This window comes from Capra hircus, chromosome 6, assembly GCF_001704415.2.
Source record: "Capra hircus breed San Clemente chromosome 6, ASM170441v1, whole genome shotgun sequence".
Lineage (NCBI taxonomy): Eukaryota > Metazoa > Chordata > Mammalia > Artiodactyla > Bovidae > Capra > Capra hircus.
In genome coordinates this window covers 114,817,427-114,882,927 of record NC_030813.1, presented here as the reverse complement: position 1 = coordinate 114,882,927, position 65,501 = coordinate 114,817,427, and the positions used below count along the sequence as shown (strand labels likewise).

The 65,501-nt window shown below is 54.3% G+C and overlaps 1 protein-coding gene and 2 pseudogenes across 2 annotated transcripts; 1 reads left to right on the top strand and 2 right to left on the bottom strand.

Moving 5' to 3' along the window:
- Positions 12,221-64,851, top strand: ACOX3 (acyl-CoA oxidase 3, pristanoyl). 2 transcript variants are annotated; one of them, XM_018049794.1, is made up of 18 exons: positions 12,266-12,380; positions 15,963-16,122; positions 16,449-16,682; positions 17,719-17,793; positions 18,295-18,384; positions 20,971-21,114; positions 31,910-31,998; positions 38,554-38,650; positions 40,728-40,910; positions 42,565-42,687; positions 44,247-44,367; positions 47,034-47,156; positions 47,395-47,508; positions 51,504-51,619; positions 55,750-55,924; positions 57,407-57,474; positions 59,846-59,932; positions 62,490-64,851. In XM_018049794.1, the coding sequence occupies exons 2-18, from the start codon at positions 15,979-15,981 to the stop codon at positions 62,607-62,609; spliced, it is 2,103 nt and encodes a 700-aa protein (XP_017905283.1). In that variant the 5' UTR covers positions 12,266-12,380; positions 15,963-15,978; the 3' UTR covers positions 62,610-64,851. The 2 variants fall into 2 exon arrangements, 1 of the variants encoding a protein (XP_017905283.1); XR_001918220.1 differs by lacking the exon at positions 57,407-57,474 and having other exon boundaries at positions 12,221-12,380; positions 62,490-62,507.
- Positions 24,496-25,251, bottom strand: LOC102178256 (annotated as a pseudogene).
- On the bottom strand, positions 25,216-25,648 carry LOC108636238 (annotated as a pseudogene).

Genomic DNA, 65,501 nt, shown 5'->3' with positions numbered 1-65,501 from the left:
TTGCAAAGATGTTTTTCCACGATGTGCTGTTTACTTGCTCCCAGCCTTTTGCCTGGGGTGATGAGAAAGCCATTCTTAGTTTTCAAAGAAGCCCTGTTAATTATAGTGCAAGCCTGTGCATAGCATATTCCCTACATATCCCCCTTTTTTATTTTTTGAAGCTTATTTTTGGTGATTATTGTTGAGCATAGAAGCCCAAGCGATAGCCTCTAATCGCTGTTGTTTCTCATCAACTTTCTTGGTGATTCGCCGCCACATGTGGCGGTTACCACAGATAACATAGCCAAGAACAAGGCAGCGAGGTCAAAGGCCGTCCCTGCTCTCTGGCCACTTTTCCCCCCGTCAGCGGTCAATTTCTTCCGTTGGCCTCAAGTGGCCATTGCTGCTCGTCAGCCTTGCTGCCCCGTCACTGGCGGCTCTCTGGGAAGGTTGATGTCGAACTGTGTCTTCTTCTTTCCTTTCTTTGACCGGGCTTCCTGGTACCCAGTGGTGTTGTCCATCATCTGAAACGACAAGCGCATAACCTCATCCTTTCTTAAGTCTAAGGCCCTCACGCCAATTGTTCGTAGCATTTTCCCACCACACCGGAGTATTATCTGCAATTAATTGACCAGGAGTGTAGTTTTCACTAAGAAAGGTGTTCTGAAAATGCAGTGTTGCTGCTGGCGTTGTATGGTCCAATCGTAAATCCAAGAAAGTTAAAGTAAATTAAGCTTGGGCTAATTCTCTTTTGGTGTCATCAATATGCCATACTTTTCTCCCTCTTTCTGTTTAAATAACATATTGTTTAGAGTTCAATGCGTGCGTCCCATAACAGCCTGGCCTTGAGAATTATACGGAATACCTGTAGAATGAGAAATATTCCAATCAGATAAGAATTTTGCAGAACCGTGACTCACATATGCAGGCCCATTATCAGCTTTAACATGTTTTGGTAGGCCCGTATGAGAAAAGGCTTGCAAAAAATGTGAGACAACATGAGCAGATGTTTCTCCAGAAGGAGCAGATGCATAAATCATGCCCGAATAAGTATCCACAAAAATATGAATAGCTCCCAAACATCCAAAAGAAGGGACATGGGTAACATCAGTCTGTCAAATACTGTTGGGATAAAGGCCTCTGGGGTTAACCCCTGTAGTAGTAGCAACGTGGTGAGCAAGAGTACATGTAGGGCAGGCAGAAACAATGTCTCGGGCTTCCTGTCTGGATAATCAAAATTTATTCATCAAGCCACGTGTATTTATATGTGTGAGTTGACGAAACTCATAAGGAGTAAGAAAAGCAATTAACAAAGAGTTGATGGAATCATTGCCCTTTGCCAATGGTCTGGGCAAATTAGAATGAGATCTAATATGTGTAATGTAAAAAGGGTCGGAACGAAGTCTTACTATATTTTGTAATTGAGAGAATATTATAATAATAGATGATTTAGAAGAAGCCTTTGATAGAGATATGGTTTCAATAATTTGTGTTGTCTGTACAGCATATTGAGAATCTGACATAATATTTAATGCTGTAGAAACATCCTATAATATAGCAATAGCCTCTAATTCAGCTTGCTGAACAAAGGTTAAGATAGATTGCCAAACCTTTGTTGTGGGTCCAGTATAACCAGCTTTGATAGTTTTATTTGCATCAGTAAAATACACTGGAGCATTAACAAGAGGAATTGTTTTTGTGATAATAGGAATTATTCATTTGTGTTTAGCAGCAATAGTAATCAAAGGTGACTTTGGAAAATGGTTATGAACCTCACCTATGAAATCACCAATGGCAATTTGCCAATCCATACCAGTAACTGGTAACAGACAATCTACGGAGTTGATTATTAGTGAAAGGAAGCACAATGTCTTATGGATCATAACCAGAAAGTTGTACACATCTGGATCTCATTTTTGAAACAAGAAAGGAAATAAGCTTTATGTAAGTGGTCATTATTTTCTTAGGAGTGTGGGATAAAAATCCCCATTCAAGGATACCCTGTGGTTGCCATAATATTCCTGTAAGGGCATCTAAAGCAGGAGGAATAAGTCAAGAAACTGCCGCAGTCAGATCTACTTGTTTAAGTTGTCTTTGCTCAATAGCTTGATTTGCAAAATCCAACTCCTGTTTAGCCCGTTCTCTCAGTACCTGGGGGTTATTTAAATCAGTCTTCTTGTAGGATTTGAAATAGGTGTGTTAAGGAATGATTGGGAATTCCTAAAGATGGTTGTAACCAATTTATATCTCCTAATAATTTCTGAGAATCATTTCAAGAATCAAGTTTTCAAGGAATCAGAATTTGTATTTTTTGTGGTTTGATAATATTTCTTTGCAGTATATATCCTAAATAGGTATATGGTTCCTGCTCTCGTAATTTATCAACAGCAATATATAACCCAAATTCTTTTAATTTAATCTCTGTGTTTAAGAAGATACGTTGAAGGTCCTCGGCAGAAGGAGACACTAAAAGAATATCATCCGTATAGTGGATAATATAAACATGAGGGAATTGCTTTCTAATAAATTCAAGTGATTTGGAGATGTATAATTGACGTAACGCAGGACTGTTAAGCATTCCTTGTGGCAATACCTTCTGGTAATATCGAGACACTGGTTTTTTCATTATTAATTGACAATACAGTGAAGGCGAGACGGATGGCATCAGATTCTTGTAGAGGAGTAGGATAGAAACAGTCTTTAAGATCAGTGATCTTTATTTTCCAATTTTGTAGTATCATAGAGGGTGACGGCAGAGAAGGCAATGGCACCCCACTCCAGTCCTCTTGCCTAGGAAATCCCAGGGATGGAGGAGCCTGGAAGGCTATAGTCCATGGGGTCGCGAAGAGTCGGACACGACTGAGCGACGTCCCTTTCACTTTTCACTTTCATGCATTGGAGAAGGAAACGGCAACCCACTCCAGTGTTCTTGCCTGGAGAATCCCAGGGACGGGGGAGCCTGGTGGGCTGCCGTCTATGGGGTCGCACAGAGTTGGACACGACCGAAGCGACTTAGCAGCAGCAGCAGCAGAGGGTGACGAAATGCCTGGTTGTAAAGCAACCATAGGTTTGATTATAGCATTAATTTTTCTTAAATCAGTTAACATTCTCCATTTCCCAGATTTCTTCTTAATAACAAAGAAAGGAGAATTCCAAGACTGGTAGTTGAGGCAATATGATTAAGAGATAATTGTTCCTCTGGTAACTGTTCAAGAGCCTGTAAGTTTTCATGTGATAGGGGCCACTGCTCTGTCCAAACAGGCTCATCAGATTTCCATGTCAGTTTAAGTGCTGTTTTTTGTTGTTCGGCAGTGGCCCCCACTAAAAAGCCTATGTCTTTTGAACTGGATTATGTCCTGTATTTGCCATGATTGTTTAGCTTGAGGAGATATAGTAGGAGCTGTCACATAAGCTCCCCATTGTATCAGTAGATCTAGTCCCCATAGATTAATAGGGATTTCTGCACTTAAAGCTTGTAGAGTTGCACGTTGTTGTTCGGGATCTGAACAGGTCAAAATATTAGTACCTTTTTGAATATTTTGCATAGTTCCAATTCCAGTTAACACAATAAGAACATCTGTTAAAGGCCAAGAAATTGGCCAGTGCTTTTCAGATATTATAGAAACCTCAGCTCCAGTATCTACAATCCTGAAAATCGCTTAGTATTGGTACGTACAGATAATGTGGGTCTAGAATCAGATACAAAACTTTGCCAGTACACCTGTTTTCCTGTGCTTCCAAATCCTCCAGTTCTTTAACTACGAGGCTTCCTAGTAGTGACATAGGTAATAACAACAGTGGAGCTATATGATCTCCTTTTATTATCTGATAAGGATGCTCTGTTTTCATCACAACAGAAATCTTGTCCTTACAATCTTCATCTGTCACCCCTGTTAGGACTTGGACTCTGTTACTTGTAAACTACTGCACCCTAATAACACCCACACTTCCTTTAGGTACTGGACCTGTAATTGCAGCAGGGATTTTATAAATTCTCGTCGTCGGCACAGGAAGTAAATCATTCACGGCGAGGATATCTAGGGCTGCGCTCCCGGATGTTGCAGAAAGGAGGTCGGTAAGCGGGTGTACAGTTTGGAAGGGCTGGATGAGGTTGCTGTTCGCTGGCTGGGTACACAAAAGGAACAGCGTTCCAGATTTGTTGAGAGCTCATATTGTTTGACAGGCCCTGAGCGGGGCCCTTCTTCCAGTTTCCCCATGAAGGGCATCTTTTTTCATGAAATGCAGATCTACACTGATTAGCCCAGTGACGGCCTTTATCACAGCAAGGGCATAGCCCAGGTGTCTTTTCATTTGCGGGAGCAGGCTTATTAGGCATATTTTTATTAGTCTTGCAATTTTTCTGCCCATGTCCTCTATTATCACACCTAAAATATTTAACCTGTTGACTCGCTTGTTGTTTCAAGCCCATAATGGCTTGAGTCAACAATTGCATCTTATAGGGTTCCGATCCAGGATCGTGCCAAGCCTTAGTAAAATCCTCTAGAGGCTTTCCTTGTACTCTGCTGCTGCTGCTGCTGCTGAGGCGCTTCAGTCGTGTCCGACTCTCTGCGACCCCATAGACGGCAGCCCACCAGGCTTCCCCGTCCCTGGGATGCTCCAGGCACGAGCACTGGAGTGGGATGCCATTTCCTTCTCCATGAAAATATTCCATAAATGAATTTCAGTAACTCTTAAACATTCCACAAAATTTCCTAAGAACCTGTGAGAGTATAATACCTGGCAATCCTCTCTAAAACAGAAATTCACCTATGTGCTTACATTACTGCTGATGATCTGAAATGTATATGGTCTCTAAAAAATAACAGTACTGAATAAAACTGAAAGGGCCATCCAAGTTCCTACATAATACCAAAGTATTTATCCAGGATTACTGAATAAATCATAGCAATTTGGTATCCTTTTCAGAAGGAAAAAATCTCAGCACTTACACGCCTGTGGCCTTTCACACTGTACCAACTGAGTAACAGTAAATGAAGGTGTAACCGCTACATCTTCCTCACCAACTTCTGTGTCCTGAAATATGATGTCTGCCCCTGGCAGCTACCATTCCAGCTCCACAGGGCATTTTCCAGTCAGACAAGCGGTACAGTGATCATTCTTGTCAAAACATTGCAGACCATTCTCATTTTCTTGAATCATAATATCTTCCTTTGTACAATGACCATTGTTTTCAAAACATTCCAGACCATAGTACAGGCCTGTGGATAGCATATTCCCTACATCCAGGCCAGAATACTGGAGTGGGTAGCCTTTCCCTTCTCCAGGGGATCTTCTTGACCCAGGGATCAAACCCAGGTCTCCCGCATTGCAGGCAGATTCTTTACCAGCTGCGCCATGAGGGAAGCCAAATCAGACAATGACATGACTATTTTCAAGCGAGATGACTGTCAGAGCTGATCCATGTTGATGTATGGCAGAAACCAACACAATATTGTAATTATCCTACAATTAAAAATAAAGAAAAAAAAAGATGACTCTCAGAGCTGACTGTGTGGTTTCTGCATGTAGCTCCTACCCCCTGCCTATAGAGCCCTAAAGCTCCCCTTTAAAAGTTCTTATGCACTGATTGGCAGTGAGGAGTTGGCCTTTGAACATGAGTCCACCTTCTTCTCTGGTTCCTGGACTCCTAAATAAAGCAATTTTTCCTTTATATAAACACTCGCCTCTCGAACGTTGGCCTTCAGGTGGCAAGCAGCTGCAGCTGAATTCAGTAACAAGAGGTCATAAGTCCAGAGGTCAATGTTTAGAGGTCGGAGGAGAAGGGGACGACAGAGGGTGAGACAGTTGGATGGCATCAGCGACTCAATGGACATGAGCTTGAGTAAACTCTTGGAATTGGTGATGGACAGGGAGGCCTTGTGTGCTGCAGTCCATGGGGTCACAAAGAGTCGGACACGACTGAGCGACTGAACTGAGCTGAACGTTTAGAGGGGAGGTGGACATTTTTCAGTTCTATATGGGCTGTTATCCTTGCACAAGATCATACCAGTTCCTTGCCAGAAACCCACACGTTGATTAGGGATACAGATAGCCTGCATCTGGGCTCCTGCCCCTGAAGTCCCATCCAGCCTGGCTCCTGCCCCTCTCCCAACCTCATTTTCCTTCCCTCACCCCTTCAGCCCCTGAACAGGGTGTTTCTCACTCTTAGAATTTGGAAGGCCATTCCCCTCACCCCCACCCTGTTCCCTCTGCCCAGAATGCTCACCCTCTATCTTTTCCCAGTTGAAAACTCAGATTAAATGTCTCCTCCCATCATCCAGCTGAACATGGTCTTCAGGCCTGTTCATCAGCCCACCTCCCTGTTATTTTCCAGATCCTCAGCCAGACACTCCCCTGATGCCAAGCTTCCTTCAGTATTTAAACACTTTGGATCGAACGTCTTGGGATTACAGTTAAAAAAATATGTTTTCTTGAGACTTCCCTAGTGGTCCAGTGGTTAAGAATCCTCTTTGCAATGTGGGGTATGGGGATTTGATCGCTGGTTAGGGAACTAGGACCTCACATGCCTCAGAGGTGTTCAGTTAAGTTCAGTTGCTCAGTCGTGTCCGACTCTTTGCAACCCCATGAATCACAGCACACCAGGGCTCCCTATCCATCACCAGTTCCTGGAGTTCAGTCAAACTCACATCCATTGAGTCAGTGATGCCATCCAGCCATCTCATCCTCTGATGTCCCCTTCTCCTCCTGCCCTCAATCCCTCCCAGAATTAGGGTCTTTTCAAATGAGTCAACTCTTTGAATGAGGTGGCCAAAGTATTGGAGTTTCAGCTTTAGCATCAGTCCCTTCCAATGAACAAGCAGGATTGATCTCCTTAAGGATGGACTGGTTGGATTTCCTTGCAGTTCAAGGGACTCTCAAGAGTCTTTTCCAACACCACAGTTCAAAAGCATCAATTCTTCGGCATTCAGCTTTCTTCACAGTCCAACTCCCACATCCATACATAACCACTGGTAAAACCATAGCCTTGACTGGATGGACCTTTGTTGGAAAAGTAATGTCTCTGCTTTTCCACATGCTATCTAGGTTGGTCATAACTTTCCTTCCAAGGAGTAAGCATCTTTTAATTTCATGGCTGCAATCACCATCTGCAGTGATTTTGGAGCCCCCAAAAATAAAGTCTGCCACTGTTTCCACTGTTTCCCCATCTGTTTCCCATGAAGTGATGGGACCAGATGCTATAATCTTAGTTTTCTGAATGTTAAGCTCTAAGCCAGCTTTTTCACTCTCCTCTTTCACTTTCATCAAGAGGCTTTTTAGTTCCTCTTCACTTTCTGCCATAAGGGTGGTGTCATCTGCAATCTGAGGTTATTGATATTTCTCCGGGCAATCTTGATTCCAGCTTGTGCTTCTTCCAGCCCAGCATTTCATATGATGTACTCTGCATAGAAGTTAAATAAGCAGGGTGACAATATACAGCCTTGATGTACTCCTTTCCCTATTTGGAACCAGTCTGTTGTTCCATGTCCAGTTCTAACTGTTGCTTCCTGACCTGCATCCAGGTTTCTCAAGAGGCAGGTCAGGGGGTCTGGTGTTCCCATCTCTTTCAGAATTTTCCACAGTTTTTCTGTGATCCACACAGTCAAAGGCTTTGGCATAGTCACTAAAGCATAAATAGATGTTTTTCTGGAACTCTCTTGCTTTTTCCATGATCCAGCGGATGTTGGCAATTTGATCTCTGGTTCCTCTGCCTTTTCTAAAACATCAGGGAGTTCACAGTTCACATATTGCTGAAGCCTGGCTTGAAGAATTTTGAGCATTACGTTACTAGCGTGTGAGATGAGTGCAGTTGTGCGGTAGTTTGAGCATTCTTTGGCATTGCCTTTCTTTGGGATAGGAATGAAAACTGACCTTTTCCAGTCCTGTGGCCACTGCTGAGTTTTCCAAATTTGCTGGCATATTGAGTGCAGCACTTTCACAGCATCATCTTTCAGGATTTGAAAGAGCTCCACTGGAATTCCATCACCTCCCCTAGCTTTGTTCGTAGTGATGCTTCCTGAGGCCCACTTGACTTCACATTAGTGCTGCAAATACTGAGTCTGAGTGCTCCAGAGGCCTCATGCCACCACTAGGAAGTCCACGGGCCCCCGTGAAATATCCCACGTGATACAGCTAAGACCTGAAGTAGCCAAAGAAAGAAAAAAATGTTTTTAATTTTTCTTCATTGACTCATGCCTGTAACATTTGCCAAGAAGATCAACGCTTCGGGCCTTTGAATGTGCATTGCATACAAAGCCTTGCTGCAGTGCCTAACTCCTCCCCATCGCCACTCTCAGCCACCTGCTACTTGATGTAGTTTTACTCTGGGGAAGGAGGTTGCTGCCTGTGGTCCCAGCTCTCGTGACAGGTCCATGCAGGTGAAAGTGAAAGAAAGAAAGTGAAGTTGCTCAGTCGTGTCCTACTCTGTGTGACCCCATGGACTGTAGCCCACCAGGCTCCTCCGTCCATTGGATTTTCCAGGCAAGAATATTGAAGTGGGTTGCCATTGCCTTCTCCAGGAGATCTTCCCGACCCAGGGATTGAACCCGGGTCTCCTGCACTGTAGGCAGATGCCAGGGGACTAACGCAGGTGAGTGTGAGTGCAGGTCCCTCAGCGGGGTCCCACTCTGCAACCCCACACACGATATAGTCTGCCAGTCTCCTCTGTCCATGGAACTCTACAAGCAAGAATACTGGAATGGGTTGCCGTGCCCTCCTCCAGGGACGGTCTGGACACAGGGAATAAACCCAGATCTCCCACATGGCAGGCAGATTCTTCACCCTCTGAGCCACCAGGGAAGCTGTAACAGGACCATACTTGGTACCAAGTCATTATGGTCCATCCCAACCCAGTGACTTGGTAACTCCTTCCCTGCAACCCTTTTGTGGATCCTGAGCCAGTGAGGGAAGTGGATGGGAGGCAAAGCAGCAAGGGGATGCAGAGGGACAAGCGGCCAGAGTTTGCGAGGAGACTTCAGGGTTAACGCGTCCAAATAGCGGCAGGAACCAACAACAGCCAACAAAGCAAGAACTCAAAAAGGAGCAGGGGACAAGTGTGCCCAATGGGGTGGAGGGGGACAGAGGTCAGAAGGAACCAGGGTGGGGGACTGACACCAGAGCCCTCGCAGAGGCCTGGCAGACTATGGTCAGCTGAGCTACCAGAAGAGCTCGCACTCTGCTCCACTGATCACACAGTCCCCTGGCAGATTTACCAGGAAGCAGTTAACAAAACCTGGACAAAACAGAAGCCCCTCTCTCTTCCCCCAAGTAGCTCCTCCATGTCAGTCCACATTGTATCTCTCCCTCACCAGGTCCCTTCAAAACAACCCCAAGAAGTGTGTGAGACCGTCCTCTCTCCCTACTGCACCACCACCCAGAAAAGTCTCCAAGTCCACTGAGTCCCACCAAGAGACATCCAAAGCACACTCCCTGCCAAATGCAGGTCAAACAGTGTCATAAATCAGGAAGGGGACAGGATCCCAGGGATTCTGATGCAGGAAGGTCCACTGGGGAGGGTCCCAGGAAGGCTCCGATTTGGGGCTTCCCTTGTGGCTCAGCTGGTAAAGCCTGCAACGTGGGAGACATGGGCTGCATCCCTGGGCTGGGAAGATTCCCTGGAGAAGGGAAAGGCTACCCAGTCCAGTATGGTTGGGCTTCCCTTGTGGCTCAGCTGGTAAAGAATCTGCCTGCAATGCAGGAGACCTGGGTTCCATCCCTGGGTTGGGAAGATCCCCTGGAGATAGGAAAGGGTACCCACTCCACCAGTGGGTATTAATCATGAACTCCTTTTTGCCAAATTCAGACTTAAATTGGAGAAAGTAGGGAAAACCACTAGACCATTCAGGTATGACCTCAATCAAATCCCTTATGATTATACAGTGGAAGTGAGAAATAGATTTAAGGGACTAGACCTGATAGACAGAGTGCCTGATGAACAATGGATGGAGGTTCATGACATTGTACGGGAGACAGGGATCAAGACCATCCCCATGGAAAAGAAATGCAAAAAGCAAAATGGCTGTCTGGGGAGGCCTTACAAATAGCTGTGAAGAGAAGCGAAAAGCAAAGGAGAAACGGAAAGATATACCGATTTGAATGCAGAGTTCCGAAGAATAGCAAGGAGAGATAAGAAAGCCTTCCTCAGTGGTCAATGCAAAGAAATAGAGGAAAACAATAGAATGGGAAAGACTAGAGATCTCTTCAAGAAAATTAGAGATACCAAGGGAACATTTCATGCAAAGATGGGCACAATAAAGGGTAGAAGTGGTATGGACCTAACAGAAGCAGAAGATATTAACAAGAGGTGGCAAGAATACACGGAAGAACTGTACAAAAAAGATCTTCATGACCTAAATGATCACAATGGTGTGATCACTTATCTAGAGCCAGACATCCTGGAATGTGAAGTCAAGTGGGCCTTAGAAAGCATCACTACGAACAAAGTTAGTGGAGGTGATGGATAGTCCACTTGAGGTATATCAAATCCTAAAAGACGATGCTGTGAAAGTGCTGCACTCAATATGCCAGAAAATTTGGAAGACTCAGCAGTGGCCACAGGACTGGAAAAGGTCCGTTTTCATTCCAATCCCAAAGAAAGGCAATGCCAAAGAATGCTCAAACTACTGCACAATTGCACTCATCTCACATGCTAGTAAAGTAATGCTCAAAATTCTCCAAGCCAGCCTTCGACAGGACATGAACTGTGAACTTCCAGATGTTCAAGCTGGATTTAGAAAAAGCAGAGGAACCAGAGATCAAATTGCCAACATCTGCTGGATCATGGAAAAAGCAAGAGAGTTCCAGAAAAACATCTATTTATGCTTTATTGACTATGCCAAAGCCTTTGACTGTGTGGATCACAAAAAACTGTGGAAAATTCTGAAAGAGATGGAAATACCAGACCATCTGACCTGCCTCTTGAGAAACCTGGATGCAGGTCAAGAAGCAACAGTTAGAACTGGACATGGAAGAAATGACTGGTTCCAAATAGGGAAAGGAGTACGTCAAGGCTGTATATTGTCACCCTGCTTATTTAACTTCTATGCAGAGTACATCATGAGAAACGCTGGACTGGAAGAAACACAAGCTGGAATCAAGATTGCCGGGAGAAATATCAATAATCTCAGATATGCAGATGACACCACCCTTATGGCAGAAAGTGAAGAAGACTTAAAGAGCCTCTTGATGAAAGTGAAAGAGGAGAGTGAAAAAGTTGGCTTAAAGCTCAACATTCAGAAAACGAAGATCATGGCATCCGGTCCCATCACTTCATGGCAAATAGATGGGGAAACAGTGGAAACAGTGGCAGACTTTATTTGGGAGTGGGGGCTCCAAAATCACTGCAATATTGATTGCCGCCATGAAATTAAAAGATGCTTACTCCTTGGAAGGAAAGTTATGACCAGACTAGATAGCATATTCAAAAGCAGAGACATTACTTTGTCAACAAAGGTCTGTCTAGTCAAGGCTATGGTTTTCCCAGTGGTCATATATGGATGTGAGAGTTGGACTGTAAACAAAGCTGAATGCCAAAGAATCGATGCTTTTGAACTGTGGTGTTGGAGAAGACTCTTGAGAGTCCCTTGGACTGCAAGGAATTCATTGGAAGGACTGATACTGAAGCTGAAACTCCAATACTTTGGCCACCTGATGGGAAGAGTGGACTCATTTGAAACGACCCTGATGCTGGGAGGGATTAGGGGCAGAGGAGAAGGGGATGACAGAGGATGAGATAGCTGAATGGCATCACCGACTCAATGGACATGAGCTTGAGTAAACTCCAGGAGTTGGTGATGGACATGGAGGCCTGGTGTGCTGCAGTCCATGGGGTCACAAAGAATGGGACAGGACTGAGCGACTGAACTGACTGACTGACTGACCCACTCCAGTATTCTGGCCTGGGGAATTCCAGAGAATTCCTGGAGAAGGGAAAGGCTACCCACTCCTCCAGTATTCTTGGGCTTCCTTGCTGGCTCAGCTGTTAAAGAATCCTCCTGCAATGCGGGAGAGCTGAGTTCCATCCCTGGGTTGGGAAAACCCCCTGGAGAAGGGAAAGGCTACCCACTCGAGTATTCTGGCCTGGAGAATTCTGGCCTGGTTGCAGAGTCAGAAAGGACTGAGCGACTTTCAGTTTCACTTTCCAGCAGCATGGGCTCGCCCAGGCGTCCTGCGTTTCCCGGGTGACAGGGTGCAGCGGCGGCCGCGATGACGTCAGGCCCGGGGGCGGCCCGCAAGGCTTGTCTGCGGCTGCGCGCGCACGCGCGCGCCCTCCTCTGCTTCTGGGATCTGGGTGGATCTCCACGGGACCAGAGTTGGGAGCCTGTGGTGTGTTCGCTGGGCCCTGCGGTGGCCGCGATCGTAGGGTCCGGCGACATCTGAAGGTCCAGTCCGCCTTTGCCCAGAGGGTACGCGGGGGCGGCGCGTGCAAAGGTTGGGGTAGGGTGGGTGGCAATCGCGTCTTCTGCGGAACTGCTGGGCGCAGAGGCTGCGAGGGCCGGCGGCCGGGCGGGTAAACCCGCGAGATGTATTGAGGAGTTCAGACACTTGGCGCCTGAGGTCAGCGGACAGCGGTCACCTAGCGGCGGGAGCATGGTCGGGTCTGCATGTTAGGGCCCCTTCTGAAATTGTCTGAAAGCGACTATTGCGCCCCCCAAATGGTATAGATGCACCCCCCCCGCCCCAAATGGTCTCGAGGTTCCGTTCCGTGCCTGGAACTGCTCTGGGTGTCCCGGTGAGTGGTAACAGCCTACTGGCCGTGCAGGATCAGCTGTCACCACCCCAGGCAGGTGCAGTGACTTTGCCGAGCTCGCCCCGCGCCTAGGCTCTGTAGTTGGGATCTGGCGCCAGGCGTCTGGCTTCAGATGTCTGTGTGTAGCGTCGCGCAGTGATGGCGGCGGCTGCAGGTGGCCTCTGACGGCTTGAGTCTGGACCGAGGTCGTTACGGCCATGCGCAGTCTGCTCACATATTCGCTTTCATCGCCTGGAAGGCGAGAGTACTGACTGTGCTGGGGTTCCTAGCACCTGGGAATCAGCTGCTCCAGCCACTCTCAGTGTTTGCTCAATAACTGGAGGTGGTTGTAAAATTTCTTGGGCTCAAAGAGAAAGGATAGGATTTGTTCAGTATTAGAGAGGTGCAGTGAGGGAGGGGCTTGGTAACTAATTGGATTCTGAGACAGCCAGGAGAGAGGACTTCCAGGCTGGCACTTTGGTTTATACATCAACTAACCCTATAAAAAATGTTTTATAGTTTTCTGAGTATAAGTTTTACACTTCTTTTGCTGAATTTATTTCCAAGTATTTTTATTATTTTTGATGCTGTTATAGATAGAACTGTTTTCTTAATTTCATTTTTGAGTTGTTTGCCATTAGTATATAGAAGTCAGCTGAGTTTTGCTCCCTGATCTTGTACCCTGCAAACTGGCTAGACTGATTTATTAATTCTAATAGTTTTTTAGTGGATTCCTTAGGAATTTCTGTACAAAATCATGTCATCTGCAGATAGAGATAGGTTTCTAATCTGGATGCCTTTTATATCATTTCTTGCTTAATTGCATTGGCTAGCACCTCTGGTCGGAGAAGGCGATGGCACCCCACTCCAGCACTCTTGCCTGGAAAATCCCATGGATGGAGGAGCCTGGTGGGCCACAGTCCATGGGGTCGCTAAGAGTCGGACACAACTGAGCGACTTCACTTTCACTTTTCACTTTCATGCATTGGAGAAGGAAATGGCAACCCCCTCCAGTGTTCTTGCCTGGAGAATCCCAGGGATGAGGGAGCCTGGTGGGCTGCCGTCTATGGGGTCGCACAGAGTCGGACACGACTGAAGTGACTTAGCAGCAGCAGCAGCAGCGCCTCCGGTACAGTGTTGACTAGAAGTGGTCGAGTGGACATCCTTGTCTTGTTCCTCATTTTAGGGGAAAGGCATTCAGTCCTTTATAGAGGGTTTTCGTAGATGTTTTTTTTATCAGGTTCAATAGTTTTATCAAACTATTTCCAGTTTTTTATCATGAAAGGGTGTTCAATTCTGTCACATGCTTTTCTTCATCTGTTGATACGGTCATTTTTGTCCATTTATTTTGTTGATATGATCATGTATTTTTTGTCCATCTGTTTTGTTGATATGGTGTATTACATGAATTGATTTTCAAATGTTGAGTCAACCCTACATTTCTGGGATATATCTCACATGGTTGTGATATATCATCTTTTAATATGTTGCTGGATTCACTTTGCAAGATTTATTGAGGATTTTTACTTTTGTATTCACGAGAGATAGTAATCTGCAGTTTTCTTGACATATCTTTGGTTTGGTTTCAATGTAATGCTGCCTTAATGGAGCACTTTACAGGTGTGTTCCCTCCTCATCTATTTTTTTTTTTTTTTCGGTAAGAGTGCATACATTTTAATTTTTCTTTAAATATTTGGTAGAATTCACATGGGAAGCCCTCTGGCTTTTCTTTGTGGGTGTTGATTCCTAACTGATCTGATTTTTATAGATCTGATCCCATGTTCCGTTTCTCCATGAGTCAGTTTTGGTAGATTGTGTCTTTCTGGGAACTTGTCAGTTTCATGGAAGTCATCGAGCTTGTTGGATACAGTTCATAGTATTCCCTTAGAATCCTTTTTATTTCTTTAAGGTTAGTAGTAATAGTCCCTCTTTGGTCCCTCAACTTAGTACTTTGTGTTTTCCCTCTTTTTTTTTTTTTTAACTGGGTCAATCAAGCTAAAAGTCCGTCAATTTTGTCAGTCTTTTCAACGAATCAACTTTTGTTTTTGTCGATTTTCTGCCTTCTAGTCCACAGTTTTTGCTCTAAGCTTTTGCCTCCTTCCTTTCTGCTTGCTCTGGAGTCAGTCTCTGCTTCTTTCTCGGCATCTTTTTTGTTTTAATTTGGTTTTGGTGTGTGTGTCTTAGTTGCGGCATGTGGGATCTAGCTCCCTGATTGGGAACTGAACCCATCTCCCTCACACCAGGAGCACGGGGTCTTAGCCAGTGGGCCACCAGGGGAGTCCTCTCAGCGTCTTAAACTGGTGGCTAAAGAGCTTGCCCAGGGCTCGTGTTCTGCGGAGTTCAGATCCCTCCTGTGCCAATTCTCAGTGGTGGGAGCTTGCAAATGACAGCGAGCTTCTCTGAATTGGGGTTCTTGCGTCTTTTGAGAGGGACAGTAGTGCTTGGCCCACAGTTTAAGGGATGAAATAAGCTGCTGTCTGTCGAGGGCACAGTCACTTTCACACAAAGTGGAAAAAGTCGCTCAGTCGTGTCTGACTCTTTGCGATCCCTTGGACTATCGCCCGCCGGGCACCTCTCTCCATGGAGTTCTCTAGGCCAGAACACTGGAGTGGGTGGCCGTTCCCTCCTCCAGGGGATCGTCCCAACACAGGGATCGAATCCATTTCCTTCTCCAGGGGGTCTTTCCAGCCCAGGGATCGAACCCAGGTCTCCTGCATTGCAGGTGGATTCTTTCTTGTCTGAGCCACCAGGGAAGCCCTCTGACACACAAGCAGGTCTTCACATGTGCCCTGTGGATCTTTCCCCTCCCACCCAGAAGACACAAGTTTTAAAACATCCCATGCCTCTCACAGTTGGGAGGCTGTAAACAATCACATGCGGCCGGATGAGCCTAATCAGGCAGGTCAGAGAACCTTCAGAGTTGTAAGTTGAAACACTCTTGTCACGCCCAGGAATTTTTATTAACTGGAGCTGCAAGTTAACTCCTCTGAGAGAAATGGTTATGGGGGAGAGCTCCCTGTAAAGTACTCTGGTTTGGGGGGAGATGCTCGGGAACAGGGGGTTTCCTGAGGCTTGATCACGCCTTTGCGTATGCCAAGCTTCCTTCCTCATGACCTTTGCCATGGGCAGAGTTCCTTACGCTGGCTCCCAATAGCGATCAGAGCTTGTCTGTCTGTCTTTCACATCCCGCGGCACGTCTGCCCTTGTTGGTGATGGCGTGAGAAGGACACGCACTCACTTGGGTTGCGTGTCTGTACAGGTGGCGGCCGGGAGTGATGGCGCCCCTCGGGGAGAGGAGCGATGACCCTGTGCTGCCGGACCCGCCCCAGGGGCCCCTGCACGTGGCCCGCGCCCGCGCTTCATTCCCCTGGAAGGAGCTGGCGCTGTTCTGGGAGGGCGAAGACACGCTGCGCTTCAAGGTGAGGCTGGGCTGGTGGCCGCTGGGCGCCTCGGTGGCACTTGGGGAGGGGGCTCCGCTGGGCTCCTGGTTCATCTGCAGAAAGATGGCGGGGGTCCTCGGGGAACTCTTGGGAGCCTGAAATGAATGGACACAGGCTGGGCTTTGTAAGCCTGGTGCCCTCTGCTCTCCTCTGAGAAGGCCTGTCATCTCTGTCCCTGTGTTTCTGAGTTAGACTGCCCACCAGAGGCAGCCTGTGGCCTTGAGGAAACCATGTAAGTCAGAGCCTAGTGAAAAATTCCGTACTTTGCCTCCAAATCTGCTATTCCCCACCTGCTGCATTTCCAGAAAGCCATCTTCTCAGCTCTGGAGAACGACCCCCTCTTCGCCCATCCCCGTGGCAGCCGGCTCTCGGTGGAGAAGTACCAGGAGCTGAACTTCCTGCGCTGTAAGAGGGTCTTCGAGTACGACTTCCTCCCCGTGGGGGACATGCTGGGCAGCCTGCCGAGGGTCCTGGCACTGATCGAATGCCTGGGCATGTACGACTGGTCCCTGGCCGCCAAGTTCTTCCTGCATGTGCTGGTGAGTCGCCCCGGGAGAGGGAGGAGGAGAGGGGGCCGCTCTCACGCTGGGCCCCGGGGCTGAGCAGTGCTCTGTCCACTGAACCTGAGACACGCTTGGCAGTTCCCTTCGTGGTTTCCTGGTTGGCAGCGTTTGCCCGCTTCTAGAGCTTTGCGAAACTTAATGCATCTGGGAAATGTTCATTTAAAGAGATTTCTAGAAAATGAGAAAGGAAATGGAAACAGAGACGAGGGACTTCCCTGGTGGTTCAGTGGCTAAGACTCCGCGTTCTCAGCACATGGGGCCCTGAGTTTGATGGCAGGTCAGAAACTAGATTCCCACAAGCTGCAACTAAGAGTTTGCATGCTGCACCGAAATAAAAGAAAGAAAAAGAGAGAGAGAAACAAGCAATTTTATGAAAAAACAAAAGCAGAGATGAAAATATGTAGGTAGACCCTGTGACTTGTAGTGAGCAGCCCAGTTTTTCTCAGCTGTTTATGCAGACTTGCACAGATCAGTCCTTGGATAACGCAGTGCAGTTAAAATTCCACAGAAATAGCAGCTCTGGGACTTTTATAAATGGAAGGAAGGGAAGGAGGGAAAATAGGCCAAAGGTGAGGCCTGTGTTTCCGCCTCTTTGATTTGCGGGTGGAGATGAACTTGGGAAGGTGGTGTCATCCACGTGCTGTCTGAAGGAAAGGTGGGCTCACCTTGCCCATCCCACACTCTCGTCCCCCACCCAACTGCCACCTCCTTGCTGTTCACGGACCCTCTCCTGGTCCTGTTCAGTGCATGTAAACGGCTTGCAACAAGGACCCAGGTCTCGTGACTCCATGAGCTCGAGGCCAGGCAGCTGAGTCCCAGGGTCTGCCCTGGGCCGTGGACCCCAGTGCTGCTTTGTCCTGGAAGCTGGAGCCCTTGCTGGGGGCTGGTGTGGTGCCGGGTGTGTGTGTGTGTGTGTTTGTGTGTGTGTGTCAGGGTGGGGAGTGGGGGTAAAGTCCCAGGGTGGCAGCAGCCTTAGCTTCTACCTGTTTACATGGTGATGTTGTATTTTCAGAGTTTTGGATCGGCGATTTACAGCTCTGGTTCCGAACGACACTTCAAGTACCTTCCAAAGATCTTCAGTTTGGAGGTTAGCTGGCGCTCACGGGTGACCTCGCGTCCTGTTACGTGTTCTCCTTGGAGATGTGTGGAGGGCACACTGCCGCAGAGGGTCTCCAAGTGGGGGGCTGGTCCTCCCTTTCATGCTGTTCTGGGGCTGCTCACCAAATAGTTCATGCTGTTCTTTCCCAAACTGGGGCGTGCCGGATTCCCAGCACGATAGAAACTGAGCTTTTTCTTATCGAGGAAGCGTCTTCCTTTTCTTCTGCCGCCTGAGAGCTGCTCTTAGCCACTCTGCTGACTTAGCGAGGCCCCCAGCAGCCCACCTGCCAGCTGCCCTCCCGGGTGGGAGCTGCAGTCGGCGTCTCACTCGGCAGGCTGGCTCAGTGAGCCCGCTGGGCGTCAGGCAGGGAATGGAGACTCGGGGCTTTGCTCAGTGGTCTAGGCTGTAAAGGAAGCGTGGTGGCAGGGTCCCTCCAGGAAGGTGCAGAGAAGACCTTTTCACCTGACCTCGTTCTGTGTTCCATGCTAGATTTTTGGATGTTTTGCTCTGACTGAAGTAAGTCATGGGAGTAACACCAAGGCCATACGCACGACCGCTCACTACGACCCCAGCACCCAGGTAGGTGATGCCCGCCCTTCTGTCTCCTGGCTTCAAGCATGTGAAACATGGTGTTGTCACATAATTAGAGCAAAAAACCTGGCTCCTGCCTCAGTGCACGCCGAGATCCGTCACGCTGTGAACAGTAGAGCTTAGGAGATAAAGGTTGTGAGCGGTGAAACCGCTGTGGTTGGACTTGGGTAGGATGTGAGCATGCACAGGCTGTCTTTTTATAAAATCTGTTTGTTGACCAGGTTTGTTTGGTGTGTGATTAGTGAGCAGTGCCAGCTGCTCGTGCTTTATGGGGCAGACAGTAAGGAAGGTTCGCCTTGAGCCTCGTCCCTCTCTAGCGGCCTGTCTGGGCCCAGGCTCTCTGGACAGCAGCCCAGCCCCTCTGGTCCTGGGGCCGCTCCTGCACCTGTGGACTCTCCGTGGCACCTGTGTGGTTGGCCCCGCTCCCCGCACTGTGCGTTGACGGCTGCTCTGTGCGGGCTCGCTCCTTAGTGCCATGGGGACCCGGCAGTCCTCGGGGAGGGTTTTCTAGAGGAGGCCCTTCGGTCGGACCCAGCAGTCTTTGGGGAGGGAGCGCGTGCTCCAGAGGAGGCCCGTCTGTGAGCAGACAGGGGCGTGGCATGTCGGCTGGTCTGTGCTGTGGAGGGCAGCGGGGTCAGGGGAGAGGGCAGAGCGTGTGGGGGACCCGTGGCCTCTGCCGCTCCTTGACCCCCACGTCTCCCAGTCACATCCTCCTGCCCCTTCCTCACGGGTCCAGGACCTGCAGCCCTTCCCCCGTCTGGTCCGTGTGGTTTGGCCGAGTTGCGTGCAGCAGGGTGAAGCCCTGCCCCGTGTGTCTGCTCACTGTGAGTTTATTCATGGGCCAGGTGGGCTGTGTGTGCTGGGGGCACTGTGGGCAGGGGGCTCAAGAGGATGAACCTGAGAAGCCCCTGGAAGAACAGGGGCAGTGGGGGTGCAGGTCGCTGTGGGGGTGCAGGTCGCAGTGGGCACCCTGCAGGCTGCTGGTGGCACCTGGGAGCAGAGGCGAGGGTCCGCCACACCCCAGGGGCTGAAAGCAAGCCGTGTGGCCTCTTGGTATGCTTGATGTTCAGTGGCTCAGTCGTGTCCGACTCTGTGACCGCATGGACTGCAGCACGCCCGGCCTCCCTATCCATCACCAACTCCCGGAGCTTGCTCAAACTCATGTCCATTGAGTCAGTGATGCCATCCAACCATCTTGTCCTCTGTTGTCCCCTTCTCCTCCCACCTTCAGTCTTTCCCAGCATCAGGGTCTTTTCCAACGAGCCAGCTCTTCCCATCAGGTGGCCAAAGTATTGGAGCTTCAGCTTCAGCTTCAGCATCAGTCCTTCCAATGAGTATTCAGGGTTGATTTCCCTTAAGGTTGACTGCCTTGATCTCCTTGCAGTTCAAGGGACTGTTGTTTAAGCCACGAGATAGCTTTATATGCACCCAGGTCTTTCTGGCTCTCAGCCCTTCTTTTCGCTCAGCTCCCTGGTGTCCCTGGGCTCTCAGTGCTGGGCTGGGGGACAGGGAGGCCCTTTCTGACTCTGCAGAGGGAGGGTGGTAGCTCCGTGGCCTCGGGGCCTGGGCGAAACTCAGTTACCTTCGAGGCTGTTGTTTCTTTCTTCCTCTTGACGTTAGTCCTTAAATGAAGATCAGCTGAGGTTAGGAGCCCCGAGCCTCCCGCAGGGTGTTTGTTGAGCATGCTACTGTGTACTCAACACTGCTGCAAGACAGCTGGCATCTAACACGCCGGTGGGACTCTTAGGCTGGAGGGGAGACGCAGTCCCATCACCAGCGCGGAAAAATTGGCTATGCCAGGGGCTGTGGGGCAGGGATGGGGTGGGACCAGCGTGACCGATCCCGTCTGGGAGTGTCACTACCTGATGTCACTTCTGTCGAGTGACAAGAAGGAGATGCATCGTGTCGATGGGGAGGAGAGAGCAGTGGTGTGCGCTCAAGGGAGCCAGCCGGCTGGGTGACGCCCACAAGCAGGTGGGACCTCCCCGGGGGCAGGCCCCAGCCCTGCTTAACCCTCTGCCCCCTGCTGCCTCCCCAGGCCCCGGGCCGTGTCCTCAGGGGACCTGTCCCCTCCTGTGTGCTCCTTCTTCAATCCCTGCGCTCATCCACCCTGTGCTCCTGGACTCCTGGGGAGCTTGTCGGGGGACAGACAGGGTGGGCGAAGGAGCCGAACTTGGCAAATTGGCAGTGGGTGGGGGATTTAGGCTGGCGTGAAGCCGAGGAGGGGACCCCCCTGCCCCGATCTGTGCTTGGGGAAGGCTCACTGAACGGGTGCCAGTCTGCTTGGGGAAGGCTCGCTGAACGGGTGGACTCTACTGGGGTGCTGGCAGCTTGCAGAGTGCTTTAGTGTGTTTTACTCTTTGCCGTGTTGGTCATCATCTTTAAGTCATAAGACCCAGGATGTGCTTTTTTTTTTTTTAATGAGGCTCCCCTTGCCACTCAGGAAATAACCTTCCTCCATCAGTTCTTATTCATACCTCCAAGGTTTCGAACAGAGGAGAGACTGAATGTGTCAAAGAGGTGAAGACCCCAGTGTGCATTGGTCTCTAACGTCCATTTTTTTCCCTCGTGCAGGAATTCATCATCCATTCCCCCGATTTTGAAGCTGCCAAGTTCTGGGTTGGCAACATGGGCAAGACCGCTACCCACGCAGTGGTGTATGCTCAGCTGTACACGCCGGGGGGCCAGTGCCACGGGCTGCACCCCTTTGTCGTGCAGGTAGGGGCAGGTTTCATCCCTGAGGTGGGGAGGTCTGGCCACTTCCAGAGGTGTTTTTATCACAGCTGGGGGCAGGGGTGCTTCTGGCATTTCAGGGTGCAGACGCCTGGTGCATACAGGTCAACCTCCTGGAGCGCACAGGACACCCACCCCCCAGCCCCAGGAAGAATGATCAGTCCCATATGTGAGGTGCTGCTGCTGAGAAACACCAAGTCCAAGCTCATCTTGGGGAGAGCCTCCATCCTGCTGGATGCCAACGCCCAGGCTCTGGCAGCCGGTCTGAGGGGCTCCAGAAGTTCCGAGATGAAGTCTGACTCGGGTTTTCATGGAGCCCCTTCCCAGGTCACAAACAGAGCTCTGGCTGTTGGGGGTGCGTTCCCCACTGCCCAGGGTGGCTGCAGTGTCCACAGACCTGGAGCCCCCAAGTTCACCCAGGACCTTTGTGCCTGGGTTGACTGGATACTGAACGAAACCCGGCTCCCGCCATCCCCAAACCCATTCTGACATCTTCATTCTCTGAAACTACTCTGACCGTGGGGAGGCTCTCTCGAGAGAAGAATTCGTGTCACATACAAAGGCTTCCCAGGTGGTGCAGCGGTAAGGGATTTGCCTGCCAGCACAGGAGACGCAGGTTGGATCCCTGGGTCGGGAAGAAATGGCAACCCACTCCATTATCCTTGGCTGGAAAATTCCAAGGACAGAGGAGCCCGGCAGGCTATACAGTCCGAGGGGACGCAACTCAACACGCACGGCTAGCCACGAGAAAGGGAACCGTTGGTGGCGCGGAGCGTGTTCATGCTGTCCTACTGTCCTAGTTTCAGAGCATCTCCTCCTTAGAAGCCCCACACCCATGCAGCACGCCCTCCCTGCCACCCCCTGCCCAGGCCTGGCAGTTGCTTGGCTGCTTTCTGCCTCTGCCGGACGTTCTGTATGAAAGGAGTCACACGCTGTGTGACCCTCTCTGTCCGGCCTCGTCCCCTTCGCCGGTGTTTGAAGCTCACCCACGTTGCGGCCTGTCCCAGAACCCCCTTCCTTTCTGGGGCTGAACGATCCACTGTGTGGCTGGTCCACAGTTTGTGTCTCCGTTCTTCCTTTCCTGGACGTTACGCAGGCTGCGTCACCTTTTGGCTGTTGGGCGTGGTGTTACCGTCAACGTTCATGAGCACTGTCTGTCTGTACATGGGTCCTCAGCTTTTTGGGGGGTTTGTACCCAGCAGAATTGCAGGGTTTTATGGTCACCCTGTGTTGAACTTTTTATCGAATCCCATACTGGTTGCCAGCATTTTACACAACCCCCCAGCAGGGCTGAGGGGTCTAGTTTTTCCACATCCTCACCAGCACAGGTCATTATCCGCTTTTTTTTTTTTTCTGTAACCATCCTAGAGGTTGTGAAGCAGTATCTGGTTGTGGTTTTGATTTGCATTTCCTTAATAACCAATGGTGTGGACTGCCAGGGTCCAGCCCGGGTGGAACCAGGGAATTCGAAGCGGGGACAGAGTCGGCGAGGAAAAACTTATTTATTTAGAAATATAAAGAGAGATTAGGAAAGAATAGTGTAGTAGGAAAATTAGTGGAGAAAAGAGGCTGAATAACTTGGTTTACGTGGAAAGCTAATCAAGTTTCAAGACAAGAAACTTGCACCACCTACGTAGGCCACCGGCGCCTGCTTGAATAGTGGAGGGTGCCCTGCCTTGGGCTCCCTCTCACGTGGGTCTTAGAAGCCAGGGCAAGTAAGTAGACATGGCGAGCCTCCACACTCCAGATGGGAAATCAGCCAGAAAAGAAAAGAAGGAGAAAAGACCACACGGGGGAAACCAGTCTTTCCAGTGACTGGTCCATCCTTTATTGTCTGGGAAAGCTTTTTAAACATTTGGTTGTCCATAGAGATCAATGGGTAATACAAAGTTATGCAGCGTCAGCAGCCCTGACTCTTATCGAGACCAGGCTTTCTCTCTGCATACCTAGCTGTAAACACAAGTCTTAGGTGATTTACATCATCTTCTGGCCAGGAGGCCTATTAGCATTTTATGGCCCTTTTCTGATAAGGGTCTGTCAACCAGAAAACTTATTTGCCTTAAAAGTGTTGTTCTTTCTAAAGTCTGGTGCCACTCTCAGAAAGCACTAATTAAGGTTACATTCTTATATAGCAAGGACACAACAATTTATAACAAGGAAAGAGGAGTACAGTGATTTATAACAAAGAGAAAGTTCACTAACTCAAAAGTCTAGTGTTGCTAACATCAAAACTACTATATTCCTTTTTCTATATCCCAATTACATTGATTAATATCTTCCAGGTGCCTAAAAGATAAAGACTGTGGAGGCCTGGCAGCAGTCGTTGACTCAACAATGAAAACCCATTGCCAATATAATTCTTAGCTCTTTAGAAAAGGCTCTATATCTTTAAGATGTTTTAAGCTGCGTGCCTCTCGTGGTTGGGGGGCTGTAAACAATCACAAGTTGTAAAAGTCCGGGGGAACCTGTCAGGCAAGTTAGAGAGCCATCAGAGGGATTTGAGCTGAGACACTCCTTTCATATGCAGGAGACCAATTGGAGCTCTAAGTTAACTCTTTCCAGAGAAAGGTGGTCAGGGATAGCCCCCTGTTATGTCAGAAGAGTGGAAAGCATAGCGTAATAAAGCAGGCAGACTCTGGTTTTGGGGGTAGATGCTCAGGAAAATCCAGGGGTACCCCTGAGGCCTGATCTCAGCCTTTGCCTTTTGCCAGGCCCCCTTCCTCATGACCTTTGCCATGGGCAGGATTCCCCATGCTGGCTCCCATATTTTCACGTTCCAATTGGCCATTTCTGTATCTTCTTGGTAGAAACGTCTGTTGAAATCCTTTGGAACCAAGCAGGGACAGTGAAAGCAAAGGCTGTTTGCTCAGAGCTGGCTGAACTTGTGCTTGGCAGAGACTCAGAGGCAGGTGGAGGACTGCGCAAGCTTCCTAGTGGAGAAGAGGGTGGCTCAGGGTGCCTGATGGGGGCTGGGGACCCAGTGGGAGCTGGGCACGGCTGCCAGAAGAAGGGGCATCCTGGGTGACTGGTCAGGTGGGGCCCGCCTCTGTGTTGGAAGCAGGATGATGATTAGGCCATCAGTTATTGACTGAGTCCTGGCCAGTTGTCTGGGCCTTGCTGTGCAGCTCCCCGGGCTCTGCTGTGGGTCGAAGGTCAGAGTGCTGCTTTTCCACGTGGTCTGATCATTGTCCACATGTGCCTTGAGTCTCTTGGTTCATTTCTTTTCTTTTTTTTTTTTTCTTTACAGTTTAATTGCTCTATGCACTTATTAGCTAATATTAATGGAGCAGAGAGGACAAAAGCTCACAAACATTTCACACATTTCACAAGCTGCATTGCAGGACAAAAAGTGACTAAGAAGGATCAACAGTATCCTAGGGTCTTGGTGGGCACATTCCTGGGGCAGGTGGACCTCTTATCCCTGGTGGAGGGAGTCTCATTCCTGGAGGGGGCATGCCTATTGGCGTCCCACAAGTCGTAGGAAGCCCAACTGGTGGGCCCATGAGTGGTCTGATACCGCGTGGAGGAGCCATAATTCCTGGAGGTGGGGTTGCTCGACCAGCAGGTGTAGGTGCAGCCCCCCGTCCTGGTGGATACTGAGTTGGAGCTCCAGCAATGCTGGCAGCACCAGCAGCTGCTACAGTGCCTCTTCCCTGTGGGGGCATTACCTGTTGAGATGGCCCTCCAACCCCTCAGACAAGGCCTGCTAATCCAGCAGGAGCCTGGGGAATTGGAACACCAGCTGGAACGCCTCTGCCAGCTGCCCGGCCAACCCTAGGGCCCCCTGTAGCTCCAGCAAGTGGTACCGGAGCAATGCCAGTATCTTTGTGGGGGTGGTCCCTCCACAGTCATGGAAACCAAGTTCTCCCCACGCAACACCACCAGACCCAAAACTTGCTTTTCTTCACACTCTGGCTGCTTAGCATTCTTTGGCTTGACCTTCCTGAGCTCATCACCGTCACAGAGGATCAAGTTCACGTGCTTGTCAAAAGCCTTAAAGGTGCCAGTGAAGACACGACCGTCTTGCAGGATGCGTCTCATCCTGTGGTCAGTGTGCTGCAGCGTCTTGCTGCTCTTTCCCACAGTCGTGATTGCTGTTCCACCAAATCCAACGTCCACAGGAAAGTTTCAGGATCCTTAAGACCTAAGGGAAGGCTACAGATAAAGGTATGGCGCAGGTTCTCTTACAGACAGTGCAAGCTGAGGCAGAAGCTTCAAATAGTAGATGGAGCCTTGGTGTTCCGATACTGCTTTAACCACCTCTTGGTGTCTCAGCTAAGAATGCCTGTCTCAGTTCTGCCTGGAAATCCAGCACAGGCACTTGCTGCTGCTGAGAGCGCCCCAGGTACACGTGACACTCGTGGTTGCTCAGTGAGGCTGTCCTACCTTTGACTTGGACTTCCACCTCTGGTACGTGCTGTTCTGTAGTCCGTCTCAAGTGTAAAGGGTCCCTGGCCCGCTCCATTGCGCTGCTGGCCGCTCCTGAGAACACACGGTTCCGCATCGCCGGCTGGCAGACCGTGCCGCGCTCCTCCGCCGCCCAGCACCACCCCGCGGCCTCCGCCTGCGCATGCGCGCACGCCGCCCGGCGCCTTGCGCCCGGACTCCGCTGCGTCTGCGCTGTCTGTTGCTCGGTTCATTTTTAAGTCGGATATTTTTGTTGTTGAGTCACGAGGGTTCTTTAGGCACATTCAGCCTTCTCAGACCGATGATGCGCAAGTATTTCCTCTCATTCTGCAATTAACTTCACTTTCTCAGTATCGTCTTTGGTGCACTAGGGTTTGAATTCCCTGACGTCCAGTTGATCCATTTCCTCCAATGCTCATGCCCTTATTTTTAGTTTATTTTGGCCACACCACTTGGATTGTGGGGTCTCAGTTCCCCGACCGGGGATTGAACCCCGTCCCTCGGCAGCGAACGTGCAGAGTCGTAACTACCAGGAAATTCCTTCGTGTTCTTAGTTTTCGATTTACAGTGATCCCTGGCAGACCGTGTGTATTCTTTGATACCTGAGGCCACTATACCCTGCTTCTGGAGTATAGATTTGTACGTGGAAACTGGACCCGAGGGCAGCGTCTTCCGGCATTTCTGTCTCTTGGACTGTGGAGCTGCGCGTGATGTTCTGAATTCCCTTACGCGTTGCTCTTTAAACCCTCAGTGGGCATTGTCACCCCTCCATCCGGCCCCCGCTCTCTGTGTACCTAGCGTGTCTCCTGTGCGGCCCTGAGGGCAGCGTGAGTCCTGTGCTCATGGAGTTCACCGTCTACTGGGAAAGAGAGGTTGGAACAAGTCATCACAAAAACGGCGCTGATGGTAAAGAACCCGCCTGCCAGTTAAAGAGACGTAGGAGACACGGTTGGATCCCTGGGTCGGGAAGATCCCCTGGAGGAGGGCATGGCAACCCACTCCGGTATTCTTGCCTGGAGAATCCCATGGACAGAGGAGCCTGGCGGGCTACAGCCCACGCAGTCGCGGAGTTGGACACGATTGAGTCACTGAACACAAACCCGCACACACACACACGCTCTATGTCATTAGGTGATGGGTGGAAGAGTATAATTTTTTGAAAATTTAACAGAATTAGTTTAATACATTGTAGTGACTTACACTCTCTAGGTAGTAATACTCGTTTTTCTTTTCTTTTTTTTTTTCTGTAGCAGGAGACAGATTTATTACCTTATGTCCAAGATGTCATCAATTGTAAAATACACAGTTGGTTAGAAAACAGCTTTCTGAGAGAGAGCGGGGAAAAAAGCAGCCTCTGTAATGGACCCATCAGTTTTATGACATATTCTGATTCATTAAAATGCGAGCAAGTGTATGTCTTGCAGTGCAGGAAATCGTCATGATAGTGCTGGTTCCCACTTGTAAAGCCTCTGCTGGGTGCCAGGCCCCTCCTGAGCTGTTTCGCCAAGTCCCTGACTTGTTGGGTCACCCAGAGGCAGACGTTAGTTCCTGTCCATGCTAGGAAAGAGAATGGGGAGGGGTCCAGTCACTCTCCCAAGGCCACACAATCAGGAAGTAGGGCTTGGAAGGCAAAATGCTTTCCCCTGTCAATAGCTTGTTCTACAGGCTAAGGATTCAGAGGTGAGTTCTCTCTGGAAGAACGGTTTGTGCTTGCAATGCTTGGAATATATCCTGACTCTTGGCAGGAGGACCAGGAAGGGCAAAGGTAACACAGCCTGATCAGGCTGTCATCTGATCAGGCTCCAAATACTAGACCTTAGTGGTAAGATGATAACTGGAGAGAGCATTACTCAACGTCCAGAGAGAGGGGAGCCAAGATATGAGTCAGGCTTAACCCAGCCCCTTGCTGGGGGCGGGGGGTGGGCACCAGCCACCAGGCCCCTTCCAGGCTCGTGGATGCTGCCGCAGGCTTTCATCCTGGAGGCCATCCTGTGTCTTCCTCAAGGTCATCCTATGTCTTTGACTTTGACTCTTTGCTAAAGAAGTAGACACCTTTGGAGAAGAACTGAGTTTTTCCCAAAGCCTTTCTTAAAGAGGGAGAGAGGTTCTGATCCATCGTCACGAGCCAGCTAGCAGTCATTTAGTGCTGGAACATGTCATAAAGCAGCAAGTTGGGTGTTTGGTTAGTGGTCCAAGAGAGTCCCCCTGTGCCTGACTGTGGGGCTGGACGTCTTGCTCTGTGAACTGTGGATGTGGCCCACCCTCTGCCGTCACCCCAGGGCAGCCCCTCTCAGGAGCCCGTCTTGACCCCTGACTCCTGACCACGAGGCTCCCGGGCTGTCTGTCTGCCTGCCTGCCCGTCTGTCTAGCTGTTGTGTTTGGGGGAGACAGTCAAACCCACATCAGTGGATTCCCAACATAGCACAGCTTTTTGGAAGGGTGGTGGCAGGGATATGGACAAAGCAGGGGTGGGGCCGGGCAGGATGGGGCTGGGAGTGGGTGGGTTTGTGAAAGAGATGCCCTCCCTGGACCTAACTAGAAGGAGCTCACAGAGAAACTGCCAGAGGAGGACTGAGCTCGGTCTTGACTGAAAGCTTTTTGGACAGTGGCCGAGACAGCATCGTGGGGAGGGGGCCCCAAGTCCCCACCTGGATGTCTGCAGGGCTGAAGGTTGTGGTGGCAGGGTGCCGGCTGCTGTGGCTTTTGGGGCCCAGGGCAGGAAGGGCGGCTGGCTCGGGGCCCTGGGGCTCCAGCTCCCGTCCCGCCCTCGTTGCCCTGCTGTACCCTTTGGCAGGATCAGAGCCTCAGTGATGATGCCAGGCCACCACGATAGCAGCAGCAATGGCCCTGGAAGTCTCTTACACAAAGGCTTCTCCCCTCGTGGTCATGGTCCATGGGGATAAGGCAGTACACCCCGCCGTCCCCCCTGCAAGGGATGGCTGTGGTCATCTTGACCCGCTGCTCAGGGGAGCCCTGCACACCAGCTGCCTCCCACGAGCACCACAGCCACAACACTTCTTTTTCTTTGATTAAAAAAGACGTTTAAAATTGAGGTATAATCGATTTACAGTGTTTTATTGTTACAACCATATTAGTTTCAGGTGTATGACACAGTGATTCAAAATTTATAGATTATATTCCATTTAAAGTTATTCAAGGTCATGGGCTTCCTTGATAGCTCAGTTGGTAAAGAATCCACCTGCCATGCAGGAGACCTGGGTTCGATTCTTGGGTTGGGAAGATCCGCTGGAGAAGGGCTAGGCTACCCACCCCAGTATTCTTGGACTTCCCTGGTGGCTCAGCTGGTAAAGAATCCGCCTGTAATGCGGGAGATCTGGGTTCCCTCCCTGGGTTGTGAAGATCCCTTGGAGAAGAGAGAGGCTACCCACTCCAGTATTCTGGCCTGGAGAATCCCATGGACTTATGTATAGTCCATGGGATTGCAAAGTGTCAGACACGGCTGAGCAACTTTCAGGAGTTATTATAAAATACTGGCTCTAACCCTGTGCTGTGCAGCGTCTCCTTGTGGCCTGCTTACTTTCTGTGGAGCAGCATGTACCCGAGGGTGTGCTTTATTGTAGGTATGTTGTATCTTATGAGATTGACAGTCTCCAGTTATTGTGGGAAATGTTATATGTACATCAGTTCAGTTCAGTTGCTCAGTCGTGTCTGACTCTTTGCAACCCCATGAACTGCAGCATGCCAGGCCTCCCTGTCCATCACCAACTCCAGAGTTCACTCAAACTCATGTCCATCGAGTCAGTGATGCCATCCGGCCATCTCATCCTCTGACATCCCCTTCTCCTGCCTTCAATCTCTCCCAGCATCAGGGTCCTTTCAAATGAGTCAGCTCTTCGCATCAGGTGGCCAAAGTATTGGAGTTTCAGCTTCAACATCAGTCCTTCCAATGAACACCCAGGACTGATCTCTTTTAGGACTGGTTGGATCTCCTTGCAGTCTAAAGGACTCTCAAGAGTCTTCTCCAACACCACAGTTCAAAAGCATCAATTCTTTGGCGCTCAGCTTTCTTCGCAGTCCAACTCTCACGTCCATACATGACCACTGGAAAAACCATAGCCTTGACTAGACGGACCTTTGTTGGCAAAGTAATGTCTCTGCTTTTTAATATGCTGTCTAGGTTGGTCATAACTTTCCTTCCAAGGAGTAAGTGTCTTTTAATTTCATGGCTGCAGTCAACCATCTGCAGTGATTTTAGAGCCCAGAAAAATAAAGTCAGCTACTGTTTCCACTGTTTCCCATCTATTTGCCATGAAGTGATGGGACCGGATGCCACGATCTTCATTTTCTGAATGTTGAGCTTTAAAGCCAGCTTTTTCACTCTCCTTTTTCACTTTCCTCAAGAGGCTCTTTAGTTCTTCTTCACTTTCTGCCATAAGGGTGGTCTCATCTGCATATCTGAGGTTATTGATATTTCTCCCGGCAATCTTGATTCCAGCTTGTGCTTCCTCCAGCCCAGCGTTTCTCATGATGTACTCTGCATATAAGTTAAATATATGTACATTGATACAATTACATGTGTTTGAGAGGAGGATACAGTTGCCTAATTCTGCTCTTGACTTTAGTGAGTGTCCTTTCCTTGGTTCCGGAGGTTAACGTGAAGTCTGTAGGGACTTTGTTATTTATTTGTAGATGAAGTGAAAACTGGCATCAGCAGTAGTTTTCTGTTTGATTCCTTAAAAATCAGTAACTGATTTTTAAAATTCAGTCTCTATCTTTTTAAAACTATTGTCTATAAGAGTTTTAAAAATAATTTTTGTATTTTTAATTTTCTTCTATTTTTTTTAGCTGTCTGCACTGTTTGTGGGCCCTTAATTTCCCAACCAGGGACATAACCCATGCCCGGTCCAGCGAAAGCACAGAGTCCCAACATTGGACCCCCAGGGAATTCCCAAGATTTTTTTAAGAGTTTTTATCTGAACCTTTACTGAGCCTTATTGCTTGTCACTAACATTCTATTTCATTTTAATTATCAGGATTATAAAGTTCAAGGAAGATAACTAACTGTTCCACTGAAGTAAACAGAAACTAGCAATTCATACAAACAGCTAAATTCGAAACAGTGCAAATTCAGTGCTTCTTTAATGCAGATTTTTTCCCAGCCTTGGTGCTTCTGACACTGGGAACAGGTCAGTCTTCCATGCTGCAGGGCTGTCCTGTGCCCTGTGAGGTGTGGGCAGTGTGGCTGGCCTTCACCCAGTAGCGTCTGTGGTAACCCCACTTGTGCCAACCAGAAACGCTGGCTGATGGCCCTTGGTCGGGAGGGGAGGGTGGTGGAGTTGGCCCGGTTGGGAATCACTAAGGGTCTCTGAGAAGGACATTGCATCCCGTCCGCAGAAAGGGCACGCAGTGAGGACCGACTGGCTAGCCATCGCTGTGTGTTTCAGTAACTGTCTTTGTTGGCAGCTCATCTGGGGCCTCCCTGCTGGCTCAGCTAGTAAAGAATCCGCCTGCAGTGCAGGAGACCCCGGTCTGATTCCTGGGTCGGGAAGGTCCACTGGAGAAGGGCTAGGCTACCCACTCCAGTATTCTTGGGCTTCCCTGGTGGCTCAGCTGGTAGAGAATCTGCCTGAAATGTGGGAGACCTGGGTTCGATTTCTGGGTTGGGAAGATCCCCTGGAGATGGGAACAGCTACCCCCTCCAGTATTCTGGCCTGGAGAATTCCATGGACCGTATAGTCCATGGGGTTGCAAAGAGTCGGTCACCACCGAGCGACTTTCACTTTCACCTTTGGGGCAGCGGAAATTTACAAAAATAATCCACACACACGTGCACGGCCCTTTTGTCATTCCCTTAACACCCAGTGGGAAGTCCTGCGTCTAAAGCATGAATGGGGAGTGCCTGGTGTCCTGACACACACTGACCTGTGTCCTGGGGCCATGGTGATCAAGCACAGTGCCACAGGCTAGGGGCCAAGTCAAGGTGTCAGAAAGGCTGCATACTGCCCAGAGGCTGCAAGGGAGGGTCCCCACTGCCTCTGCCAGCTTCCGCTGACCCCCCAATGCTGCGCTGTGGCCGATTCCAACCCGTCTCCACCTCTGTCCGCACGTGGCCCCCTCTCCCCATGTCCTCTCCTCCTCTGACCCTCAGAGAACGCAGGCCATTGGATTCAGGCCCCCGCAGGTAACCAGGGTGGTCTCCTCTCCAGATCCTCTGTCAGTATCTGCAAGGACCCTGCCTCCCAACAGGGCCACATTTCAGTAGGTCAGTTTAACCAATGGCAGCTCCACGCAGGGACCCTGTGGCTCGGTCACAGCAGGGGAGTGGTCTTGGACATTTTCATCTGCTTTTCCATGTGGCCCTCACCACTGCCATCTGTCTTTTTGTGTGTGTGTGTGTGTGTGGTCTGTGCAGATTCGGGACCCAAAGACCCTTCTTCCCATGCCGGGGGTGATGGTCGGCGACATTGGGAAGAAGCTGGGGCAGAACGGCCTGGACAACGGGTGAGTCTGGCCCTTGAACTTGATGGTCGCTCCTCTTGGGCCCTTTCCACGAGGCTGCCCGCTCAGCACCGACCACCCCTGAGCCCCTCAGGCCCCTCAGTGCCGCCCTGCTCCCTGCAAGACGCGCTGCACCTCCGCACTCGGGACTGTGTTGGGAAGGGCCGGGTTCCGCTCCAAGCCCAGCCTCAGGAGCTGTTAAGTGGCCCTGCATGCTGAGTAGTGAACTTGTCCCTGGCAGGTGGCCACTCTAGCTCTCAGCCCGAGACCCCGATGTGCTCCCCTAGACTGGAGCTCAGGCACCCAGCCTGCGCCCACGCCATTCTGTGGGTGAAGCTGGGCGCTGGGTAGTGGGGGCAGTGTGGTCTGAGATGAGACCTGGGCTTGGGGAGCTGGAGGGGCCAGGTGGGCAGGACAGCCATGTCAGGAGGGGCCTTGCAGCCTCCAGGAGGGATTCTCTGGCTCATTCAGGGCACAGATTTGGGAGTGAGATGATTTGGGTTCAGATCCCGGGCCCACCCCTGCCTCTTGGTCTGACCTTCAGCAGCTTTCCCGGCCTGTCCCCTCGCCTGCCTGCTCATCCATGATGTCCTCGTGCTGGGTGCCTCACGTAGCCCTGCCTGGGGCCTGGGCATGTCTTCCCAGCTGTGTGCCACCCGTCGGTGCCCCCTCACCTGAGCGTTCAGGCAGGACTCACCTGCTGTCTCCCAGAAATTCTGGCTGAGATGCTTTGCATCCCTTCTGTTCTCCTAAGATACTTGCTACGTAGGGAAGCAGAGCTGGGAGGTTCCTTAGTCCTGTATCTCACGCTGCATCTTAGGAAGGTCTGTGTACCTGCCGCTTCGCAGGGAGCCAGAAAACAGACAAGCATGCCCGGCGTAGTTGGAACCCTCTGGTTATGCTGACTCTGGTCGTTTTGAATATAAATCAGAGGCGGGTCTTCTCCGAGACAGAAGCTGGAGCAGGCGGTTGGCCTCCCAGCACCCTGAGGGTCCTTTCTGCTGTCCCTCCCCGTAAGTTGGGGAGCTGGTGACCTGGAGAGTGTCTCAAATCTCTGCTCGGACCCTCGGAACAGGTGAGGCTCCAGCCTGTGCCCAAGAAGGGGAGAACCATCGATCTGTTTACTCTGTAGCTAGAGGAGAAGACAGCAGGACGTTGTTAAAAAGCAAAACCAGGCCTGTGCACGCACAAGCCTCCTAACTAATTACCGTCAAGAGCTCTGAGCGCCCCTCTTGCTGGCCTGTGAGAAGACCTGTTAATTACCTGGTGGGGAGGGGGCGTAGCTCCGCCCATCACGGCTTGGTGCAGGTGCATGGGGCCCCTGGTCCTCTGGGAGGTCGGCGGCATCGCGGGGGCCACAAGAGCGGTCGGGGGGGAAGGCCCTGTTGCCTTTTTAGATCCGTGCCCTAGCATGGGGCCCAGAAAGCTTGTGTGTGGTGGCTGTGTCTGCCTGGTCTGTGAGTCCACGTGCAGCCTGGCGGCGGGAGGTGACCCTCCAGCCGTGAACAAGTGCTACCGGGTCACTGCAGTCTGTGGATGTTATCAGGCGGGCTCACAGGCTCCCAGTCCCCATACGTTTTGGTTTTTACAAGTTAGAACCTTTAACCTTGTTTTGGGACATCAGTGAAAATCTCTGCACTTGGTTCCCACCACCCTCCCAAGTCATCTCCTGTTTTAAAGACTGAGTACTGTGTCTTCAACAGCCTCCTCGCACTGACCCCCCGCCCCCCGCCCAGGAGACACAGTCACACCGACATAGCAAAAAAAAAAGTGAAAGTGTAGTTGTTCAGTCATGTCCGACTCTTTGTGACCCCATGGACTGCAGCCCGCCAGGCTCCTCTGTCCATGGGATTCTCCAGGCAAGAATACTGAAGTGGGTAGCCATGCCCTCCTCCAGAGGATCTTCCCAACCCAGGGACCAAACCTGTGACTGAACCCTGGTGTCCCACACTGCAGGCAGAAGCCTTCCCTCTGGACCACTAAAGCCCTCCTCCAAGTAAATGTGTCACGTGGGAGGAGCGCAGCTCTTAAAAGTCTCAGTCGTGCCAGCCCGGGAACCGCCAGGGGGCAGCATGGTGACCACCCTGAAGCCAGGCCCAGAGTGGCTCCCTGAGACCAGAGGCACTGTTCCGAGGGGAAGCTCGGCAGATGGGACCTGAAGCAGCCTCACCGGGTCCCTGCGTCTTTGAAGGTCCTGTAGCGCCTGGGGCCCCGAGGCCCCCTGCCCCGGGCTGGGGCTGGGATAGGGGCCAGGGGCCCGCCTCGCTGAACATGCCACTGTCCCTGCTGGCCGCGGGGCACGTGCCCAGCAGAGGGCGCCCGGGATGGATCTGAGTCCCTGCTTCCCCCACTTGCCGGATGCTTGCAGGGCAGTGTTGTGATGGAGTGACTTTTTGTCCAGAGACCTCTTGTTTTTTTAAAAAAAAGCAGTAACAGTTTGTAGGTAGATCACAGGAGAACGTGAGTCTGCAGGAAGGCTGTCTAGAAATCAGCGAAGTGAAAGTTGCTCAGTCGTGTCTGACTCTTTGCAACCTCATGGACTATAGAGTCCATGGCGGTTCTCCAGGCCAGAATACTGGAGAGGGTAGCCTTCCCGTTCTCCAGGGATCCTCCAACCCAGAGATCAAACCCAGGTCTCCTGCATTGCCCGTGGACTCTTTTTTTTTTTAAATTATTTATTTTAATTGGAGGCTAATTACTTTACAATATTGTGGTTTTTGCCACACACTGACATGAATCAGCCACGGGTGTACATGTGTCCCCTGCCCCGAACCCCCCTCCCACCTTCCTCCCCATCCCATCCCTCTGGGTCGTCCCAGTGCACCGGCTTTGAGTGCCCTGTTTCACGCACTGAACTTGGACTGGTGATCTGTTTCACATATGGTAATATACATGTTTCAATGCTATTCTCTCAAATCATCCCACCCGCCCCTTCTCCCACAGAGTCCAAAAGTCTGTTCTTTACATCTGTGTCTCTTTTGCTGTCTCTCATGTAGGGTCATCATTACCGTCTTTCTAAATTCCATATGTATGCGTTAATATACTGTATTGGTGTTTCTCTTTCTGACTTAGTTCACTCTGTATAATAGGCTCCAGTTTCATCCACCTCATTACAACTGACTCAAATGCAGGCGGCTTCTTTACCAGCTGAGCCACCAGGGAAGCCCAAGAATACTGGAGTGGGTAGCCTATCCCTTCGCCAGGGGATCTTCCCAACCCAGGAATCAAACCGGGGTCTGCCGCATTGCAGGCGAATTCTTTACCAGCTGAGCCACGAGGCAAGCCCGTCTAGAAATCAGAGGCAGGTGTAAATTATGTGGGTTACTTTTAGTCAAATAAATCTGAAAGCAAGATAGTAAGGAGCCCTCGGGTGAGCCGTTAAGCCTCACCTTCAAGATGGGTGGCAGGCATCCTCACACCTGCTCAGTGGCCACTCAGGGAAGCGTCTGGTGGTGGGCAGCGCGCAGGTATGTGCTGAGACCTGCTGGGTATTTTTGGAACCAGGTGAGGCTGGGATGGCGGTGGTGGGAGGCCTCAAGGAGCAAGGAAATTGTTAGGACCTGACGTGGGGGGCCCAGGAGGGAAGGGGTGCAGGGCGGGGAGCCAGACACACTGCCTGTTCACACCCCACTGTCACGCCCGGTGCCCCCACAATGCACGCAGGCGTACACACACACACCCGTGTCCTCCACAGACCCGGGATTCTGGCCCGCAGGCTGGCTGGCATTGACTGTCTGACTCAGAAAAGAATGCGTGAAATTCTGATTTCGGCTAAACCCCAAGCGGCTACTTTTCCAAGTATAAATACGTTCAGCCTGGTTCCGTCCCCCGTGTGGCAGGGGCGGGGGAAGATTTTCCACTCCTTAAAAAGGGCGCTCGGCGTCTACAGCAGCGGACTTGGAAGAGCATCCCGCGGCTTTCCAGTCATGGGCTGGACCGCTCGGGGGGCGTCGGCCCTGCGGCCAGGCCTTCTCAGAATGCAGGGGTCTGAGCCCCACAGACCCCTGCTGTGTGGCCGCCTCCAGGCCAGCGCTTTCAGACGCTCAGACCCGGCCTGTGTTTTGTACACGGGAGGGAGACCCCTCGCCTGGATGCTGGTGGAGGCCTCGGGGCCTGACGTGCAGAATCCTAGTCGAGTCCGAGGCATCTGGGAGGGGCCTCCAGATGCCCCGCCCCCGGGGCTCGACTCCTCCCCAGTAGCATTGGCTGTGTCAGCCCCCGGCCGTCCCTGGAGGCCGTCCCCGGACTTGGGGGTCCGTGCAGACTGTACCAGCTCCCAGGGGACGAAGTCTCACTCCTGGCTGGCTCATCCACAGCCCTAATTGCTTGGTTCCGGCACGTGGCCCCTCATTATAACAGGATGGCTTAGCTCCCACTGAGAGGCAGGATGACTCAGCAAGCGACCTGGATGGGACCACCGTCTCGGGGTGCTGTGGGACCACCCAATGCTCGTCACGGGGAGGGGTGGGGAGGCATGGCAGGCCTCTCAGAGGAGGTGGCAGTGCTCAGAGGAGCCACCTGCCAGTCTGGAGAGGGCCTGGATGGCTTGAAGGTTGCACGCATTTGTAACACGGCGGGGAGCCACGAGGAGCAGGCAGTGGTCCCATCCAGGGACTTACTGCATCCTCCTGTGGGTTTCGATTCTGTTGGTCTCCGGGATCCAGAGTTCTCGTGCCAGGCGTGACCGTTCTGAGCTGAAGTTTGCAGAGGCCTCTGCCCCAGTGTGCAGGACAGCGGCGAGGCGGGGGGTGGAGGGCCGGTGATGAGGTGGGATTTGGAGAGACCAAGGCGGAGACTATTGAGGAAATCAGAAGAGGCACAGACCGTGAGGACGCTGGGTCAGAGGTGGAGGGGAACATGCTGGTTCTGGACGGTGGTGGGGTGCTGTGCACGTCCTGGGGATCTGGGGAGGGGCTGGGGGTGGGCTCGGGGCGAGGAGCCGTCCCCCTTCTCCGAAGGGCGCTGCTCTCCCTCACAGAGCTGCTTCCTGTGGTTCAGTAAGAGAGGTTCCCCGTGGCACTGAAAATGCTTAGAAATCCGATAAGGCGCTATGCTTGTGTGCCTTAAGTCGCGTCCACTTTAGTCCCATCCAACTCTTTGTGACCCCATGGACTGCAGCCCACCAGGCTCCTCTGTCCATGGGATTCTCCAGGCAAGAATACTGAAGTGGGTAGCCATGCCCTCCTCCAGGGGATCTTCCTGACCCAGGGACCAAACCTGTGTCTTTTATGAGTCCCGTATTGGGCTTCCCTTGTGGCTCAGCTGGTAAAGAATCTGCCTGCAATGCGGAAGACCTGGGTTCGATCCCTGGGTCGGGAAGATCCCCTGGAGAAGGAAATGGCAACCCACTCCGGTATCTTTACCTGGAAAATCCCATGGATGGAGGAGCCTGGTGGGCTGCCGTCTATGGGGTTGCTAAGAGTCGTACACGACTGAGTGACTTCACTTTCACTTTCCACTTTCATGCCTTGGAGAAGGCAATGGCACCCCACTCCAGTACTCTCACCTGGAGAATCCCAGGGACGGGGGAGCCTGGTGGGCTGCCGTCTGTGGGGTCGCACAGAGTCGGACACGACTGAAGCGACTCAGCAGCAGCAGCAGCAGCAGCACCACCTGGGAAGCCCAGGGTGCTCCAGCAACTGTTGACATAGACGGTTTGGCGTTTTTGTTTGGCAGTTTCTGCACCACCGAGTACTTTCTACAGCCTTGTCCCCTGAACTACTGCGAGTTAGATTTTCCTTCCTGACAACCATAGAAAACACCTTTGATTACTGACACATGTGCGTGACCCCTGGGGATGTATGTGCAGGCGTGTTCTCCAGCTGCTCAGGGGAGCTGGGCCCTGCGTCTGGAGCCCCGATGGGACGGCTCGTGCTCATGCTTGACTTGCGAGGTCTGAAGCCCAGTTTGCTGGCTCTGCCGCCCCGTGTGGGAGACTCTGGTGCGGGGTCCAAGTGTTAGAGTCAGAGATCCTCACGTTTAGGAAGAAGGTCCTCGTTTCCTGCTGAAGGACCTCATCTGGGCTTGTCCGGCCACGTCGAGGGCGTCCCCTCCCGGCGTAGGAGGAGCCTGTGTGCAGCCCTGAGGCCTGAGCCTGGGGGACGGTGGGGGGTGGCGGTCTCCATCATTACCAACAGACGGCGACCGATTTGTTTCACGCAGAACCCCCCGCTCGCACCACGTCTTCTGTTTAAGCTTTCTCTGGGCAGGCCAGGCTGTGCAGTGGTTAGGACTCCACGTTCTCACTGCTGAAGGCCTGGTGGGTTCAACCCCTGGTCCAGGAAGTAAGATCCCTCAAGCCATGCCGTCCAGCAAACAACAGCAACAACTGCAAAAAATAAAAACGGAATAAAGGCCGCTCTTACAGATAGAAGGTGTGCTGAGATGCCCCGTCTCCACTGTCTTCCCTCCTGCGTTTGCTCTCGGAGTTTTCCTGCCTCTAGGGGGTCATCTCCCCTTCTGAGCTGACCTCCGCTTTGATTTGACCAGGTTTCGGGAGGGGGAGGTGAGCCCCGGGGCCGCCCCCCCTGTTTAACCAGAAGCCATGTCCCCGCACAGGTTCGCCATGTTCCACAAGGTCAGGATTCCACGCCAGGACCTGCTGAACCGCTCAGGAGACGTCACCCCTGAGGGCGCCTACGTCACCCATGTCAAGGTGCCGGAGCCTCCAGGGTTGGGGGGTGTCTGTGGGTGAGGAAGCCGTCCCCTGCAGATCTGCAGGACATGCACCCCACTATGGGGGGAGGAGAGTCGCCAGGGGAGCCGGAGGCCTGTGCGAAACTCTCCAGGCTCAGGTCCTGGCCTCCAAAAGGAAGGGGGTGCCTGCATCCACCGCACCCCTGGGGCCCCAGGCATGACATCTCCCCCTAGTCCTCACCAGCCCCCTGGGGTTACAGCTGGGGAGGCTACCCCCACCAGCGCTGTTCCCCACAGCGGGGAGAGGAAAGGGTTTGCCACTGGGCCGGGCACCTGTAGGGTGACCGTGTCCTCTGGCGTCTGGGATTGACCTCGCCTGGAAGTTCATTGAGGGTGGACACATAGGGGCCTGGCCCTGGGCCCTTTGCAGGCCTGGCCAGGTCAGGGTGGCTGAGCCCTCCTGGTCCTGAACCAACGGCCGGGATGACCCAATGCCATGTGTAGGCTGCTTGGAGCTGAGAGCAGGGCTTGAACGAACATAACAAGTACCTTCCGATCAGGAGAGAGGCTGGAGGTGACAGAGGAGGGCATTCAGAAAAGGAAACTGATATGAAACCCAGGAGCATGGAGGCAGACGAGAGAGCCCAGCGGAGGGGGTCGATCCAGGGCTGAATATCAGTGAAGCAAGTGGCAGGCAGGGATGGAGAGAGCCCAGAGACGGTTTGTAGAAACAGCGGAGACAGGCCTCTAAATTACGGAAGGAAGACTGTCTCGACTCCGGGGGGCTCACACAGAGGGTCAGGGGCTGTCACCCCAGGCTCACCGTCAAGAAATACCAGAACCACAGAGACAAGACCCTGAGCCCTCCCCGGGACAGGAGGCAGAGCGTCTCCCGTGGGATCAAAGCCCCTTTGGCTCTGATTTTCCCCACACGACGCTGCCTGAAAGCAGTCAGGGAGAGGACGCTTCTCACCACGGCCGGAAAGCAACGTACGCGTGCTTTTTCTAAGTGCAGCTAAGCTGCCATTCGTGCACGAGAACACAGTAAATATTCATGGCCAGGGGCTTGGAAGGCTGCCGCACAAATAACCAGAGTGGACACAGTTTAGGAAGAAAAGCTTGAATAATAAAATAAATGAAGCGGGAGAAGCAGCAGGGGTGAGGGAGGCGCACGTGATCGCGTCGTTTGGTGAGACTGTCAGGCCGATGTACCCAAGCGCCGCCGATGGGCCTGAAAGCCAGGCTGCTGCTAGGGACCACAGTGAGCACCTTGAAACTTAGAACAGACTGAAAACAGCTGCACGCAGGCGATTCCCTGCTTTTAAAGCCTGATGCTGGGAGGGATTGAGGGCGGGAGGAGAAGGGGCCCACAGAGGATGCTGGGAGGGATTGAGGGCGGGAGGAGAAGGGGCCCACAGAGGATGCTGGGAGGGATTGAGGGCGGGAGGAGAAGGGGCCCACAGAGGATGAGATGGCTGGGTGGCATCACTGTCTCAATGGACGTGCGTCTGAGTGGACTCAGGGAGTTGGTGATGGTCAGGGAGGCCTGCCGTGCTGCAGTCCATGGGGTCGCAGAGAGTCGGACACGACTGAGCGGCTGAACAGCAGCCACAACAAAAGATCACAGAGGACGGGTGACCGTTCCGATAACTGTCACGGCCCTTGGGATGGTGGCTCCACGGGGAGGCAGGAATCCCGGCAGGGGAGGGCGCCCTTTTTATGAACGAGACGTTGGCGCCAGCTGTGTTCTCCGCCCTCACCTCCAGCCTCGCTCTCGGCGCAGCCGCCTCTGGTCCTTCGTGAGGTCGAGAGCAGGGCTTCCTGCCTCCATGTGGCAGCTCGTAGGTCTGCCCAGATGGCGCGTCTGCCCTGGGCCCCTTCCCTCGTGTGGGCTGGGTGTCCCCCGTACCGTCCCATGATGGGCACGCCGGCCCCCCTGCCGCTCAGCCCTCCTGGCTCCAGGACCCTGGGTCTGGGGTGCCCTGGGGACTGGGCCTGGGGTGTTGAACGAGGACAGGCGCGCCCCTCCACCCCTGTGCCCATCCCCGAGGTGGCCCGCGGTCCTGGGTCCACCGCCACCTGCTCTCCTCCCGCAGAATGTGGGGCAGCGCTTCAGTGAGTCCCTGGGCAGCCTGTCGTCTGGCCGGGTGGCCATCGTGGGCATGTCTGTCGTGAACCTGAAGCTGGCCGTGTCCATCGCTCTGCGTTTCTCGGCCACCAGGCGTCAGTTCGGGCCGACAGACAAGGAGGAGGTCCCGGTGCTGGAGTACCCGATGCAGGTAGGGCGTCTGCGGGCGTGGGCTCGCTGGCTTTCCGTCCTTGTGGCGCCTGCGGGCGCGGGCTCGCTGGCTTTCCGTCCATGTAGCGCCTGCGGGCGCGGGCTCGCTGGCTTTCCGTCCTTGTGGCACCTGCGGGCACAAGCTCACTGGCTTTCCATCCATGTGCAAACACACCGCCTCTCTGAGGTCTCTGCCGCTGGGTCACGGGGCGCTGACCAGGCCCCTTCTGGAGTTACAGGGTGACGCCAGGCCCAGGAGGGGCGCGGCCTCGGGGGCCACAGATGGTCTCCAGGATGGTCTTTACTTGAAAAGAAATGAGGAGCCTAAAGGAGGCGCTCTGGTGAGGCGGGGGCGCATGCTCACCCCTCTCTGGCCCTGCGTATCCAGGCTGTGCTCTGACATAGCCCTCCATCCCGTGACATAGTGGCTGAGTGTGCAGCGGCGTTCATGGTGGCGTCCTTCAGCAGAGGGGACACTCCTCACTCCAGGCCCTCCACGGTCGAGGCAGCCCCAGACGGCAGGGGTGCCCCCCCAAGCCGAGCATCGCCTGGTCACCTGGCCGGGCTGGGGGCAGGCGAGGCATTGGGTCACAGTGTGCCCCCACCAGCGCCTCTGCATCCCCAGCCCTTCCATGCCCACTGCGCAGCTGCCCTGCGCACCAGGTGGGCTGGTGGTGGTCCCCAGGTCACAGGTGGGGCCCCAGAGGCAGCAGCTGGACCGAGCCCTGGTCTTGGGCCCAGTGATGCGTAAGCAAAGGCGTGTTTGAGTGAGAGTTTCAGGACATTGTAACTGGGTCGAATTTGTTTAACCCCTTAGTTAGGACCACAAACCTGGTTTAATAGCAAATGAGTAAGCGAGGAAGAGCCTCGTGCCTAGTTCGTGCCTGGCCAGCACACAGCATCCACTGCACTGCTGGACCCTGTGGTCCTCGTGAGGTCACAGCGTGCCCCCCTGCCTGGGCTTGAAGCCTGGCCTCAGTGGTCAGCTGAGCCCACTTAAGCCCCTCGAGTGGGCTTCTGGAAGTCCACTCTGCCCTTGCTGTGCACCCCTGGGCCAGGCACTAAGCCTCTCTGTGCTCTTGTTTTCTCCTTTGCACGTTGGAGCGGTGATCACTGTTGTGGGTGGTTGCAAGGATGAGCCACGTTAGGGCGGCGGCACGGTGACCGCATGCAGGGATCGCTGGCGGTGGTGGTGGTGATTGTCTTCCGGGTCCTCTCAGCCTCCCCCCTCCATCCACGCAACAGCAGGCACACGCTGGTGAAATGGACACGCTCCCTCGGCCTCCGGGAGCCTTCTGGCCCGGGGGCAGTCGCTGTCTTCTTCCTAGGGTCACAAAGGGCAAGGCGTTGCCAGGTTGGCCCTGCGCTTGGGCACGGTGACCTGGCTGCCTCAGTTATTCAGTGTTTGCTCTGGCTGAGGGATCGCGTGGCCGCAACAGCAGCGAGCGCGGGGCAGGGCAGTGCCTGTGGGCGCCTCTCCTTGAGCGGGCCTGTCAGGGTGGCTGGGTATCAGGGGGCAGCTGTTGTGGTGGGCGGGTGGGGTGTCCGGGAGAGGTGCAGGGCCTTGTGCACTAACGGGACCGTGGGGGTGGGTTCCGGCCACCCCCACCCTGCCGAGGACGTGGGGTGTTCAGGTGGGTATTTGTCCATTTCAGCAATGGCGCTTATTGCCATACCTGGCTGCCGCCTACGCCTTGGACCACTTTTCCAAATCACTCTTCCTGGATCTGGGGGAGCTTCAGCGAGGCCTCCTGCGGAAAGACCGGAGTGTCAGGCAGGTGAGAGCCCCCTGCTTTTTCTCTGCAGCATTTATCCTCATTTATATCTCACTGGGTTTGAACAGGGCAGGCTCAGCCTTTCTTTCAAAACAGCGTGAGTGTGTGGATCTGCGGGGATGATGCAGGCTCGTCTGACTTGACCCCTGCGCCATGTCCTCCCGGAGCCCATCGCAGGGATGGGGGCCTAGTCGGCACGTGTCCGCATCCCCCGTTCTCAAGGACGTGCTGACACGGCTCCTGGTTCCCGTCTGTGAGTTCAGCTGTTGTTCTCTGGAGAACAGGATGCTTTTGCAAAATCCACATTACCGGCCCCCTCCGTGGATTTCACGGTTCTGATCCTTTTGTAAACAACCCCACAAAAGGTCTGTGTCCAGCTGACTGGATGTGAGCTGACAGGCGTGGCTTTGTGCCAGATGCAAGCATGCAGACCCGCTGAGATCAGCCCCTTTGCACAGAAAGGGTCTTCTGCTAATTTCCATGTATGGATCCCTCACGTGTTGATTTTTGTTCTGCTTTCACACTGCCTCCTGGGCGTTGCGAAAAGGCACAGCGCAAGTGCATCTGAAAACTCACCAGAAATGCTACAGAGGGCGGGCTTACCAACCACGCCCTGAAAAGCCTGTATCAAATTAGCACGTTTTGGAATATCCAGCATAGACACCCAGGCGTCAAGAGGCGGAGGGTGAAAGGGTGGGGGGCTGGCAGGGTGCACAGCCGCGCAGTCAGGCTGACGTGACCCCGAGGACCGTTTCATCAGGAATGTGGAGCTAATGCATTTTTTCCCCCCCAAACATGAGTCACTGAAGTTTTGCCAGCTGACAATGGAATTGTCCTGTTAATAATGTTTCAAGTGTCACCGTGGTCTGTTTTTTTTTTTCTGAAGCTCAGAAAAAGTAGCTCAACCCAGGCGTGGGTTACAAGGTAGCGCTTCTGTGAAGCTGAAAATGCTGGCAAAGCCCAGCACCTTATTCAGCAGCTGTGTATGTAGGTGTGTCTTTCTTGTAATTGCTGTTACTAACGATCACGTTGAAGTAGAAGAATGTTTACTAGATGTGTTAAAGCTAGGGGCCCAGAGTGGGGCCTGCACAGGGGCCCTGAATGGCCAGGGCTTTGTACCCCTCTGGGGCTGCCCCCCGCCCTCTCCCCGGGGGCAGCGAGTCAGCGCCGTGTCAGTCCCTTCCCTTGGGTTTCCTCCTCGTCTCCTGTGAACGACGGGGGCTTGAACAGCCGTCCCTCAGGCTCGCACTGTGAACTTCATGCGCTCTGAGTCACGACGCGTGGCCCTCCGCCATCAGCCTCCCCACCAGGGTTGACCCACTGAGCAGCCACGGTGGTTTATCTTCAGTGCTGGGAGGTTGTGTGACTGGACCGCAGGGTATCCACGGGTAGATGAATCCTGCTTTTTAAGCTAAAACTGGGTTCCTACTGTTGTAGTTGTCAGCCACCTGGGGTCAGACTGGAGGGGGCGCAGGTCTCTGAGGCTGAGCTTGGACTGTCCCCTGCCCTCTGGGGTCGGAGCCTCTCTTCCCCTGATCTTGTTGGCTTCTCTCCCTCCCAAGGCAGAGCTGGGACGCGAGATCCACGCCTTGTCGTCAGCTGGCAAGCCCCTGGCCTCGTGGACGGCCCAGCGGGGGATCCAGGAGTGCCGCGAGGCATGTGGAGGACACGGCTACCTGGCCAGTAGGTCTCAGAGACACGTGGGCTGGTTTCTGTCCTCATCCCTACCATGAGACTCATACCTGACCAGGGGTCAGCGCATGACCAACCAGGGGTCAGCCCATGGCCGGGGGTCAGCACACAACCAGGGGTCAGCGCACAACCAACCAGGGGTCAACTCACGGCCAGGGGTCAGTGCACAACTGACTTGGGGTCAATGCACAGCCAGGGGTCAGCGCACTATTAGGGGTCAGTGCACAACCGACCAGGGGTGAGCTCACAATTGACCAGGGGTCAGCTCACAACCAGGGGTCAGCGCAAAACCGACCAGGGGTCAATGCATGGCCAGGGGTCAGCGCACAACCAGGGGTCAGCTCATGACCAACCAGGGGTCATCGCACGGTCAGGGGTCAGCACACAACAGCCTATGGGCCAAAGGCTTTTTCTGTGGATATATATTTTTGTAGATAATGATTTATCGGTACCTGGCCGTGACCACTTGTTTACACACTTCCTGTGGCCATGTTCCTGCTCCTGCAGAGCTAAGACATCTCGGCAGAGCCTAAAACATTTACCTTCTGGAACTTTCCAGAGCAGGTTGGCTGGGCCCTGCCCTTGTCTCATCCCTCGGTTCCCTGCCACCTGATGTTCCTTGGCCGAAACCTGGGGGTGACGAGGCAGCGTGGAGACTGAAAACCAGAACAGAAGGGAGCTTATCCATTCATCTGAGTTGGAACTTTCTGGTTAATCGCTTGGCAGTTCCCTGGCACCACGCTTTGTTCCGATGAAGCACTCTGAGACTCAGCGTTCACTTCTGTTGGCGCCGGCGGCTATTTGAGCAGCTGGTGGGTGGCACATAGAGCAGGTGACCGACAGGCCAGGCCCAGGTCCTGTGTCCTCTGTCTCTCTCTGCTGCCTGCTGGCTGCGCGTCTGAGGGCAAGCTGACCCCACACACTGCTCCTTGGTGTTCTTCTCCCTAAGGTGGGGCTGAGGATAGCATGGCGCGACAGGGGTTCTGCAGCGAGGGAGTGAGTGAACACACTTGAAGGGTTTAGACTACGTGTGGCAGGGGGCCTGTGCCCCGTTACTCTGATCTATTATTATTATTAGGAAAGTGAAAACGTTAGTCGATCAGTCGTGTCCAACTCTTGGACTGCAGCCCGCCAGGCTCCTCTGTCCATGGGATTCTCCAGGCAAGAGTACTGGAATGGGTTTCCATGCCCTTCTCCAGGGGGTTTTCCCAACGCAGGGATCGAACCCAGGTCTCCTGCATGGCAGGCTGGTTCTTTACTGTCTGAGTCGTCAGAAAAGCCCATTATTATTGTAGTCATCCTTACTATTTGCAGCTTACCTGCCTAACTTCCCATGTGCCGATCTTCAGTCACCGATGGGTAAAGTCTGGTGACTCAGACGAGACCGCAGTGGAATTGGCAGAGACCTTCCCTGACGGTTTATTCCTCCGGAGCCTTTTAGCCCCTGGTTGAGTCTGTGGGAGAGACCTTCCCTGACGGTTTATTCCTCCAGAGCCTTTTAGGCCCTGGTTGAGTCTGAGCATCTCGGCGACACTCTGTAGATAGCTGTGTGCTTTTGGTGAAGAAGCGCCCGGCTCCTCCTCGTGCGGTGGGCAGCAGGCGGGGGCGGGGGGCGCTCAGCTTCTCCGCTGTCCGTGTCCCTGGCGTGTGGGCAGCCGTGGCGCCACAGAAGTCCCTCGCCCGTGTGCTTTGTCTTCTGTGCACTGCTCTTTGTAGTTTTTGTTTGTTGTTACAGCTCATAGAGACGCTATAAATAGTTTAGAACGAGGAGCTTGAATCATGCAGCCCGCAGACAGCAGAAATGACTGAGTCAAGTGTCATCACATAGCTCCTTCTGGGCTGAAGCCAGCGTGGCCAAACTCGGGGATAAACGTAAAGCCCTTTATCTGGATTTTAGTGTCAGTTTCTGGTCGTCTCTCTAAGGTCGCTCTCAGATAGTCGCATCCAGTGCTCTAACTGTGGCATGGGGCAGCAAGTCAGCAGAAGACGATCAGGGTGTCACAGGTGACCACAAGCCTCGCACCTGCTACAGAGCGCCTTCACACCCTCTTGGGCTGCTCACAGCAGTGTGTGACTGTGAGAAGTTGGGGGTCCTACCCATTCTCCCATCTCAGCCTCACATCTGGAGAACATTCTATTAATATGCCAGGGACCCAGGTGGGGAGGGTCTGGGAAGAATCCTTTATGAAATCTGCGAAGGAATTGGGTTATTTCACTGGTAGGAAAGGCAAGAGAAAAAGAAGCGTCATCTTCAGATATTTGAGACGTGTCGTGTAAAGAGAAGGGTGCCTTTGGTTGTACGAGGAAGAAGGGCACCCGCCCAGGTAGTCCGCTCTGCCAGTGGCTCCCCGGAGGGAGCTTTGCCAGGCGATCCGTGACTCGCGGTGGTGATGGGTTGCTGGTGGCAGTGGACGCTTCCTGAGTGCAGCACAGGGCTTCCTGGGGACATTGCGGGTGCTTCCAGTGAGTCCTTGAAGAGGCAGCAGCCGGATGGATGGGGCACACCGCTGGCTGGGGACGGAGCTGGACCTGGAGAGGGCAGGAAGTGCTTCGTCCAGTCAGGCTGGGCCTGGGACCTGACCTCAGAGTCCCAGATGGCAGGGGGTGGGGGCATCTCTCCCACCCGCAGCCCCAGTGATGAGCACACCCCTTTGCAGTGAACCGACTGGGCGACCTCAGAGACGACAACGACCCCAACTGCACGTACGAAGGCGACAACAACGTCCTGCTGCAGCAGACCAGCAGCTACCTGCTTGGCCTGCTGGCTCGCCGGGACCGAGGTGAGGCGGCCGGCAGCCCTGCGGGGTGAGGGGGTTCCCAAGGCCCCCTGAGCCGGCTCTTCTGTCAGGATGGACTCTGTGTTGGCAGGCAGGAAACACGCGATCAGATGGGGCTGGACCAGCTTCTGAAGTGATGGGCGGGGCAGGTGGCGGTAGAGGGGGGCCGGGATTCGTCTGCCAGACACGCCCTAGGGTGGGGGTCCTTGGCTCTCCCTAGAGTCACCGGCTGTGCTCCTAGGTGGTGCGCGCATCGAGAGCCCCCTGAAGACCGTGGACTTTCTGGACGGCTATGCAGACATCCTTGGCAGGAGGTTCGAGGGCTCCAGCCCCGAGGACTTGTTGGACTCCTCAGGTAAATGCACGTCCTTCCCTGTCTCCAGGTGCGCCGTGCCTGGCGGGAAGCAGCCTGTTGCTTTGCCACCTCATTCATTCAGTGATGATTCGTCCGCGGATACTTCCTGCATCCGGTGCTGACTCAGGTGCTGAAGCCAGCAATGGAGAGAAGGGAGCTTGCTCTCCCCTCCCTGGAGTCCCGGCTCCCACCCACCTCCCTCCCCTGGCTTCACAGTGAGTGGTCAAGGAGAGACCTCACAGAAAGAGCAGGGGTGGTTACAGCCCCTCCCCTCCCTACCGCGTGTTAATGACGTCTGAAGGATGCACCTTCCTCCCGCAAGGGCCCACATGTCTTTCTGTCAACTCCCGTGTCCACAATAGCAGCTTCACGCCACAGCGGAGCCTTGCAAAGTCCTCACCGCCCCCTTTGTGGGATTCAGTGAGCGTGTGTCCCTCTGCCCCCCCCCGGACCCCTGTGGCCAAGCACCTCGGGGCCCGCCTCTGTGGCCCCACCCAACCCTCAGGCACACGCTGCCTCCCTCCATAGATGGCCAGAAGCTGACCCTCTGGCCGGCCACCCAGGAGCTGGAAAGGCAGCCCAGCTGCCAGAGATGGAGGGTGCTGGGCCCACTCCTGGACCCGCACCAGCCGTGGGGCTTTGGGCGCAACCCCATCGTCCTGCCCCGCCCCGGATGGGGACGGCACCGCCTCTGCTGGCTGGTGACGCGGTGGGGACACGCGGGTGCAGCCAGCACAGTGCTCGGCTCCACTCAGGGCTCGGGACCGGCCCGCAACATGCAGGCACCCCACGCTGTCCCAGCCGCAGTTTTCATCACAGAAATCACTGTTGAGACGCCGTTACGTTCCCGCGAACACTGTTAGCAAAGAGCCTTTGGCGTGGCAGGAGGGCACCTGGCTTACAGAGTGTGTGCGTCTCCTGCAGTCCTCTGGATGAAGGGCACGTGACCCATCACAGCATCCCCAGCTGTGGGGGGGGAGGGGGGGGCGTGTGTGTGTGTGTGTGTGTGTGTGTGTGTCCACCCTTTGTTACAGCTTTTCTGACAGTACACCTTCATTATCTCGGTTTTTAAAGAGCTGGGAGGATGCTGGGACACCCCCAAAGGTCTTTCTGATGGTTCTGGAGCCCCCAAATGTTGCTCCAGGAAGCCCAGGAAATGACCTCATCATTCTCGTAAAATCCACCCCACCGGAATTTCCCCCCTCCCCAAAGCCGTCCCCCATAGTAAAATCAGAGCGTAAACACATGGTCGGCCAGCACTTGGACATGTCACGGGGCCTGCCGTGTCCACCCCCCACCCCCGCCCAGGCCTGCTACACTCCCCCCAACCACCCCGCCCTGCTCGCTGGCGCTGTGAACGCAGAAGCTGCTTTGTGCACAGCGGCAGGAAGGGTGCCAGGGCCGCGTCATCTGTTTTTCCTGTGATTGCTCTGATTTTCACTCGTTCCAACCAAGTGAAAACATCTTCTGGAGGGAAGAGCGCAAGCAAAACTCATCTGGCAGAGGCGGCTTGGCGTGGAAGGAACCCTGACGACGTTCTCCACGGGGAGAAGGGAGCCTGAAGCTCGAGGCCCTGCCTTCATCCTCAGGGTGCTCGATCATTTAAACCCAAGACCTCGGGGCCAGGCCTCGTCTCAGCTGCATCTTTGGTAGAAGTCCCACTAGTGACATGTGACCCTGGGGCTCTGCAGGACGGGACACGCGGGACCTTTCCAGGGTTGAGCAAGGCCTGTTTGCAAGGTCAGGAGATTTTTTTTTTTCCCTTCAGGAATTAGAAGGTTTATTTGGAGCGGGAGGGGCAGGGCGGCTCTCCGCCCGCTGCCTCTGATTTATGTGCTGTGGGTGCGTGTGTGCCGAGGATGCGTTTAACAAATGGGCCTGAGCGCTGGGGCGCCGCACACCATGTGATCACGTGAGATCCAGCTCTTTCCTCTCGTTGGCTCCTCACTCGCAAGAATATCAGATAATTGGAGTGCAGTGGGTTGGCTGGGCTCTCCTGATGGCTAAGACAGTGAAGAATCTGCCTACAATTCAGAAGACTGGGGTCCCATCCCTGGGTTGGGAAGAGCCCCTGGAGAAGGAAATGGCAACCCACTCCAGCATTCTTGCCTGAAGAATCCCCATGGACAGAGGAGCCTGGCGGGCCACAGTCTGTGGGGTCGCAAAGAGTCAGACACCACTGAGCCACTAACACTCGGCTGGCTGCTCTGACCGCTGTGTGGGTCCAAGGGTCACAGGGCAGTGGGGGTGCATCGCATCATGTGTTCAGAGAAACTGGGCTCAGGTTCTGGAGGCAGCTGTGTGACCTTGGGCTGGATGCTCACCCTCTCTGAGCCTCCATTTCCCTATAAGGTATTAGGAGGAAGTGCCTTCTCTGCAAAGACCCTTTTTCCAAGTGAGAGCACATTCACAGGTTCAGGGGGCCGGGACATGGACATGACTTTGGGGGCCACATTCCAGCCACCATACCCGGCAGAACTCTGGGAGGGGTGCCCTGTGTCGGCTTCCGCACCCCCCAACCTGCCTTGCTAGGCTCACACACACATGCTGTGTGAGCTGGTTGGGCTGCTTGCAGCCTCTGAGCCTTTGGCTCCTCAGGCCTCCGAGATGGAGCATGTGCTCATTAATGAAAAGCTCAGCTGTGCTATGAGCTTTGTTAACCCATACGGCAGCACGAAACGGTTGGAGGTCTGCAGTGGGTACCACAGCATGTCCTCCCAGGGACACGGGAGGGAAAATCCCAGGGCCCCTGCGTCCAGCCTTTGGGTCCAGGCCCAGCGCCCCCAGGTCGGTCCTGGGGGTCCAGAGCAGCGGCGGGCCCCTCAGGCCTGGGCCCTTTGCCTGGTCTCATCCCCCTAAGGGAATGAGAGCATGGACCCAGAGCCTCGCAGCCAGCTCAGACCCCACGCCCCACCCCCTGCTCCCTCTCCACGTGCCTGGGTGCCTCCTTGTCGCCTGGTCCTCACTGGAGGGGGCAGGAACAGCCCTGCCGGGCTGGGTGCTCTCAGTCACCCAAGCCCTCAGAACCAGTGATATGTGAAGACAGAAGGACCCACAGATGCAGGCACAGTGCTGGGCCGGGCTGGGAAGATGGGGGTCTCCCTCCAGCCCCTTCCAGCCAGTCCCTGTCCATCCACACCCCCATCAGCAGCCTCCTCTCCTCTCCCCTTAGGAGCCGGAGGAGGGGGTGAGGTCTCAGGAGGCCTGAGGCGAGGCCCAGGGCCTGGCCCGCCAGGTGGACGGGGCTCCACTCCCCCACCACATGCCAGAAAGTCGCCCTGACATCGTGCAGGTCCGAGTTTCATCCGGACTGTGTATCTTCATCGCGGATGAGGTGGTTACCCCCAAAGGACCAGAAAGAAGGCTGAGTGTTGAAGAATTGCTGCTTTCAAACTGTGGTGCTGGAGAAGACTCTTGAGAGTCCCTTGCACACCAAGGAGATCCAGCCTGTCCATCCTGACGGAGATCACTCCTGAATTTTCATTGGAAGGACCGATGCTGAAGCTGAAGCTCCAATACTTAGGCCACCTGATGCGAAGAGCTGACTCATTTGAAAAGACCCTGATGCTGGGAAAGATGGAAGGCAGGAAAAGAAGGGGACGACAGAGGATGAGATGGTTGGATGACATCACCGACTGGATGGACATGAGTTTGAGTAAATTCCGGGAGACAGTGGAGGACAGAGGAGCCATGAGGACACAAAGAATCAGACACAACTTAGCGACTGAACAGCAACAAGCCCAGAAGGGGCTCCATGACCTCATGGACTCTGGTTGCTAGAACCGTGTAGAACTAGGGCCGGCCTCACAGCAGAGCCAGGAAGCACCCGCCCCCTTCGCCCGTCTCAGCCTGACCACCACCGAGGGGTGGGAGGCGGGTGGGCGCAGATTCCGGTCTGTGAACTGGACGCGTCTCACTCACTCAGCGTGAGGGCTGAGGCTGCGGCAGGGGGAGACGCCCTGCACTCACGCGTCTCTCCGTTTCTCACTTTGAAGTCCCGCTGGCGGCATACGAGTGGCTGGTCTGCTACCTGCTCCGTGAGAGTCACCAGAAGCTCAGTCAAGAGACGCGCTCAGGGAAGAGCGACTTTGAAGCCAGAAACGACTGTCAGGTACGTGTCTGTTTCGGAAGTTGCTCTTCTCGGGAGTTGCTCCTGATTCCTGCACCGCTGCGTCCTCTCTGGCTCTCTGCTGTCGGGACCAGCAATGCTCCCGAGCCAGCCGAGCCCTGATCCCATCCCTTTCCCCTACACCATGTGGCTGGTGCCCAGACTTGGACAGCTCAGAGCTCATCTCTGCCTGAAGTGTTTGTAACTGAGGCTTCCCTGGTGGCTAAGCTGGTAAAGAGTCCGCCTGCAAGGCAGGAGACCCAGGTTCGATCCCTGGGTCGGGAAGATCCCCCAGAGAAGGGAAAGGCTAACTCGCTCCAGTATTCTGGCCTGGAGAATTCCATGGACAGAGGGTCCTGGTGGGTTACAGTGCATTGGATCGCCAAGAGTCGGACACGACTGAGCGACTGACACTTATTCGTAACTTGTTAAAATGCAAATATACTCGGGAATCAGAGCGCACCAGAAATTGATACCTGGGTCGGAATGTTTTCCCTGGGCCTGGAGGTTTATCGGGGGTGAGGATTCGTGAGAGAGGGACCCGTGCAGGGAGCGGGCAGCAGGCCTTCCTGCCCTGCAGTGTCCAGCTGCCGGCATCTCTTGGGAGCTTTTCATGATCACTGAGCGGCAGAAACACTGGTTATGGAGCAGCTTGGGCTGTGCAGGCTAGGACTGCCCCCGAGAGTTTCTGTTTTGTGCCCCCCACCACGGCCCCAGCGCAGGCACCTCATAGGACCCTTCGTGGGCGCTGGCCCAGGTCTGTTAATACTGTGGGCAGATCTCTGATGGCAAGGAAGGCCGTCCAGGATAAGTCAGGGGTGGGCGCTGAGTGTGAGGACTTGGAAGGGAAGCAGAGGGTGCAGGAGCTGGAACAAGGCTCTTACCCCTATGGATGTTGGAGCTGTGTGATTTGGGGGGGCCTGTATGTGCACTGTGGGGGGCCCAGCAGCACCAGGCCTCTGCTCACTAAAATTCCAACAGCACCTCTGAGTTGTGACAACCCCAGACTATCTCCTGACAGTGCCAGGCACCCTGGGGGGGTGCAAACTGGGCCTGGCCAAGAACCCCCGAGCCAGCCTCAAGTCTGGGAAGCAGGTCCACTCTCTGTGGCTCCGGGAACCTCGGTCCTAATGTGTCTCCCTTCAGACACTTCCTGCGTGCCTCTGGCCCAGTGTGGCTGCCTTTCCAGGCCCTCCACGCCCCGCCTTCCTGAGTCCCTGTGACCCTCCAGGCCCCACACGCCCTGCCTTCCTGGGTCCCTGTGACCCTCCAGGCCCCCTACGCCCCGCCTTCCTGGGTCCCTGTGACTATCCAGGCCCCCCCACACCCTCCTTCCTGGGTCCCTGTGACCCTACAGGCCCCACACACCCCGCCTTCCTGAGTCCCTGTAACCCTCCAGGCCCCACATGCCCCACCTTCCTGGGTCCCTGTGACCCTCTAGGCTCCCCACGTGCTGCCTCCTGGGTCCCTGTGACCCTCCAGGCCCTCCGTGCGCCGCCTCCTGGGTCCCTGTGACCCTCCAGGCTCCGCATGCACCATCTCCTGGGTCCCTGTGACCCTCCAGGCCCCCCACGTGCTGTCTTCCTGGGTCCCTGTGACCCTCTAGGCCCCCCACGCGCTGCCTCCTGGGTTCCTGGGTCCCTGTGACCCTCCAGGCCCACCATGCCCCGCCTTCCTGGGTCCCTGTGATGGTCCAGGCCCCCTGTGTGCCGCCCACACACCACCTTCTCCACAGCTGCTCATTGGGATTCTCAGACAGCAGCTTGGTGGCCCGATGAGAAGCCAGGAGAGCCGTCCAGCCTGCCCTTGGTGCCGTCATCGGGGTCAGCTGTGGACACGGTCTGCACCTGAGCATGCTCCGGCCTGGGCAAGGAGGTCGTGGAGGGCGACCCCCAGGGCCCGTGTCCCCAGGCGGCTGATGGCCTCCTCTGAACTTCTCCCAGGAGGAACACACAGCAGCCTGTGCGTGTCCGATTCCGGGGACTGAGGCCGGGGAGAGGAGCTCGTGGGGCGCGGTGCAGGCGCTGGACCCCTGAGGTCTGTCGCTGCTCCTCACGGCAGCGCCCGCGGGCCAGCTCCCGCCTGCTGCCTCTCACAGACCAAGACGCTCGGCCCGAGATGAGAGCCACTTGCCCGTACACAAAGGCTCGTAAACGCCAAGTGGAATTGGAAGCCGGCCCCTCGACTCCAGGGGCTGGGCCCTGAGCTGGCCCACCGGGGACTCGGAGCTCGGTGCGTTTTTAGGGCAGCCATGCCAGAGGTGGGGCCGCCTTTCCAGGCCCACACCAGCCGATGCCATGGCCGAAGCTGACCATGTGCTGCTCTCTCGGAAAGATAGGATGAGCACAGTGTGATTGACTCTAGAAAATCCGCGTGGTGGAGAAGGTGCGAGTAGAGGAGAGCAGGGTTTGGACTCGGTCCTGGGCTGGGACTCTCAGGGAGAATCTCCCCAGGTGGAGAGGAGCCCGCGGCATGTGAGTGTGCCGGGAGGTGGGGATTAATTCAGGGACACCCACTCTCGGAGAGGTTGAGGGCGCACACAGGGGCCGGCCTAACTGCACCGACTGTGTCTCCACTCGTCGCCGATGGCTTGACCTTGTTTCACCCTCGAGGTCCAGGGCGGATTGAGGTGATGCCCTGGGGGCTCTTTTAGTGCCTGGCCCCGGGTTGGGGGGAGCACCCCCCGCCCGCCTCCATTATCAGCTTCGTCAGCTCCCCTCCTGTGAGCACGCTCCCCTCTCTGCGTCTCTCTCCCTCCAAAGGTACCCACGACACGCTGAGCATGAGGGGGCAGCTGCCCTGAAGGCCCAGCTGGCTCTGCAGGCAGGACATGGGGATGCAGGCCGTGTGACCTGGTGGCGTCAGAGGCGCAGGGGGGTCTTCAGATCAGACCAGGCAGACTGGCCTGGGGAACATCCTCCCCTGAATTCCCTCCCGAGGGTGCCTGGTTCTCAGGCAGACCCTGGGAGAGCCTTGGCCTCGGAAGTGAGGACCCAGTGCTTGCTCTGAAAGTGAAGAGGAGGCCTAATTCAGAGCCCTGCCCCCTCGGCGACCACAACCCCCTGCTTCCCCGGAGCGTATTCTGGACCCCGCTCTGTGGATTCTGGCTGGTGCACGTGTGTGCTCAGCCGCTTCTGTCGTGCCCGACCCTTTGCGACCCCATGGACTGTAGCCAACCAGGCTCCTCTGTCCACGGGGTTCTCCAGACAAGAATACTGGAGTGGGTGGCCATTCCCTTTTCCAGGGGATCTTCCCAACCCAAGGATTGAACCCAGGTCTCCTGCACTGCAGGCGGATTCTTTACTGCCTGAGCCACCAAGAATTCTGGGGCAAAGTCATACAGGCATTGAATAGGGGTCTCTTTCCTCCCCCATCCTGGGTCACCCCTTTGCTGGATTAATTTCAAAAGCAAGTCATGCTCATTATAACAGATGAGAAATGCATGTGTAATTGTTCTAATTAAGAGAAAAGGACAGTAAACTGATAAACGAGAGAAGGGAAAGAAAAGCTGGCAAGCAAAGCTAACGATGAGCAGATGTGTTGACTTGGTTAAAAGAGAAAAAGCCGGGGCCAGAAGCCCCGTGGTGACTTCCTGCTTCCACAAACCGAGCCAGCATCGGGACTCACACGCGAGTGCAACCCGGCTGGCCCTCCGTGGAGCTCTTCCCTTAGTTCTGGACGTGATGGAAGTGGGAGAGAGGGGCTGTTTCCTTGAGAAACTTGGGGGACAGGGGCGGGGCCAGGCCCCGGGAGAGGCTGACGTTGCTTTCAGGTGAGTCCAGGAAGCGTATGGAAAACCTTCTGTGTGGTTCTCAGTGCAAGAAAACTGACCTTGTGCCCTCGGGGAGCCCACCTCCCCGGGGACGCCCCAGTCCCTAGTGCCAGGATGACCTGGGCGAGCCCGTGGCGGCTGTGTGTCAGCTGTGGGGTCACCCAGGTCCCAGACAGCGCTGAGCTGAGCAGGGTCGCTGGGCCCGAGGTCCCGAGCAGCTGCTGCAGGCGGGCTTGTGTTCCTGCCGCCCTTTCCCCAGAGGCGCTGCCCAGCCCCGGCTGGCTGTGCCCACTGCCCCGGGTGCTGCCGGCACGCAGGCCCCAGTGTGCCCTCCCCGAACGCGAGCTCCGTGCCCTTGCAGGTGTACCACTGCCGGCCCTTGGCCCTGGCGTTCCTGGAGCTCACAGTCGCGCGCAGGTTCCACGAGCACACGCACCAGCCCCGCGTGCCGCCCCCGCTGCGGGCCGTGCTCCGGCGGCTCAGCGCCCTCTACGCCCTCTGGTCCCTGAGCCAGCACACTGCCCTGCTCTACCGAGGTAAGATCCTGCCCTGGAGCTGCATGGGGGGCTCCTTCCACGCGGCTTACTGAGCCCTCGTCACAGGGAGCAGATGAGCCCAGAGGCCATGGGTGGGGGGAACCGCCAGGGGCACAGCAGCGCCAGGGTGGTGCCCATAGGGCTGAGCCATGGCGGGCAACCCGGGAGGGCTTTCCGTAGGAGGTGAGGAAAGGGCTGATTCCTGGAAGATGGGTGGAAACAGGATAAACCTGAGTTTTTTTGAAACTTTGTTTTCATTATCCTTCTAAGGAGCATTTTTTAGACATTTTCCCAAACCATCCCCATGACATGTTAATACTAGAGCTGTCCTGGGTACCTGCTCACACACCAGGCATGTATCTGTGCTGTCTGAGGGGTATGTTTTTCCCTCCCCTTGCAAAGAACCCACATTTTCCTCCTTGGGGCTGGTGTTGCCCACCCCCCTTTTTTTTTTAAGTCGCTCAGTCGTGTCCGACTCTTTGCGACCCGATGGACTTTACAGTCCATGGAATTCTCCAGGCCAGAATACTGGAGTGGGTAGCCGTTTCCTTCTCCAGGGGATCTTCCCAACCCAGGGATCAAACCCAGGTCCCCTGCACTGCAGGCGGATTCTTTACCGTTGAGGTATACAAGGGCTCCCTGGTGGGAGCGGTGGGGTGCGGGGAAAGGAGCCCACCCGCTCTGAGTGAGTGGGCTCTGTTCTCTGTGGCAAAGAACAGACAGCAGCCAGTTCTGCAGCAGGCTCGGCGCTCCCTCCTTGGGCCTGCGAGACAGCGCAGCACAGCCTGCCTGGGTGTGGGAGGCGAGGCCGAGGGGGCGGGTCTCCAGCCCGTCGCCTGGTGGCTGCAGACGCCCCCGCGTGCCCCTGGACGCCACTTTGAGCCGCAGGCCCCTGCCACCCTGCCCAGCTTCCCTGCCCAGTGCTCTGCTTGGGGTCTTGTCCACTCCCATGGACCCCTGCCTGCTGGCCCTGCCTCCTCCTCCACCCTGGCCCCCTGCGGCCGCCCTTCCTAGGCTTCAGCATGCCCAGCTCCCAGCCGTGACCGCCACCCCCACCCTGCCCCCCAGCGCCTGCTCAGTGAACCGGCCGGCCGGGAGAAGGACACAGACCCCAGGCCCGGCCTCACCTTTCTGAAAAGGGGTCACAGCGGGGCCCAGGCAGCGGGAGTGAGACACCTTCACACTGGAAGGGATGGGCTGTTTTGCGACGTGTGTGCTATTCGTGGGTAGCTTGGGGGATTGGGCTTGCCCAGGGGCTCAGTGGTAAAGAGTGTGCCTGCAGGGCAGGAGACCTGGGTTCGATCCCTGGGTCAGGAAGATCTCCTGGAGATGGGAATGGTAACCCCCTCCAGTGTTCTTGGCTGGACGACTCCATGGACAGAGGAGCCTGGTGGCTACAGTCCAAAGAGTCGGGCGCAACTGAGCGACTGATCCTTGGGGGTGAGGGTACCAGACCCCAGAGTCACCCCCCTGTGCTTCCAGGCGGCTACTTCTCCGGTGAGCGTGCAGGTAAATTGATGGAGAGCGCCATCCTGGCCCTGTGTGCACAGGTGAGTTGTGATCCCTTCTGTCCGTATGCGACTTACATGTGATCACACTGCTGTTACTATCTGGTGACCTTGGCTTCCCACTCATTGCTGTGTGTGCCACCATTCAGCTCAGTCGAGTCCGACTCTTTGCGACCCCATGGACTGCAGCACGCCCGGCCTCCCTGTCCATCACCAGCTCCCAGAGTTTACTCAAAACTCATGTCCACTGAGCCAAAGTAGCCCACCATTAGCACACCCAAGAAAACTACAGAGAATGTGCTTACGCTGGGATAGTCAGGAGGCACCACTCTGAGGGACCCGTGCACACCCAGCTCACGCTGATGCTTTCTACAGCAACATCGGCCTTTCAAGTTACCCCCAATTTAAATTCATTTCGTGGCATTTTCTTTTTATTTTTTTGTTGTGTCCTTCTGCCCTTGTCTCCCAGAGGGGTCAGGTGGTGCTCTGTCCACTGGAGCCTGGTACAGGGAGGGACAGGTTCCGGGGCCGTGTGGTCAGCACCGGCCGCCTGGGGCTGCCAGGGGTAGAGCGGCGGGCGTGCCCGAGGGTTTGGGGTTTTCTTTAGTTTTAATTCAGCCGTCACGTGTGTCCTGGCTGCGGTATTAAGCGGTGCAGTCAGAGGTGCTTCTCTGCTTTGGGTGATCAGACATGAACCAGAGCCCCCCCGGCACTCTGTCCGGGGTATTGTCTGTGGTATACACGGCAGATACATCTACCCAAGTGTCTCAGCTACGGGTGAGAGGCTGCTGGGCTCCTCTCCGTGCTTCCGAGCTGAGGCAGCTCAGGTGATGTCCTTGTTGGCATCAAGCCCCTCTCCGCCCAGGCTCCTTTCTAAGTGCCTCTCTCTCCCCACATGGGTTCTGGGTAAGGGTGTCTCTGGGGTCACTCTGTCTGCTCGGGCCATGTCAACTTAAACAGGAGGGGTTTTCCCTCTTGTGTTTTGTGGGGGTGAGTTGCCTTTATAAAAAATAACAGCAGTTGTTTCCCTTGCTGTGCAACGTGATGTTTGGACTGTGGAGCTGGCTGCTGGGGTAGGTGGAGGGCCAGTACCCGGACCCAAGCTGCCTGGTGGATCTGAGTCCTGGTCCCGCCTCAGGAGGTGGGGCCGGGGCCAGCTGGGGCAGGGGGTGCCGGCTCCTTCCCTGTCGGGGTGTCCTCGCTGTCTCACGCTCACCTCTGCTGAGAGTGGCCCCCACCGCCTGCAAAGACAGGCTCTTTCCCGTGGGCTCCCTGCGTGAAACGCTGGCCGACCCCCGATCCCGGGCAGGACCTTGCTCTGCTGTTGTTTCTCCCTGAAGCGGGGCAGGCTCGTCCCCCCCCGCCCCCTGGGACCTTGGTGCTGAGGGCGTGTGGGACTGTGGAGCAGCACCTGAACCACGAAGGCGGGCTCCTCTCCTCTCGTGACTCTGCCCTGCGATTGCTTCAATCAGCCTTGTTCCAGTCGCCCTGGCCCCAGCCTTCTGTTCAGTTCAGCCACTGGGCGGGACCTGGATAGCTCAGTCGGTGGAGCACCAGACTTTTAATCCGAGGGTCCAGGATTCCAGGCCCCGTTCAGGCATACTGTCCTCTGCTTTGTCTTTGGGCTTCCCTGCTGGCTCAGACGGTAAAGAATCTGCCTGTGATGCAGGAGACGCCCGTTTGATCCCTGGGTCGGGAAGATCCCTTGGAGAGAGGAATGGCTACCCACTGTAGGATTCTGGTCTGGAGAATTCCATGGGCCAGGGGAGCCTGGCGAGCTGTTAGTCCACGGGGTCACAAAGAGTCGGACACGGCTGGGTGACTAAGCACGCATACCGCATATGGCATTTCACAATTATTTTAAGTAAAAAATGTTTTTTTGCATTTCAAGAAAATTCTTAGGCATCTACTCATATAAATTCCACTTGTCATATTGTAGAATAATTTGTGTAACGGGGCGGGAGAGTAATAAAACTACCGCAAACCAAAGCACATTGGGGTGATGGCTTTTCCAGGGGCTTATAAATGCTTTTTCTCTTACATTTTTTTTTTTTCTGGACATATTTTCCTCTGTTGGAACAGTAATTGCCCTGATCAGTCAGGGCTCAGAGACAAACCTCTGAAGACAGTTGCCAGTTAGTGAGCCACAGAATCATCAGTTTTACGAGCAGTCCCTACCTTGTTGGAAAAAAAAGAAAACGTTGGAAGTCTTGAGTGGATAGCAACATGGTGAAAATATTCAGACGCACACTCGGGGAACCTGTAACCCAGGCCAACGGAAAGACGGTGCCTGAGGAATGGAGCCTCGCGCCTGCTGGGGTTACCGTTGCTCGTGGGTTGCAGGCTCTGTTACTCGGTGGTTGCCACGGAGATGCCGGGCGTTGCCAAGTGTACGGACTTTGTTTTCTAACAGCTGAAAGATGATGCTGTTGCCCTGGTGGACGTCATCGCCCCTCCGGACTTCATCCTGGACTCACCGATTGGCAGAGCAGACGGCGAGGTATGAAGAGCGGCCTTCCTCCCGTGGGTGGCGGGGGGCGCTCCGGGCCCTGGGGCAGTTGTGGCAGAGCTGAGATGGCAACAGGGTTCGGGGGCTAGGGGGCGGGCGGGGGGGCCCGTCTCCAGCATCACGTGGGCGGCAGGGAGGGGGAGCAGCTGGGAGAAGTTGGGGTGGTCGTGGGCGGGTCAGCCATCCCCCAGCCTGCCCTTCCCTGAGAGACAGGGTGGCTCCGCCACTGTCTTAGGCCGTGACGCTGAGGTCAGCATGGGCCTGTGCGAAGCTGTGGCCTTTGCACACTCTCCTGAGGGCCCGCCCCACTCCTGGGCCTTCTGACCGTCTCTCGGCCGTCCTGATCCCCTCGCCCTTCTGCCTGGGCCTCCGGGGCAGCCCCCAGGTGGCTGCCCAAGCTCCTCCCTTGCCCCCACCCCTCCCCGTGCTCCAGAACGATTGCTTCTAAAGCTGCCCTGAAGTCCGCCACACCAAAGTGGTGCCAGATCCCTGCCCGCTCCCGCCCGCCGCTGGGGCTGACCTCTGCCCGGTCCTCCAGGGTCGTCACACGGCTCTCCCGCCCTCCAGACTCCAGCCCGCTGTCCTGCTTCTCTGCTGGACTGGGCTCACTCCCACCCCAGGGCCTTTGCACCTGCGTTCCCACTTCCATTCTAAGTGGAGTGCCGTTCTTCTAAGAGGTCTCCTCCGGCTTTTAGGTGAAGCATCCCCCCTCTTCCCCCAGCAGGGGGGGTCCCCCACTTTGTCCTGCAGTGTGACCCTCACAGTGCCCCTTCCTGAGCCCACAGGCAGCCCTGTGTGACCTCCACCACATGGAGAGGCCTGTGCGAGACGACGCCCACGGGTCTGCTCACTGCTCCCCGGCTCCGCACCACCCATGGGTGGTTGTCCCTGTGTTTCCACAGAGACGTTGCATTTCAGTGTTAAAGTCACGTGGTGAGGGCCCATGCCTATCGTGTTGTTTCTCCTGAGGCTTATCTTGCTCCGCCAGGAGACTGAACGCTGGGGGGCAGGCGCCTTCTCTCTGTCCCCAGGGTATATTCCAAGGGGACAGGAGCCCTCTGTCCTCAGGGGACACTGCCGTCCATCCAGGGGACAGATACCTGGACCTCTGCCCAGCCCAAGCCACACCCAGGGTTAGGATGGAAGTGCAGGCGCTGGGGTGGGCAGGTCAGAAGAGCCCCCCATCGACTCAGGAAGGCGGGGACCACACGTCTGGGGACAGCCGGCTGTCCTCTGGCTGTCGAGCTGGGCCAGGCATCCTCCCCTGAGGCGGCCGCTTTGCCAGGGAGAGACCCAGCCTCCGGGGGGAACAGGCAGGTTAGCCTGAGTTGTCCCAGCTGGAGGCGGCGAAGATGGGCTCCTTGGAGGGGAGGCAGGAGAGTATGGACCTTGGTCCCTGGTGTGGCCAGGGCCCAGCAGGAGCATGAGGAGGACGTGCTGACCGGCCCCCGGGCAGGGAGCTGGCCTCCGGGATGCGGGCTCCTGGCAGCGCTAGCCCCGTATGGGCAGCGGGGTGCCTCTGCAGGCAGCAGCCCTGACTCACAGACGGGCGGGCGACTGCGGAGTAGGGGAGGCCCTGCCATCCTGCCCTGGCCTGAGGTGGGGCCCTGGACTCCACATTGAGACCAGAGCACCCCGGGCCTCGCCCGGCAGAAGGCTTTACACAGTGCGTGTCTCTCCCAGTGTTACGGGCTGAGGTCTGCACCGGGTGCTGTATGAGGTAGGAAATCCATTTCAGACCGACAGACACAGCTGTCGGAGGCCGAGGCTCCATCTTTAAGGGAAGCGCCATGTCCAGGTCATCCGGAGCTGCCTCGGGTTTATGACCCGCAGGGAGAGAGCCTTGTCTGTGTCTCCCTGGGAGCCAGGAATAGCAGCACGCGGGCGAAATCACTGAGCGCATTTAGCAGGTGCAGAGAGAGGGCAGCTTCTTGAAAGTAACATCTGTCAATGTCAGCCAGATGTAAGACTGGCCCCTTTCCTGCCTCCACGGACCTCGGCCTGGATGCTGGCCGTGCTGGGAGCAGGGACGCGTCAGGCGACTGCCTGCCCGCTGATGACCTTCCTCTAGGATGGCTAATGAGCGCAGTCCCGCCTGGGGGCCCAGAGGCGGCGGCTGGCTGGCCTAGAGGGCTCAGTCTGTCGGGGTGGGCAGAGAGGGGACCGGGCCTGCCCAGGCCTGGGGGCCCAGAGGACCAGCCGTCAGCCTGCTCTTGGCCGTGCCACCACCCGCCAGCCTCGTGGCTGCGAAAGGACAGATTTCAGAGCAAATGATCGATGCTGACTTGCAGAATCCACCATCCGCGGGAGTTTCCAAAGAGAAGGCCAAGCAGGATGTTTTCATCATAAGTGCACATTAGGGACCTTGATAGTTGTATTTTCCCAATTTTCCTCTACTGACAAAGAAAGGGCTTATGCAAATTGAATTTAAATCATCTTAAAATGCTTCCAGGGAGTGACGGAGTTTCCTGTGTTATGCGCAGTTGCATTGAGACGCTCAGAGTCTTTCTCATTCCATCTGTGTATATCATGCGTGTATTTTTTACAGCTCTATAAAAACCTCTGGACTGCCGTCCTCCAGGAAAGCAAAGTGCTGGAGCGGGCCTCGTGGTGGGCGGAATTCGCGGTCCACAAGCCCGTCGTAGGAAGATTGAAAGCAAAGCTGTAGCGGCACCGGCTAAATCTGGCCAGGCCGTGACCACCTGGACCTCAGGTTCACTTCTGGAAGCCCCAGACCCGCAGTCCTACCTGGCTGCTTGTCCTGTTGAGTCCACGGCTGGAGCGGCTTATCCTGGCCTGGCCCCGCCCCCCGCCCCAAGTCCCACCAGGATGGGTAATGTCCAAAGGGTAGGACTGATTTGGGTCATCCCCATTTGCTGGGTGAAAAGGATCATGTCTTCCTGAGAGACTGAACACTTTTGGATAATTAGAGCTTTAGCATAATTCTATTTTCACATGCTGATTATGAAGCTGACTGCTTGTAATTTGGGATTTTTCTGGCCGGGTGATCTTTTACCTTCGTCTGAGATTTCTTCCAAGGCTTTGCTTCACTAAGCCCTGAACGATGCCAGTCCGATTCTTTGTTCACCCCAGTTTGACTTCCTCACGTCATTAAATCATATCGTAACTTGACTAATTTGCACCGTGGACCACCCGAATGGCATAGTTGAAGATTTTGAAGGAAAATAAAATCAGGTTTATTACTATCTTATGTGGAACTAGAAGTTTCCATCAAAGAAGTGTTTCCAAAGGATAAAAAATGCATAATGATTTGAAGATCTGGTCGTCCTTATGTCCTGACCTCCCTGTCGTATGCACGTTACGTTGTCACTTTTTTATTTGAATGAGTTTCTTTCTACAGGCAGTGGAGCTCCCAGGCTGCCTGGCCCCGTGGGGGCTTTGCCCCACGCTTCTGCACTCTGTCCACCCTCAGGCCCGAGCGCCCTGCGGACAGCGGGGACTGATGGAGGAGGCTGATGGCTATCTCCACCCATGATTCCTTCGTCCCAGGTCAGGACGACGGCCGGTGGGTGGGCTCTGACTCTCCGCCCTGTCTCGTCCCCCGCTGCCCCCCAGCTTTCGATCTCTCTAGGAGGTTCAGGACCTCTGTCATCAGCAGCCCCGTGCCCTTCCCACCCTGCCGTGGTGCCCACGGAGCACACTAGTACTGAACAAAGGTGGCTCTTATTTTCCAAAGGAGCCCAGAAAAACCTCTGAGCATGTGAAGGGCCTGAGAAAGCATTATTTTTGAGGACCTTCCCTGGTGGTCCAGTGGTTAAGACTCCACCTTCCAATGCTGAGCAGCATGTACAAGTTCAACCCCTGGTCAGGGAGATAAGATCCCACATGCCTCGTAGCCAAAAAACCAAAACATAAAACGAAAGTCATGTTGTGTTGAGGTTGGTGCAGCAGTAACTGGTTGTGCACTGTGGAGCTCAGCTGTTTGATCCTGGAAGACGTCCTTAAATAAGCGTGGTTACGCCGTGGTGGTCTTCAGTCGCTAAGTCACGTCTGACTCATCGGAGCCGACTACACGGGACGGCGTCAGAGACCTCTCTGTCAATGAGTCTATGTCAGTGCCAACTCAGTGCCATTCTGTGGTCATGCGGCATTTGAAGCGAACTGGAAAGGTGAGAAAGCTCAGTAAGTGGGTGCCTCATGAGCTGACCCCAAATTAAAATAGTTTTTGAGGTGTTGTCTTCTCTTTTCTATGCAACAACAATGAACCGTTTCTCTACTGGATTGTGATATGTGATGAAAAGTGGATATTATACAACCAGCTTAAGTGGTTGGGCCAAGAAGAAACCCCAAAGCACTTCCCTAACTAAACCAGACTCACACCTAAAAAGGTCACGGTCACTGTTTGGTGGTCTGATGCCGGTCTGATCCACTACAGCTTTCTGAATCCTGGTGAAAACATTACATCTGAGAAGTACGCTTGGCAAATCTATGAAAAACTGGGGTGCCTGCAGCCGGCGTTGGTCAACAGAAAGGGCCTGATCCTTCCCCACGACAACGCCTGACCGCGCATCGCACAGCCAACGCTTCGAAAGCTGAACAAGTTGGGCTACGAGGTCTTGCCTCATCTGCCATATTCACCTGGCCTCTCCCCAGCCCACTACCACTTCTTCAAGCGTCTCGACACCTTTTTGCAGGGAAAATACTTTCACAACCAGCCGGAGGCAGAAAATGCTTTCCAAGAGTTCATCCAATCCTGAAGCACGGATTTTTATGCTACAGGAATTTAAAAACTTATTTCTCATTGGCAAAAATATGTTGATTGTAATGGTTCCCATTAATGATTAATTAAGACGTGTTTGAACCTAGTTATGACTTAAAATTCATGGATCAAAATTGCAGCTACTTTTTCACCAAACTCCTTAACGAATGTAATAAAGACTTTAAAAATAGTCCACATCAAAAAAAAAAACACCTTAAAGAATTGGGTTTTGAAGACTGAATTACATGGGTGGAATTACGTGGGTGGTTCCTTAAGTTACCTTTTCATGCCCAGAAAAGGGGTGCACACACCGCCACCAGGAGTGTCCGAGCGGGTGCCAGGGTTAAGGTTAAGGGTCAAGGTCAAAGGTGAGGACAGTGTGGCCTGCCCCTTGCCCTGCGGAGCTGTCACTCATCTGCCCTCCACACATGAATAACCCAGGGCCCTGGACACACTGGCTCGTTTGTAGTCGGTCTTCCCACGGGTCTGAAAGCTCTTTGAGGTCAGGGACTAGGTCTGAATCATCTGTTTCCAGCTCCCGACTCAAGGCCACACACAGGGGAAGTGCTTGGCAAGCCCTGGAGGGAAGGTATGGATGGTGAGTGGGGGGGTGTGTGGGTGGATGGGTGAGTGGGTGGGTGGGGGATGGATGGGTGGGGAGATGGGGGGATGGATGGGTGGAGGATGGGTAGGTAGATGGATGCTCTTCTCAGGACGCGGTTAGCTGGAAGATGAATGTATAATTGACTAAATTTAAAATTAGATAAAATTTCATGTAGGATTCCTGCCGGCCCCACACCCATGCATGTATCCATCCCTCACCCCCCCACCACATCCATA

Excerpts from the sequence above, each read along its gene's own strand:
- ACOX3 (XM_018049794.1), top strand. The coding sequence starts at position 15,979 with ATGGCGCCCCTCGGGGAGAGGAGCGATGACCCTGTGCTGCCGGACCCG. Across the intron at positions 31,999-38,553 it reads CAGAACGGCCTGGACAACGG|GTTCGCCATGTTCCACAAGG; the intron begins GTGAGTCTGGCC and ends GTCCCCGCACAG. Across the intron at positions 47,157-47,394 it reads GCTGGCTCGCCGGGACCGAG|GTGGTGCGCGCATCGAGAGC; the intron begins GTGAGGCGGCCG and ends CTGTGCTCCTAG.